This window comes from Trachemys scripta, chromosome 19 (assembly GCF_013100865.1).
Source record: "Trachemys scripta elegans isolate TJP31775 chromosome 19, CAS_Tse_1.0, whole genome shotgun sequence".
NCBI lineage: Eukaryota > Metazoa > Chordata > Testudines > Emydidae > Trachemys > Trachemys scripta.
In genome coordinates, this window is record NC_048316.1 from 7,220,841 (window position 1) to 7,282,298 (window position 61,458).

The window sequence follows — 61,458 nt, forward strand, 5'->3', positions numbered from 1 at the left end:
AAATCAATCATCACGTTGACTAACAGGAGAGCAGGCAAGACACCTCGACAACTAGAAATAGCAGAAACGTTACAGGTTTCCAGTGTGCCTCAATAATGTATAAGCCCATTTATAATACATTAAAATTACAATGCATGAGCAGAAATCACATCTGATTGTTTCCTCCGAATTACACAAAGATTTTCATCAGGGTTATTTTTAGCAACTTGTTTATTCCATTGTTTATTATGAGCCGTGAAGCACTGTCAGTGGACTTGGTGAGGTCCAAGAAATAAAACCCAGACCACCCTTCAGAGCTTCTCATCTAACAGACACAGAGCAGACAGGTGGGTCTACCTAGGTTCTACACCCCAGCGCTCATTAAGAGAACTGAACACTGGTGTCGAAGAGCTGACAGGATGGAACGACGGGGCTGTATTAAGTGGCAGAGGCCTGTGTTGACATGCTGAAGGTTCTGCTGATGAACCATGAAGAGGCTTGTTACATATTTGCTCACTCCTTGGCCTAGCAGGAGGAGTGAGTCTTTATGGGCATTTGAATGAGGAGAGGGAATTGGCTTGCGGAGCAGAGCAGACAGGGTGGTACTCCATGCTGGGAGGGTAGGAAGAGGCAGAGAGATGGCGGTGGGAGAAATGGATGAGCTGAACACGGAGGGTGGGATCTTGGACAGAGCAGGACACAGGGTGAGAGACAGAGTTTTGAGAACCATCTTATTTGCTCATCTCTTGCCCAGCTTCACTGAGGTGCTGGGAAACTCTTGTTGAAAGAGGAACACCAGAAATGTGCCCAGGCAGAGGAGACGGGAAGGGATCCTTCACTGAAAGGGCTGGGATTGAGAGAGGCTCCGTCGGGCTCAGAGTCTGACCAGCACTAGGCAGAGTTTTCAGCCAGTCCAAAGAGGGAAGAACACAGACGTGCTGGATGCCAGTGCTGGGCCTGATGGAGGCTGATTTCTGAGCGACGGGTCACTGCAGCGAGACTGAAATGAATCAGCACCTAGCGCCGTGGACCGAGCCTTAGGCCTGGTCAAGGTCCCTGTTGATCTCCAGATGGCAAAGTAGCAAACTCATCATGGGCTCAAACTGGCCCGGGGCCTCTCCCCTGCTGCTCCTTAATCTTCCCTTCCAGTACGGGCAGCCAGCCCAGGGACAGAGCCCTTTGCAGGCTATTCCTGACTGACCTGCAGAACACCCCCCGCCCCCGCATTGTAATGTGCTGGGGGGGTATCTGAGCCATTTATTGACTCGAGAGGCTGCTTACTTGAGAACCTAAGCAATGGGTCAGTGAACTCTGCGTCACTGTCTACAGCGAGGACAACACCAGCACTTCGGCCTTCTCTAGCCTCCTCTAGCAGAGGATCTCGGAGTGCTTTGCAGACAACAGTTACTGAAGCTTCGATACCTTGGCCTCCTCCCCCAAGAGCTGGTTGTTCTCACTATCCCTATTTTACCTGTGGGCAAACTAGAGGCTATAAACGTTAAGCGGCTCATCTCAGGTCATCAGCAGACCTGGCCACAGAGCTCAGGAGCCCAGACACCCAGTCCTGTGTGCAATCGCTACAATTTGTTGGCTTGGACCCACCCCACGTATTTACCCAAATATGAATTTGCAGAGGACACCCTGGCTAATGGCAGCGGGGGAGGGGGAAGGGACCTCACCGCCAGGGCACCTCCACCAGCCAGGCCAGTGTTGTAGGAATTCTTCCACTCCAGCACCCCCTACTGTTGGCCGACGTGTCTCTATCACAGTTTGCATCTTCCATGGCCCAGCTCTCCAGCCAGGTCACCTTTCCAGTTCAGTCTAACTGAAAACTTCAAAAACCATCCAAACAAAGGGTTTTTCTGCCACTCGCAGGCGATGCTGAAGTTCTCTGCTCTAGGCCCTGCCAAGTTCTCCTTTGCTCTGTAAGCTGAGCACTATCACCCAGGGCTTTCCCCCCAGAGGCTCTTTTCCTCCTGGCAAGTTCCCCACTGCCTCCCCTCTCCGGCTACTCCAGCAGCTTCTCCCAGCATCCTCCCTTGTTCTTACAGACCCTACCTCTGGGCATCCACAGGCCCCTAACCTGCTCTCTGTAACTTCTGTCTCAAGTTCCTCCCAGCAGTTCTTTCAAGCCTTTTTATAGGCCCAGGTGTTCCCCAGGCTGCCACCTGACTACATTAGCTCCGCCCCCCAGGCTGGGCGGCAGTTCATTATGGCACAGGTGGGCCTGATTGAATAGGGCTGGCTAACCCAAGGCCCACCTGGCCCTTAAAGGGACAGGCTGCCTTCTCACACTAACCCCCTTACTTTCATGAAAACTTTTGTGGGGACTCTAATGGTCGCAGGTGACCAGGGTCCAAGTGGTACCTCTAACCGTGAAGATACCACCTGCAGCAGTGCAACTGGAGGGATAGTGCAGTCGTCTCAGACCAAGGAAAGACTGTCTCCCCGGGTTCTGTATTAACAGCACCACTTTTTGCAGCACACCGTTTCCTTGAGAGGTCTTGGCTGAGATTTTCAAAAATAGAAGCCTAGAGTTAGGCTCCCGGATAAACGGCCTGATTTTCAAAAGCGCTGGCCATCCAATGGCCCCCCAGGAGTTCAAAGGGAATTTGGGGTTGCTGAGCAGGTCTGAAAATAAAACCCTGGTTTAGGAGCCTACATGTGGCTTTTGGAGCCTAACTTTGGGTTCGTACTTTTAAATCACTCAGCCCTTCCCTCTGCGTATTGATCCAGGTAGATGCTGCTTAGCTTGGGTGAGCTGGTATAAAGGTCAGCCCAAGATGGCAGAGAATCTCCCCACAGCTAACTTAAAGCTTTTCTTGAAACAGGTCCAGGGGAAACACTAAAACATGGCTCCTGGAGAAACTGGCAGTTGCGCAGTATATTGTTATTTGCTGAGTAACCCATTCAATATCCAGCCCAGCTGTTGTTTTTCTCCCCAAGGTATAGCTTCTGCTTTGCTTTGTAAACATTTTGGTGCTGTTTCTCTCTACATAACCAGAGACCCATCCCTCTCTTTTGCAAACATGGCCAAACATCGGTTCAGCGCCCCTGCCCACTGTGAAGATCTGATTTATATCTAGATCTAGGGTTTATATCTAGATTGATCTCCATAGGAGGAAAAGCTCATTTCTGAAAGGCACAAGGAGAACGTTGCAGTATGCGTCAAGTTCAAGGTCATGCACAGAACGAGTGTCTGGGGGCGATTTATTCCCTACCACAATGTGTAAGTCCCACTGGGTTAGTTATGTTTTTCCCACTTTCTATTCCCTGATTGCTTCTGTTATCCCTTGCCTTTGCCCGGGGGAGAATCTGGAGCTATGCTGCATTGCACAAAACCATTGGCTATAAATCTTGCATAGAGGAGATGGCTGACGTGATTAAAAGCGAGGCTAGTATCTCCTATCTCCAGCGGATTGGCTGCAAGAGAGGCAGAACTTCTGCTGTGTTTTGGGTTTAAAAAAAAAAAACTTTGAAATTCATGCAGCAAAAACTAAACTCTGTGAAATGCCAGAGAATTTCTCAAAACACAACCCAATGTTTTCAGCGTGAAATTTGCCCCTCTTTCAATTAATCTTGAGCAATTGCTCTTTTCTTCCCATCTCATTCGGCAATATATTTGATGCAGAAGGACAGAGGTGAGAGCACAGAGGGAAAATAAGAGGGAAGGGAGAAAGTTATCCAGACCTTTTGGGGAAGGTTCTGGGAGAATGATGTTCTGGTTGGCTTTGAACCTTCCCTCTACTTACATTTAGAGGGGCAACAGCCACAAGCCAACTGAATTTAGCTTGCAAACTTGTTCTCTCTCTATGAATTTTGCTCCTCCGGAGGGACAGTGGGTGTTATGCATTCCCTTGTGCCACGATCAGATCCATGGTTTGATCCCCAGGTCTGGGCAAAAATACATTGGTAGACTATGTCAACTTTAAGAAAAGTGTTTTTTCTTCTGAGGTCTGTAATTTGGGAATCTCTAGGTCAAATGACCCCAAATTTGGGTCATTAACCATACCCCATGTCCCCATGATGCACACCAAATTTCAATGCAAGCCAAGTATCCATGCAGTTTTAGGGCACTTAGAAAAGTTGAGCTTTAAACAGAAAGCTGGTATAAACCTTAACTATAGTAGACCTGATGGTCCCCTATAATCTGTGGTACTTATTGGCCTTTTTACTGAGCATCTCATAATCTTGAGTGTTTTTATCTTCACAACCTGCCTGCGAGGCAGGGCTGTCATCCCCATGGAAAACTGAGGCACAGAGAGGCTAAGTGACTTGGCCAGGATCATACAAGTGGTCTGTTGAAGAGCAGGGAATTGAACCCACTTGGCCATCCTTTTGCTCTTGTTGCAGGCTTCGCCCTCTCTCTTAAGTTTAAAGGAAAAACAAAACACAGGTGACTCCTTGGAGTGCAAAGGGAACTCAGAACTCTACATTGATACACCACCATACAGCATCAGCCGCCCCCAAGCAGTCCCCTTTAAGCGTCTCTGACCAAGAGGAGGAATGAAATCCAGTCACATTGGTCTGGCAGCTCCCAGGAGAATGCTATAATGCCATCTACCTAGTTTGGTGACCAACATACCAAGATTCCTCTTCCCTTCTGCTCTGTAAGTGGAGTGTTATCCAGGGGTCAGAGCAGGAGACTGGGATTCAGGGTTCCTGGAATCTGTTTTTGCAGGAAGAGGGTTGAAATGACCTTTCCCACCCAGTGGCGGTGCCAGCCCATTGGGGACCCTAAACAGGAATATCCCCCTCACCAACACATAATCAAAAGTGAATAGGGGGCCCCTTTGAGCTGCTTGGGCCGCTAAGTAATTGCTTATGCCTAGAGCCGGCTCTGGTCCCATCTCTAATTTCTATCCCTCTCTGAGCACCAGGGTTTCAGAGAGAGGGTGAAAGTGACCTCTCTTCTGCTTCATGCCATTCTGCTGCCCCTGCTGGTTTCCACAGCCAGCGATGGATTTTGTCATCCTTGTGCTGCAGCTGCTGGGATAAGAGGTTAGAGCAAAGGGGAAGGAGGGGAGGGAAACCTCAAGGCAGGATATACCAATGTCCCTGCGCCCGAGAGCTGAGTCTCAAGTTGATGGCAAACAGGGCAGAGGACCATGAAGGTCAAGTTCCTCTTATAACAAGAGGGCAGGAATGGCCTGCCCCTGTGAAAAGTACTACAGTATTCTATTCTTCAGCAAAATACGGTAGCAATAACCTCGCCTAAGGAAAATACTACAGTATCCTATAGCAATGACAGCTCTCTTGTAAAAATACTAAAGGACAGGATAGCAGTGACCTCTCCGTTACAAAACGTATTCTGTTGCAACGGCTGCTTCTTAGAAAAGCGCTACAGCGTTCTACAACAACGGCCCCAAACCCCACAGCTCCCAATCGTGTTAGAACAGTCTTTTCAACTAGTCCTACCGAATCCTGCAGTATTTTCCCCTCTGGCTAGTCCCCTGGCACCAGCCCCCTGCCCCACCTGCTCCTAAGAACCCTGCCTTGCTTTGTGGGTGTCTCCCAGGAGCCCGGCCTCGACACAGACCTGAATCAAAGTGGCAAAGGCCAATAGAGCCTTGCAATCAAGTTGATAAGGAAAGCTGCATCGCTATAGCAACTGAGCCCTGTGTCACCCAGCCCCGGGTGCAAGGCTCCTTCCAATTGGAAGGCAAGTGCCTGCTCTGATTACATTACACATGGCTCATGAGCATACTGCCTGATTCTGCACTGACAAAATACAGCAGAGCCACTTAGGGGTAGTGCAGGCACTTGACAGTAAAAAAGGAAGGGAGGAGCAGTGAGCTAAATACTAATGGCTGGTAACCATAGCTACCTTCCCCTAGCCAGGCTAACCGTTCTGAGACAGTCAAGGGGACCCAATAGGGTGACCAGACAGCAAGTGTGAAAAATCGGGACGGGGGTGAGGGGTAATAGGAGCCTATATAAGAAAAGGACCACAAAATCGGGACTGTCCCTATAAAATCGGGACAGCTAGTCACCCTAGGACCCAATAGGTTGATGGGAGCATTTTCTTATGTCTAAAAATAATCAACGGGGCTAACTTTGGACCGACACTTGTCATGAACTGGGTCTGCTGTTTCCACTGAAGGCATGTCTAATATATCCATCACCGTCAACTACTTGCAAATATGATACACCCGTTGGAGAGCTGGGTATCAGTGTTCGGGCTTGTTTGCTAGTGGAGCCCGGGGAGCATGAGCGAATAATTGGCTGACCACCTACCACCAGGTATTCATTGGCGTCACCTTTGTAGCAGCAATGCAAAGATTCCCTTTGACTTCAGCGGCTTTGAATCAGGCCTCTAGTTCTTTGTGAGACAACAGCTGCTGTGCTATTCAAACCACCCAGACCCTGGGCTCAGGGCATCAGAGTTCCAACAGGTATGGCACGGTGACAAGATCCCACCCTACCTTAAAAGGTCCAGTCAGTCCAGCAGGGATGGGTAGTGCCTTGCAAACATGTCTATCCTCGTCATCATAGGCTGGGAACTCAGCGTGGTTTAATGGCATTTGCAAGCGGTTGTGAATCAGGAGTGACTGAATTTTAAGCTTGGCCCCAACGCTGTCTCAGTGTGTAGCCTTGGGCATGTCATTTAACCTCTGCATCTCAGTCTTCCCACCTGTAAAACAGGGATCAGATGGATCTATCTCACAAGGGTCTTATGCTAATGGTGGTGCGAATCTTTGAAGATGCAAAGGGCTAAACCTCATTAGAAAGGTCTGCAGCACTCAACTTTACTTCTTAAATTACAATAATAAATAAATAATACAGTGAACAAAGCAAACTTGAAAAGAAGAAGCTACTTTGGTTTTTTCCACACAGTAGCCATCAGCACCTGGAAATAGCCTTTTTATAAACTTCCATTTGTCTGCAAGCAAAAACGAATCCAAAGAGGGAACATGGAATTTGCAAGAATAAAAATATCAAGGGACACTGCTGGATAAAAATCCTACTGAGAAACAAAGCCTCCTTATCTTTGTTATTATTAGCAACATCTGAGACAAATGACAGTGAACATCATTTTAAGTCTCATTTACTTTGTGTGTGTATATACGTGTATATTTCATTTTTGCAATTTGCTTGGCCTGTGACCGGAGACTGGGCAATTTCACTTTTGTTTCTAGTCTTCATGCATTATCCCAATCCTGCAATTGTTGGGCTTCCCGTACTTCAGGGGAATGTTCACACATCATAGAATGTTAGGGTTGGAAGGGACCTCAGGAGGTCATCTAGTCCAACCCCCTGCTCAAAGGAGGACCAATCCCCAGACAGATTTTTGCCCCAGATTTCCCTCTCAAAGATTGAACTCACAACCCTGCGTTTAGCAGGCCAATGCGCAAACTACTGAGCTATCCCTCCCCAAAGTAGGTACACTCATCTCATAGAACTGGAAGGGACCTTGAGAGGTCATCAAGTCCAATCCCCTGCCTTCACAGCAGGACCAAGTACTGTTCCTGACAGATTTTTGCCCCAGATCCCTAAATGGCCCCCTCAAGGATTGAACTCACAACCCTAGGTTTAGCAGGCCAAAAAAGGGGATAGCTGATTTAAAACAAAACCCAGGACAAACCATACTCTCTTCATATTAGCTTTCAGCCACTCCCTTTTTCCGTGGTGAAAATCTAACTTTTAGGGGCTAAAATTAAATCAACAGCGTCTGTTGAAGGAACTAAAATCCTGTTTTTATGAAACAAGGGCCTGATCCAGAACCCATTAAAGTCAGTGGGAGCCTCTCCAATCACGTCAATGGGCTTTGGCTCAGGCCCGTATCGGAACAAAAGAGGAGAGGAAAAATACAGAAAATACCTGAGATATGTGAGCAGAATCGTATCAGGGGAGGGGAGGGGGGAATGCATTTCAAAGTCTTCCATGGTGCATCAGTGTCACTCTAATGCTGTGTCTCTGAATGACGCGCACACTTTAATGTTGCAGGGAAATTAAATCCACGCCCAAGCTGCCTACATGGATTTTTAAAAACGTGGCTAAAGAGCCCCCCAAATAGATTTCTCTCTTCTCCTTTGCACCTCGCCAGGCAGCCTGGTGCTCTGAAGTCACGGCAATGCATTGGGAATGACAGCGTAAGGAATGAGAAAGCCCTGCCCCAGTGCTGGCAGAGAAGGCAGCCAGTACTGAGCTGAGTGCAGGCAGCCGATCTCCCGCTCTGTCGCCGTCAGACATGCCAGCCCGGGGGTGCTGGCTGACACACAGGGCCATCCCTAGGGAGGCGCGGGGCCCGGGACAAATCAGCCTGTATGGGCGCCCCTTAACCTTTTTTATACAGGTGAAATCTAGTGTGGAGAGGGGACAGCAGTGCTGGGGTGCGAGGGACGATGGAGAGTCACAGGGTGGCACCTGTGCTAGGGGCGAGAGGCACCCTTAACCCCACCCCCCCGGGCCGGCCTTGCACCCCCCCCCCACAACACACTGAAGTGCGGGGGGCCCCAAAGCGCGGGGCCCGGAGCGGTCACCCTGATTTGTCATACCCAAGGGACGGCTGTGCTCCAAAGCCCGCTGGAGTTAGCTGGAGTCACTGACTTCCGTGAATTTTGGGTTAAGTCTGTAGGGAGCGATTTCCAACAGCCCTCATGGTTGACCCAACTCTGCTCCCACTGAAGTCAATGGTAAAAGTTTATCACAGCTCCCAAGTGAGAAGCCCTGACCCCTTAGCTCTATCTGTAGCAGCACCTGCTTTTAGCTCTGGAGGTTCCTGGCCCAATCCTGGGCGTGTCGGACGGCACACTTCCACAGGAGCTGCTCACTGGCTTGTGAGTAAGTAGTAATAGCGCTTCGCTTGTACAAGCAGCCAGTTCTCACACCAGTCACCGGGAGGGCTCTTCCCTGACGGGGATGGCTCCCCACAGTCTCCAGGGCCTAGTCAGTCACTGGCCTTTCTGTTGAGACTGCTGCGCAGAGGCCAGCTGGGGCGGACTGCGGCGGTGGCTTTGTGGTGATGTTTTTCCCACTAAGACCTGGGCTGCGCCCTCCCCCAAGACTTTCCTCAAAGGCCACTGAACCGTCCCTCGGTCACAGTTTCTTTATACACGGCCTGATTCTAGGCCCCCTTCTGTCAATGGCGAGACTCCTGGGGGCTTTGCCTCAGTCAGGCCCAGAGATACTCAGAGGTTTTCTGCATGTTTGTGTGGTTCTCTTGTGCCCAATGCCAGCCTGTCTCACCCCATTGCCCACGGCCAGCGAGGTGGGGGCAGTCTGGTGGGAGCTCACCAGACAGTGACTCGGTTTCCCTGGGGTGGGGAACTAAGGGGGAAGGGTGCACAGTATCCGCCAGTAGGTGTCAGCTCGAGGTTGGGCAGGTTGTAAAGATATCCTCCCTGCTGGTAAGGGGGCTCACCAGGCTGGCTGAGATAGCTGGGTGCTCGGGAGTGAATTTCACCCGCCTCTCTTGTCTTTGGAACCAGTCTGGTGAACCCCCGTTTGGCTGTCTGATGGGCTTCGACACCCTGTGTGAAATTAGCTGGGTGCGCCTCCCCCCTCTTCCGACTGACACCCTGGTTCACAGCCAGCGCAGAGAGACCCAGGGCAGAATAGGCCAGGGGCTCTCCCCTCAGAGGGTTGGCATCTGGGCAGAGGTGGAGTGAGAGCAGCTTGCCCTGCTGTTAGGGTGACCAGATGTCCCGATTTTATAGGGACAGTCCCGATTTTTGGGTCTTTTTCTTATATAGGCTCCTATTACCCCCCGCCCCCATCCCGATTTTTCACATTTGCTGTCTGGTCACCCTACCTGCTGCTGTCTGAGCTGTACCTGCTAGGCAGGGGATTGCAGCCTGCAGAGCTGGGGGCTGAGTGGGTCAAATGAAGCATGGCTGTGAGGAGCTTGACAGCTCCCATCAACCTCCACGCTTGCATTCTGAAAGCAACAGGATCTGCAATTCATCTTAACTTCGTCCATTCATCTCCGGGACGTGAGGTGTCTGCAGTGACAGCAGTTCCTGTTTGCTTTATGTGTATCTGCTGCCTAAGAGATTTATAACCATCGCTGGGTTGGCACTTAAACATACAATGATAAATATGGTTGTCACTTACTATCTAGTACCTTTCATCTGAGCCCCCAAAATGTCTGTAAAGCACAGTTAACCCTAAGATAACACCTGTGAGCCACCAAGGCCTCACCGTCCACATTTTACAGACTGGGAAGCTCAGGTACCAAGCGATTTGCCAAAGGGGACACAGATCCACAAAGAGAGTTAGGCGCCTAAATATCTCTGAGGGTCCATGCCTCAGTTTCCCCATCAGTAAATGGGGATAATAGCACTTCCCTACCTCACAGGGCTGCTGTGAGAATAAATGCATTAAAGAGCGGAGAAGTGTTTACATAGTACAGTAATGGAACCTTCAATAGATGGCTAGACAGTGACCCAGCTGGAAACAGAAGCCAGGAGGAGTACAGACTCCCAATTCAGGTGTGCTAAGCATTGCACTGCATTGCCTACACAGGGAATGACTTCTTTTCTGCATTTTAAAGGAATAGTGACTGTACTTTAATTGTCTGCTTAGAACCTTGGCAGGGTTGGAGCAAATCATTATTACTAATTACCACAGAGTTTGCACTGGGGACATTTTTCCTGAAAACTCCAAGCAACCTTCTTTTTATGGCTTAGAAATGGCATGAAGGTGCTTCCAGATCTTCCCTAGTTGTGGGCCTTGTGAATAAAGGTACTAATGAAAAATCGTGTAATCAAACTGGATGCTGTGCCAATAGCCCTTAAATGAGGAAATTGATATTAATAGCTGGCTCTTGCATAGAACATTTCATCAGTAGAACTCAAAGTGCTTTCCAAAGGAGGTCAGTATCATTGTCCCCATTTTACAGATGGAGAAACTGAGGCACGGAATGGTGAAGTGATGTGACCTGCCCAAGATCACCCATCAGGCTAGTGGAAGATCTGGGAATAGAACCCAGTACTCCTGGGTTCCAGTCCACTGCACTATCCATCAGGCAACAACACTACCAGAAGAGGTTATTTTTATTTATTTGTATTGCAGTAGCACCGAGGAGGCCCAGTTTTTGGCCAGGACCCTAATCACAGAAACATAGAACTGTAGGTCTGGAAGGGACCTCGAGAGGTCATTAAGTCCAGTCCCCTGCACTCACGGCAGGACTAAGTATTATCTAGACCATTCCTGACAGGTCTTTGTCTATCTTGCTCTTAAAAATCTCCAGTGATGGAGATTCCACAACCTCCCTAGGCAATTTATTTCAGTGCTTAACCACCCTGACAGTTAGGAAGTTTTTCCTAATGTCCAACCTAAACCTCCCTTGCTGCAGTTTAAGCCCATTTCTTCTTGTCCTATCCTCAGAAGCTAAGGAGAATAATTTTTCTCCCTCCTCCTTATAACAACCTTTTATGTACTTGAAAACTGTTCTCATGTCCCTTTTCTCAGTCTTCTCTTCTGCAGACTAAACAAACTCCATTTTTTCAGAAGTCATGTTTTCTAGACCCTTAATCATTTTGGTTGCTCTTCTCTGGATTTTCTCCAATTTGTCCACATCTTTCCTGAAATGTGGCACCCAGAACTGGACACAATGTGCTAGGCGCTGTACAAACACGAAACACAGGAATGGGCCCTGCCCCAGGCAGTTTACAATCTAAGGAATGTCTAATTGTTCACAAGTCCCAGTGAGGAGTATCTAGTGCTGGGTGTGGCTCTCCCGTCATTACACCAATTTTACCCCAGTGTAACTCTTTCTGACTTCAGTGGAATCATTCCTGATTTATACTAGTGCCAGGAGAATCCAGCTCCCCCATCTATGAAGGAATACAATTTATTTCACTTAACAACATCCTTCCCATGCTGCAGAGAGATGGCTCGTGGTTTCTGATGGATTCATTTCCGCATTGATATTAAAACGCTCTTTAAAATAAAACAGTAAATTAAATCAGAGTCTTTTTTATGAACAAGGCTATTTGCCAAGTGACTTCTGCATCGTGAATGGTAGGAAGGGCACGCCAGATTGCTTACCGCCTAACTAGATTAAAGAATATTGTTTTATAAATCCAATTTGATTAAGTGGCAGGCGAGCAACTGACTCAATAAGCATGTGTTAGTTGCAGTCATTGATCACATATGTGTCTCGGTCACAGGGCCACGGAACACGCCGGGTTGGAGCAGAGAACTCACGACAATGTCTGAACCCACACAGGTGCTCTGAGGATCCTGCTCCCGCGCCGACGTCGATGGGTCTGATTCGCAGTTACTCAGGACCTGTGCTTGGGTTAGGAGTGGAGAGGGGTAAGTGAAGCCACCTTTGCCATCCCCATATCCTGAGGCTCTCCAAAGCCCTGCTTGGCCCTAGAGGTGAATTAGTAAGTGTACATCATGAGGCACAATGTTAGTGTCCAGGGATGTAATAGTCCCTGTCATGCAAAGCAACTTCCTTTTGTTCTCCTGGTTAGTAACTCTTTCCTGCCTTTCTGTATCTAAAAGCACCTGTTGTGTTAGCAATCAGTCTGTGTGTGATGGAAGGTCTGCACTGGGAGACTAGAGGGACACCGTGGGCAAGGAGCCAAAAAAACAGCTGGCGACAGGCTTCAGATGCTTGGTAGAATGGAGAATTCATGGGAAAACAAGCCATGACATCTTGCATGTGTTAGATGTTGTTTCATGTACCACGTGGATAATAACAAGAGAAGGCTCCATGTTCCTAAAACTAAACTGACTCTGTATGAACTATTTACAGAGATGATGCAACTGCAGCCAGCATTCCAGCCATGTGCACACAGACTGGCTTCATGGTACCTCCTCCAAACTCACCCCTCCTGCAACCTGTGCTCCTCCCTCCAAGTTCCATGCAGGTTGCTACAGACATGTGTAATAGAGTCGAGAGCAAGGCTGCAATCAGTGTATGAACGCAGGAAAGTGCTGCTGCCAAAAAACCCTTCCTGTTGCTCTGGGAATGCGTAATAACAGGAAGGAGAAACCCCGCAGATGGGGGCACATCTGCCAGGTGTGCTGTAGCAAACAGAACAGTCAGTTATGCTTCTTCCAGGCTGGAGCCTGTGTTTAAATTAGAAACCAGCCAGAAATGGAAAATTCAGGTCTGGAGCTGGATTTCAGACATCCCAGATTTCAGGACCATGTAGGTCAGCTTGGAGTCAGGTTGGGTCCTTTCTCTACAGTCTGCCCAGATGGTGTTAGCAAACCCTTTGCTGGATATTCACCTGAGTGATTTATCAGGAACAACCAGTTTCAAAGCGACATTTACATTTGGCCATTGGGTTGAATTGCTGGTCTTTTATTCCAGCCCCAGAGAGTGGGACGTCAGTCAGGAACCAGAGCAGGGGAAAGGGATGTGAGCCTACCCTACAAATACCACATCATGGACTTCAAGGAGGATGGAAGGAGTTAGGATGTTTCACTATAGATTTTACTTAAACTCTTCCCAGGCTAGTGATGCTGGAAATCACTATAAACATCCAACAAAAGAAAAGGCAAAGAGGAGACTCTGGCCAGGTGTGGGACTCCAGACCCATCCATCAATGGTGTGGGATAGGGTAGGATTCCTTTGGATAGTCTGTGAGCCCCCTAGTGGCCATTACCATGTTCTGTGCTTTTAGAAGCCTCTAGAAAGCACCCCATACGGCAGCAGGTATGTAGCTAGGTCTGGCGTGTTTGTGTGTATTTAGCAAACACGGTTATTTGGGACCCAACTGCGGCCTTGTTATTTTTCATGTTATTTTTGCTACGTGACCAGCAAATAGGCACCACAACGGGCTAATCCCGTGCTTCCCAATCCTTATGAACATTGCTTCTGTGCAAAAGCACCAGCTCTACAACTGTTGTGCTCTGCTGAGGTTTGCAGCCACGCTTCATAAATCTGCCAGCATCCAAGGAGTTAAGGAACAGAAATCTTCCCCTCTTGTTGCTACTGAGAGCCTAAGGATATAATAACAACATCTAATCCTGGGAGTTTGGGAACAAACATGCTATTGTGCAAGGACAGGATGTCTCTAGTTCAAAGGAAACAGGCCTAAGGCAATTCTCCCTTCAGCAACTCTGGATTTGTTTTCCTTTTTGAGTCAGGGTGTCCATCACCCAGGCGTAATGGTCCTGTGCAAACTCTGGTGCTGCGGAATATCATGAGAAATATTAAATCAGCTCCTTTCATCCTGGCAGATCCTTCCCAATGTCCCTGAAAAGCATTTGGAAAATTCTTTACAAACTAGAGGCCTGATCCTTCATCTCTGATACACCCAAGTCCATGATCATGTCAAAGAATCACTTTACCCATCATTGAAATGCACCCATCTCTGGAGTGGAACATAACTGCTCTTTAACATTACCCAGAAGCATTAAACAACAGTTAGGCCAGGAAGTGACAAATACCATAGCCAGCTGAGCCTGAGGGAGGTCTTTGGGGTAGCAGAATTTAAATACCCAAACAGGATGCTGGCATTAAAGTCCTTACTTGTGAAGAACGTGTCATGGAAACGTTAGTGACCACAAGTGGTCAGGATATAGATTTTACATTGCATACAATAGACAGCATTGCAGTGCCTCATACTGCCCTGCTGAGGTGCTAACCCCGTTTGAGTCAGACAGAAGGGCATCCATCCCCTGCCAGACTGATAGATTCACAGATTCTAAGACCAGCAGGAACTAGTGTGATTATGAGTCTGACCTCCTGTATAGTCCAAGCCATGGAACTTCTGAAATCACTCCTGTTTGAAGCAGAGCAGTTCTTTCAGAAACACATCTAATCTTGATTAAAGATTTCCAGGGATGGAGAAGCCATGATCCTTGGTAAATTCATTCTCACGGTTAAAAAATTGTGCCTTATTTCTAGTTTGAGTTTATCTAGCTTCAAGCTTCCAGCGACTGGATCTGTTACCCCTTTGTCTGCTAGTATGGAGAGCCTTCTATTATCAAAGCTCCGTTCCCCAGGTAGATGCTTATAGACTGTGATCAAGTCACCCCCGAACCTTCTTCCTGGCAACCTAAACTGATTGAACTTGTGGTTTGAGCCTGCTAAACACAGGGTTGTGAGTTCAATCCTTGAGAGGGCCGCTTAGGGATCTGGGGCAAAATCAGTACTTGGTCCTGCTAGTAAAGGCAGGGGACTGGATTTGATGACCTTTCAAGGTCCCTTCCAGTTCTATGAGATAGGTATATCTCCATATATTGATTTATTTATTTTTTAATCAGTCTCACGACTTCTCGCCAATTTCTCATTAGCCTTGTTGCTATTGATGACCAGTATATTGTTATTAACATCCTCTCCCTGGAGGAGAAGATACACACAGACTACGCTGCTGTGCACATTAGAGACCCACCCATGGACAGAGTTGTTGTTGAGCCTTCCAAACTCCTGCGGTGTGTGTCCCTGGGGAAATGTTGGTCAAGGACTAAACCACACAGCCTGGCAGGCTGCCCCTCCCCACCGTGACACTGTTCTCTGGCATACTGAGGTGACTGGAAAAGTGACTGGTGATGCCACACTGGTCATTCTGAAACAAACTCTGCCCTAAGTCAAGGGGCTTGCACCGGGCATGAGTCGAGGCAGGATTTGGTGCTGTGTATCTACAGGGTTTTTTCATGGTCGTTGGTTCCCAAGAATTTTGGAGAAAAAGCTTCATGCCACGATTCGGCTGGGCATTTCACTCAGGGAGGCAGGAGACACTTGTGGTTTGTCATCAGAAACGCTGGATAGAAAATGCAGCCTTACGCCACGTAGCCAGGGTTTGTTTAAGGGCCACAGTCAAAAGCAGTGTTGCAAGATTTCTGGGGACGGGCAGGGTGATACCTTGGAAATGCTGGAACGAGGCAAATTTGAACTTGCCCCAGGTGTCCTGAGAGCACCTGGAGGGGTGTGAATTGCACTCGGCTGTCTAACTGGCATGTGGGCTTGTGCTGAGGGCAGGCCTAGCGCAGTTAGCACCTGCAAATAGGTTCTGAAACATGCACCGCCCACCTAGGGTGAACATTTTAAATTGTCCCTTTCAGCACAAACTACAGATCCTAGGGGAGTGGTTCTCAAACTTTTATACTGTGACCCCTGTCACATAGCAAACCTCTGAGTGCGACCCCCCCTTATCAATTAAGAACACTTTTTTATATATTTAACACCATTATAAATGCTGGAGTCAAAGCGGGGTTTGGGGTGGAGGTTGACAGCTCGCGACCCCCCATGTAATAACCTCCCAACCCCTTGAGGGGTCCTGACCCCCAGTTTGAGAACCCCTGTCCTAGAGTCTGCCTCTGAGCAGGGCCGGCTCCAGGCACCAGCTTACTAAGCAGGTGCTTGGGGCGGCCACTTCGGAGTGGGACGGCAGGTCCAGCTGTTCGGCGGCAATTCGGCGGACAGTCCCTCACTCCTGCTCGGAGCGAAGGACCTCCTGCCGAATTGCCACCGCAGATTGCAATCGCGATCGCGGCTTTTTTTTTTTTTTGGCTGCTTGGGGCAGCCAAAACCCTGGAGCCGGCCCTGCCCCTGAGGATGTGCAGTATGTGGGGTGGCTGGGACCCAGCTATCGCGGTAACAGGTTTGGATAGACGCTGATCGATGTCTCTTTTATACCAATGCTCACTCCTAGGCCAGCCCAGCAGCACGGGCTCACCCGGCCAGCCTGGCCTGTCATGGTGCAGTGGCTGAAGGGGTCTTGCCTTGCGTTCCGCTGCCATGAATGAGACTGACCCACCCGACAGGGTGTTACCCAGTTTATCACATTGTCTTCTACCTGCTCTGAGTGTGCCCCAGTCTGGCTGTGTCCAAACCACACCCCACACCGTCCACAACCTTTTTGCCAGTCCCTCTCTGGCACCCTCTCATGGTGTAGATCCTCTCTCATCTGCAATGGCTGCTACCCCCTCCCCCAACCAAGTTCTATGCTGCTTTTAGCCCTTCCTTCCCCGGGGCGAATGCTCTTGCTCCGGGCATCAGCTGCACGGAGTGTAGTTCTCTCTCTTCCCATCTTTCTCTGCCATTTAATTCTGTTCCATGCTGTGGACCAGTTCTAGATGCAGCCAAGCCGACAGAAGGGCCAGCAATCCTGCAGATGCAAATCCTTTGATCTGCCCCCTGCCTGGTACCATCTGGGCTAGATTGCCCAATTACTCAGTGGGTGTTTTGATTGGATCAGGTGTCCTAGAAATCCCAGAGCCGGCCCATCTCTGTTGATGCAATGAGGCATGGATTACAGGATTACACCGGGGCTGCTGGATTTACCCTCAACTGCCTGCAGCAATCTCGCTGTGATGTGTCAGGTACAGTAGCCAGTGAGCTCTGCTGTGTGCATCTCTTTGGATTCAGGCAAGTAAATTGGACGCTGGGTTAATAGCTATAATACTGGAGCCCATGCTGTGTAGAGGGTTCAGGATTATGGAGGTAACCTGGTTTAATGCAGCTGCCAGGGCGGGAGGAATCACAAGAAAGGCTGGTGGAATGACTCAGCAGAGGAAATACAGAAGCAGCCAGCAAGGTCTTTCTCTCTAGGAATAATGCTCAGAACAGGGAAGCAAAATAAATTCATGCTACAAAAAGGAAAGCAGAGAACTCCTCCCCCCCTCCCAGGTAGGGGCTCCTCAGAGTTTTCTCTCCGTATGTGAGGAGCATAAACTTACCAGGGACTCTCCCCTCTCTGCCATCCAAGCAACCCCTCCTCCAGCCTTTCCCTGAGCAAAAGCAGGAGGCAGCTGACCTGAGATTAACCTTTGCTCACTGAGGACCCTGCCACCTGGGTGATGGGGAGAAGCATCACTGAAGCACTGATTCGCACCAGGGCTGCCCAGAGGGGGGAGGGGGGCAAGTGGGGCAATTTGCCCCAGGCTCCGGGCCCCACAGGGGCCCCCACGAGAGTTTTTCGGGGCCCCTGGAGCGTGGTCCTTCACTCGCTCCGGGGGCCCCGGAAAACTCTCGCGGGGCCCGGGTCCCCGGAGCTTCTTCCGCTCCGGGTCTTCGGAGGCAATTTCGTGGCGGGGGGTCCTTCTGCCCTGGGATCCGCCGCCGAAGTGCCAGGTCTTCGGCGGCAATTCGGCGGTGGGGGCCCTCTGGGTGGCCCTGACTCACACAGGAATTGCCAGACTGATTCAGCCATGGTCCAGTGTCCTGTCTCTGACAGTGGCCAGCACTGGCTGTTTCAGAGTGTGTTCAAGAAACCCTACAGTAGGCAATTATGGGATGACCTACACTCAGTGAAAATTTCTTCCTGACCACGAATAGTTAAAGGCTGTTTTATGCCCTGGAGCATGAGCGTTCGTAGCCCTTTTAAACCTCTTGTTTATTTGTAGTGTTTATTATTCTAACTATGGCTCTTCTTGGTTCCCATATCAATGTCCAATTCCATTTTGAATCCTGCTAAACTCTTGTCCTAAATGTCTAATTGACTGTCCCCTTGTTTTCATACTATGAGATAGGACTGAATGGAAAATCATGATCCACCTTCTTGATCCCATTCACTATTTGTACTGTTATGTTGAAAGCTGCCAATGGCTGCCATCCGTTGGGTCTCTGATCCAAAAACAATTGTAATGGCTGCGCCAAGCACTCTTTCAGACTCCATAGAAGGAAAAATTAAGCCCCTTTATGTACTAGAGACAGCTACAAACAATGGAGGGATCAGTCAAGGCACATGGCAGGATACAGCTAAGCTGTGTGGACTGGGAAGGTCACCCTGATAGGCCTGACACAGGGGCTAGGATATTGGTTCTGCAGCTGGTGTGCATGAAGGGCAGAAAGCCAGAGAAAGCCATCAGAAAGCCAGGAGAAGCTGGTGTGAGTGTGATCCTGAGAGGAGGTGGAGAGACATTGTTTCTTGAGCACAGAGCTTACTGGTGTAGCAGACGTGGGGATTCTGAGCAAGGAAACTGCCTGCTGTTGGTTTTTCCTACTGTGTTCGGGGAAACAGGACTTTGTGTGCATCTTGGGTAAATAAACAAGATCGCCCCAAGAACAGACCTGCCTCAGAGCATCAATTTCTCATCCTATAATGGAAGCAACCCTGCAAGGCCCCCCTTTGTCTAACCTCTGGGGCCAAAGGAGCAACAATTAAAGATGGCCAAAGAAACTTCAACGGACCCATATTCCGTCAGAATACGCAGTTCCATTGAAATCAAACCACTTCACAAAATCAGGTCAATTTTCCTGGCATTGTGTTTGGGGGAAAAACAGGGGGAAATGTTTTGACATTTTCTCAGTGAACCGTTTTGTTTGTTTTGCAACAGTTTTCATTTCAAATTTGTAAAAATGTTGTCTGATCTACAAAACAAAACGGACAAAACTGAAAACGCAACACTTCAGCTGACCCGGAGAGGGTGTTTTGGGGGAATTTGCCTTCACGGAGAATTTTAAAAGCTTAAAAATCTCAAAACACTTCACGGAACAGACCTCGCAGCCTCCACGTAGCTCTCACAACAATACTTTGATCATGTCCCCTCTTATTCGTCTCCTAAGATAGTCAGCGATCGCTCTTCACCTGACAGTTGTTCCTGGCCCCGAGCCATTCTCCTGCTGTCCAGTGTTCAGCTGCCACCCCCCTCAGCTTCCCATGGTCACTTTGCTCCCATGTCATTTGCAGTGATGGCCCCAGGGCCTTACGCCCTTAGAATGAAAACCAAACCCCAGGGAAAATACACAAATTAGTCTTTAATATACAGCGAGGGGCTCCAATGGCCCGGTCACATTACAATGGGCATCACACATGAACAGGGTGGACCGCCAGTGCTCAGACAGCAAATGCAGAGCGGCCCCCATGGCGGAGTCCCCAGCATGGGGTTTATTTACACATCAGCAATTGAAGCGGTTACAGTGGACAGAAGAACAACGGCGACTGGGGATACACAGCTTCCAGTGGTCAATGGCATCCAGCTCGGAAAGGCCCTCCTCAGGCCTGGTCCAAAGCCAGCTGAAGTCAAGGGAGAGACTCTCATTGACGTTGCTGGGCAACGGAGCAGGCCCTGTGTGAGTTCTACGGTGCCGGGTGAGGATGGGAACCCAGACTGTTTCTGGGGGAGGGAGCCACACAATCTAAACCTATCGAAGCAAGAGATCCAAACTCCTCCAAACTACCGGAGAAAGGTGCTGGCCGGAGAGCCCTGAAGAATGAAACCCCTTGTGTCTATAGGTGCATCCTGGCTAGCAGTGAGGGCCGCGTCCCTTGCACTGCCCTGCAGATGTGCTTCAGCTCTGCGCTGGGGCGGGGAATGTCGTCTCTGTGGCCCATTCAACCCTTGGCCTGGCTGTCTGTGGAGACCGGGCACGAGATGGGTCAGCGAGTGCCAGCTGCCGGAGTGGCTTTTGACTGCCAAGCCCTGTCCACTAGACAAGTGGTTCCCAAACGTTTTACTACAGTGACCCGCCAACTGCATTTTGTCTGTTTTTCAGACCCACCATTATGTTTACAAAAGGCCCAGATTCATGGGAGGGGCCCAAAATCACAGGCCAGGGTCCTCCTCCACTGCCGCTGTCTCCCCCCTCTCCCCCAAGGGGGCACAGATCACCCGCAGCAACCCCTGTCCCTCAGTCTCCCAAACTGAATCCCGGCCGGATGCGGAGGGGAGGCCCCAGGCTGGTGGGGGGCGGAGAGTGAGCCCTGCCTGCCCTCACCCTGCAGCAACGGCTGCTACCCTGCAGGGCTGGGCCCAGCTCCCTGCTCCGGGCACTGCATCCCTATCCGCCAGATCGCAGCGCCACTCAGGTTTGACCCAGCTGCCCCGCCATCAATGCCCAGAGCAGGGAGCCAGTCCCAGGCACTGCGGGGTGAGTGTGAGGTGGGCTTGCTTTCCACCTCCCCACCCCCCAGCCCTCCCTCTGCACCAGGTCCATAACTCATCTAGTGGCGGGTTGGGACTCACTGTCTGGGAAACACTTCACTGGACAATACCCAATGTCTAGCAGGCCATTGCATGGCCATCAGATTTCAATAACCAGCATCAAAGCAGGCAGGGTTCAGGCCAGCACCCTGTGGGGAAGGTACCCACAGCCCGGTTGAGATTCCCCAAGCCACCCGGTCCCCACTAATCACAAAAGGAACACAGTCACCATTATAACCTGCTACGAGAGCAGCTGTGCACAGCGGGACGGACATAGTCACAGTGCAACAAGGTGACAACTCCTGAGTGTCGTATAGGCCCAGACTCACAGGTGCATTTGCGGGGCCAGAGACCCGTGCAGCCACAATAGGATTCTAGGCGGGGGGGCCACAATGGACCCCCTCCTGGCTGAATGTGTATTTTACAGGGGGCCACTTCTCTGGGACAAAGGATGCAGCTTTTTAACCACACGGCTACTTTTCCCTGGTGCCTGTAGCGCCGCCAGCAGCCCCTTCCATCACTGCGCAGTCTAGTCCAGGACGTAAGGAGATCCCATGTTCTGATGCCAAGCCGCACAAAGTTGGGAGCCAGGGAGAACCACAGGGCCTGTCTGTGTCCAGCAGCCTCAGTGAAGCATCCCCATTTCTAAGTCAGTGAGTCCTGTCTCTTCTGTACCAGCAGGGATGTGATTGGCCCTGCGTAAGTAGCAGGAGGGCGAGCCCCTTTGACACACTTTTGTCCATATGCTTTGGTGCCTTTCCATCACAATGGGGAGAACCTGCTGAGGGTTACAGACTTAGGTACCGCTACAGGAGAGGGGTTCATTCCAGACCCAGCTCATTCCTCTATCCCGAAGGACCCTGAGAGCCTATGCCTACCAGGATGCCAGATGGTGACTTTGCAGGTGCCAAGGGGGATGTATTGGGGGGATGGGGCTGGTGGAGCTGGTGCAGCGAGCTCATACCCAGGCCTTTACTTGAGTGCTCCACTCCTTGGTACAGCTGCACAGCCCTCCCTCCTCATACCAGCGCCACTTCACCCCTTTGTAGATGGCCCGAGCGTAGGGCTGGAAGCATTGGAAGAGGCGGAGGCGCCGCGCCAGGCTGCAGTAGACGGCCATGGCCACCACGATGAGCGGGGACATGATGACGAAGCCAAGGATGATGAGGGCAGAGGAGCTGTTGTCGTCCAGGATGGTTTTGCAGTAGTAGGCGGAGGAGTGCAGCACCTGCAGGAGACAGGAGAAAAGGCAAAGCGGGTTAGAGACCTGGGGCAGGAGACAGGCTTCCTTAGCGCCATCACGCTCATGTGCCAGATATTAGGGAAAACTATTTCACTAGGAGGGTGGTGAAGCACTGGAATGGGTTACCTAGGGAGGTGGTGGAATCTCCTTCCTTAGAGGTTTTTAAAGCCCGGCTTGACAAAGCCCTGGCTGGGATGATTTAGTTGGGCCCTCAGGACAGCACGATCCACGAAAGCGCTTCAGAAACAAGCACCGTGCCCCAAAGCTGAATAATACCACAACTGAAGGGGTGGAAAAGCACAGGGCTGGGAACCAGGAGATCAGGGCTCTATGACCTGCATGTATTAGGGGCAAAATGCTCCCTGCAAAAAGCCCATCAGATTCCAACAGAATCCTGTTACTATTTGTAATGGCTCCAAGAGGCCCGGCCAAGGTCAGGGTTCCATTGTGCTAAGTAGACACAGAATAAAAATCCCTGCCCCAAAGACCTCACAGTCTAGATAGCTAAAGGAAGTACAGTTAGCTCTGTTCCCAGAAGGGAGCTGAGACCCAAGGTGTGTCCTCGTTGCAAGTTAGCCTGGGCGTTGTCCCTAAGCCTGCTCCTATCCACACACACACAGCGCTTTCTCCTGAACATTGTGGTGCATTCATCCCAAGCTAGCTGGCCCAGCTAGGCTAGAGGTCAAGTGCCACATTATGGACAGAGGCTAACCCACTCCAGTGCTGATAGTCCTCCAGTGCCTTCCCACAATCCCACCGTGGGTCCGGAAGGGCAAACAAGTTCTTCAGCAATTTACTGGGAGAGAATCCTAGAGGGGCTCAGCTTACTGCAGCCCAGAGACCCATGGGATATATGCCCCCAGAAGTCCTAGCGACACACATGGGTGAGTGGAGCACAAGGGAGGACACAGTAGCACAGCAGGGCTTTGCAGTGTGGCTGCTCATCCCCAGGCGAGGCTAACCTGGGTGCTGATCACCTGGGCCAATTCTGCAGTGAAGACACAGATGAAGGGACTTGCCCAAGGTCCCACAGACCAGTAACTGAATTCCTCCTGGGTCCCCATCCAGCGCCTAAGCCCCAAAAGCAGCCTTCCTCTCTTCCGAGCCAGGCCTGGCGATTTCCAGGCTGCCTCACAGAAACTCTTTAATCAGGCGTTTAGTTAATCAACCATCATTACAAGGCCAGGGCGTTGCATTCAGATAATGGAGCAGGAAATGTTCATTTTATTGACTCACCCCTAATAATATACTTTTGTATTTGCTAGTTTTGGGATACAAAGATCCCTGGTGCTACAGTGAGGCGGGCTGCAAAAGCACATTAACAATGATAGAAAAATAAAGAAAATACAGCTAGACTTAGCTTCTAATGACAGACAAAGAGGATGGGGGAAATAGATGGGCTTGTGGTTAAGGCAATGGTCTGAGACCCCCAGCCAAGCCATCAGTTGAGTTCTCAGCCCTGGCACACCCTGCCTGCACACATCAGTGCTATCCTAGCTTTCAATCTTCTGCTCATATATCAGATCCCTTTCTCCTGTTCAGCACCTTCTAAGATCTTCAGGGCAAGGACTGTCTCTCACCGTGTATTTGTATGGTGCCTCATACAATGGAATGTCCATCTCAGCTAAAGGCTCTAAGCACCATTATAACACTAATAAAAAGAACAGGCGTTCCAAGTGCAGCTACCCATACACTCTGCATGAGTGGACGATAGCAGTTTCCCCCGTCTCTTTCCCTTTTACAAGGCTTCCCTTTCTTTCTCAGTGTCCCCACAGCAAACACAACCCATCTGGTTTTAAACAATCCTTATTGGCTCCCCGCGGCGTAAAAGGCAACCTATAAGTAAAGGAAAGGCTCTGAAAAGCATTAGCCCAAAGACAGAAGGAACGTGCTCGCCAAGTTGCTTCTGCCCTGCCAGGGCACGGCTCCCCCCTGCACCCGTTCAAAGGCAGAAAAGACTGTGTTCTCCACCCCTGGCTTTCTCTTCTGATCTGACGGACGTACTCACAAAGGGATACAGGGATATTCTCTCAGCTGGAAGCAATTCACTTTGCTTACGAACTGGAACTCGAGGCCTTCCAAGCTAATGGTCCAGGCACCGCTGAGTTTAATGGGGGAGCTTAATGTTCCAGTCCTTGCTGTCTCATCACGCGACTTGGGCTCAGTTTGTGGGCTAGGTTTATGATTTCACAGGGAGGCTGTCAAATCATAGGAGACCCAACATTTAAGGTCTGCACAAAGACGCTTCTATAAAACCTAACTCACACCGCCCCAAAGGGGACGTTGCTCTGCTTATGAGCAGAAAGAGCAGCCATTTTGTTCTCAGAGCTGCTGCACCCTGTTACGGAGGGAACACACATACTGTGCTCTCTCTCATGGAGACTTTATTATGGCTAATTTTTGTTGTCATTTTTCTTTAATCTAAAACAAAAGTCCCTTTGGGTCTGGACCTACCTGATTACCATTTGTATGTAAAAAAACATGACACCCTCCAGCCTGGATGGTTTCAACTAGGCATAATTAATGCATGGCACATACATATTTAGCCAATGGACATTTCTTTATAACTCATACATCTGTAAGAAGGCGCTGTTAGATCCCACAGAGAGGTATAGGAAGGAGAAATAGAGAGAGAGATACAGAGAGCCTTTCTGTGGCCTTCTCTCTCTAGCATTATTTCAGCAAGTAGTTACACGGGAGAGGCGGGCTCATCTTTATCAGATTTTTGTATACATTGTTGCTATCCCACAGTTGGTGCAATTCATCCCTGCTGCATTGCCATTCGTGCTCACTCACTTCCCTAGCTCACAAGGGCGTCTTGGCACTTACTAACTCAAAGAACTTGGAAAATGCAAAGTCCAACATCAGCGCCAAGTAATACCTGCACTGGAAGTGGAATTGCAGCCGAACAAATCCCTCCGTTCCTTGCCTGTGCTGCAGCCAGTCGGAACGGTGCTGCCACTCATGCCCCTAAACTGAGCCAAACACAACACCTTTGGAAGAAACAGCCCATGCAATCCAAACCCAGCAAAAGCATTTTCCAAAGCTCCCAGAACGAGCGAGGTTTCAATCTGGAGGAAGTTTTGACTGGCCAGTTACAACCTGCGGGTTTTGTCCGAAAAGTGTTCTTTGGTGCAGACCCTTTTGTTTCAACCTCTGCAGCATTGACCTCTTTCAATCACTCTCCTAGCTGAGAGCTCATTTTCAAGGTCATGCCATTTCAAAATGGTTCTCTCTCCTTTCTCCCCTCCTCCCCGAGGCACTAAGCTGAATGGCTGATTTTATGTTTTTAATCTCGCCCCTGCCTCCCCCCCCCGGCTGGCAATTCTCTTGTATAATTAATGCAGAATTAATAGGAGGTAAGGATGTTTTCTGAGAATAGCTGATGGGGTTGATGTCAAGGTCAATTAATTACTGGTGATGGAAGCAAATGAAAGCTCCCCATCCCAGCTCGAAAGCAACTGGCCGCAAGAAAGATCTTAAACCCAGCCAAGCAAGAAATTAAAACTCAACCCAAGCTGATCTAGCCAAATGAAGCCGTCTCTCAAAAAGGTCAAGCGCTCTGAACTGTTTCACCAGACGGCTGGTTTTCTGCCAGCTGCCTTTGATGCAGTTTTCACACCTTCCCTCTAGGTCCGCATTCCTCCTTCAGGGCCTTTGCATTTAATTTCACACTGACCCCATTCAGCCCTGGGCTGACAAGGCTTTAGAGTATCTCTTGGGCTAGAGAAAAAACAGAATTTGGTGATGGGGAATAGAAAGGCGATTGGGGCTGCGGGATATTGATGGCCCCCGTGGTTCTCTTGGGCTCCTTAGCTCCCAGACTGACTAACACAGTCAACACACAGGCTCTCCCAAAGTTCTGGCCTGGAATAACCAGTCAGAGAATGCATTACAGAGTAGACAACAGGTGTAAACAGAGTCAGTGGAGAGCACTGTTCTTAATGGAATTGAAACCATTTATACCAGAACAGAATTGCCCACTATGTTTTTCCCACCATGGCAAGTGCCCTCCCATGTCCCTAAAGTTGTGAGAACGGGGACAAAACTGGAGCCATTTATCCAAACCCAATGAGCTGTGGGTGTCTGGAAAAAACAGGAACAAATCCAAACTACCTTGCTTTTGATTTTGCCAACACCAAACTCCCACCAGTAAGGTTTTGCAAAACCTAGGCCAAAGCCACCTCTGGTTCTGCCTGTCTCTGATCATTATTAACCAGCCTTCACCTGGTTGCTTCACGGGGTTAAAACTTGGAATCTTTTATGATACGTTGATTGTCAGAAATTTGTCGATTTCACCAACAAACCTCGCATGTTTATTAAGAATAAAACCTTATGTTAAGAACTAAGAAGTGTACTTATTTTTTTGTCCAGTTCATAGCTTTGGAATCAATCTAAACTGCACAATTCAGGCAGCTTTAGCCATAATGAGGAGAAGCAAAATGCAAACAGCAAGCCTCTGAAAACCTCCTAGGGCAGCCAAAAAAGTTATTTAGAAGTAGGCAGCTTCCCACCACCACATGTAAACCAGAAGTGTTTATAAAAACCTCATTCAATATCCTTCTTCCCAAATTTCACCAGCTTTGGATTCCCCCCGTGCTCCCCTATGGATCCAGCTGCTAAAAGGCAAATGATCTTGTCCAACTTTGTAACCTCATTGTTTTGACGTTGGAATAAAATCTCTTCAAGCAGAGAAAGGTTCATGCCAGGTTCTCAGCAGAGGGCAACTTGCTGCGTTGTCTGCCTTCCTACTGGGCCTTTTTCCTTTAGCACAAAGAAAAGGGGTTCTCAGTACATGGCACATGCAATAGATCAGATGCAGAGGCCCCCTGCCCCCTTCCTTTTAAGGGGAGAGACCTTGAAAGATATCAATGCATTTGTACTGTAGCCTGCAAGTTAGGTAGCTCTCCTCTCCATCTGTATTCTGTAGTAGTGTGGCTGGGGTCCAGCTAGCTTGAAATCCCGACTGCGGGATGTTTAACAGTAAAAGTCTATTTGCATGAGCCAGTGCCAGACAAACCACATAAGACAATAGGCAAATATTTCTGGTAATAACCCCACCGTCATAAGTGCCTGCAAACTGGATGGGTCTGGGCTGCATAGTTTGGCTCTGTGGTTATGTCTACACTTAAACCGCAACAGTGCACACGCTCACTACAGCGACGGGAGAGGCAGCGCTTGGTGGACAGAATCTACACTGGGGGTTAGGCCGGCTTACCTACGTTGCTCAGAGATGTGGATTTTTCCCACCCCTGAGCAACGTTGCTGGGGCAAACTTACTTTTTAGCGCAGACCTGGCCTGAGTCTGAGCTGTCAAGGAATTTGAGCCCTACTTAACTGTGAGATCTTTGGAGCAAAGACCATGTTTTCCTTGTACGTGGGTATGGCACCTCCCACAATGGGGACGTGGTATCTGCCTAGGGTCTCTAGATGCTATCGCAATGCAAACAAGATGACAATAATGTATTCCAATCCCTGGTTTTGGTTCAGCCCTTTACAGACACAAGCCAGCTGTAAAGTTTGCATTCTGATCTGATAATGTGTTCTAAGAACTTGTTTTCACTGCAAGGTTAACTCGGGTTCTTACTGTTGGCCCTACCCTGATTCCCGTCTACACCCCAAAACCTCTCACTCACTGGTTTGTCCGGGTAGAGGCTAACACCTGAGTGCTACCAACGCTTGACCTGGTAACCCAACAACTCTGCAATGTGGATGCAGACGTAAGCCACTTGAGTGCTGACAGTCCTCTTTCCCACAATTCCATCTGGGAACTTACTTACTCTACTTACTACTTTGCCATCTACTTACTCTTTGCCTCCCATTCAACCAGAAGTCACCTGCCAGTTCCCAAAGTCTGGTTCATAGAATCATAGAATATCAGGGTTGGAAGGAACCTCAGGAGGTCATCTAGTCCAACCCCCTGCTCAAAGCAGGGCCAATCCCCAGACAGATTTTTGCCCCAGATCCCGAAATGGCCCCCTCAAGGATTGAACTCACAACCTGGGTTTAGCAGGCCAATGCTCAAACCACTGAGCTATCCCTCCCTTTGCACCCCACATTCACATGTGCTCTGCTGTACGTGCAACGTTTCTAGCACTGGTACAACTGGTGGTGAACAGAAGGCATCTGGGGCACCATCCTCCCAGCATGCTGCCAGCTGGCTTGAAGCTGTAACTAGGGTGCTGAATGATCTTTGCGGCGAGGTCAGTAAAACCTCAGATTTTGGGACCAGGACCCCAAATCTATAATGCTATGAGGCCGTCTCCAAGAAGCTGACAGAGGAAGGGACCCACTGGATGGGATGTTAGTGTGAGGAGAAAATTAACCTCTAAAGAATCTATACTGGCAGACCATGGACCACAATGCCTAGTCTGGTAATGCCCCGAGACTGTGCCCACTCTGTGAGGAGCTGGACAGGGTGGAATTCTTCCAGGGCAGCACTAGGAACCGTGGACTACGGAGCCAGGAGGTCTAAAGTGCCTCACACTATTGATTGTCACCCCAATGTGGATGCAGTCAATTGGACAACCTCAAGTCTGACTTTGTGGTGTAACTGTTCTCCACTGGTCTTAGCCACCTCCAGTGCTCACACCTGAGCACCAATGACCCAAGTGAACTCAGCAGCAAAGACATCCTGAAGAGCTCTTTGGGTTCAGGCAGCTCAAGCAGAACTTTCTGTGAAAATGTCAGTTCTTCCCACCTTCCCACTCGCTGTTCAGTGCCTGCCACGCAGAGGGGCTGCCTTTGTCACATCTGAGTCCTAAATCTGCGTCTCTCTTACGCTATTTTATTTCTTTGTCTCTCGTGTCATTAGACACCAGAACTAGGGTTTGTTTTGTAGTGTTGGGCTGTGAACAAACTGTGTGGCTTCATGTCATTTTGATTAAAGTCTGACTCAGTTCCTAATGTGTACATGAGCGGGGGTGGAATAAGCATATGTGATGGGAGAGAGGGCACCTAAACCAGTGGTTATTACTTTGTTAAGGCCGTAGGCATGTCAGTTTTCTTTTCAGGATGAAATATTTCTGTGCTTAGCCCTCTCCTCCCACCCCGACCCTGCCAAGTGACGGTAGTTCTCATGGTTGATGCTAAACAGAGAGCCCTAGAACGTGAGATCTTCGGTTTATTCCTGATTATTCCTGGTTATTTCTGGAGGTTTTTAAGAACAGGCTGGACAAACCCGTCAGGGATGGTCGAGGTTTACTTGGTCCTGTCACAGCACCGGGGGCTGGACTTGATGACTTCTTGGGGTCTCTTCCAGCCCTACATTTCTGTGATTCTATAATGCTGTACTACTAAACCAAGGAGGCGTCTTTCTGTTGCCTGCAGAGGAGTTTGGATCAGGCGCTAAGTGACATTGCCCACTTCCCGCTACATGGGAACTGGCTGTGCTGTGGGAAACCCTGGAAGCTTCTCCCCCAGGAGCTGGACTGAGATCCCTTCTTACCCACCCCTCCATCCAACCAACCTCCTTTCACAAGGGCCTTGTAAAATGACCCAAACTGTCAGACGGCAAAAATATGTGTTTACCGAAGCAGTAGACAGGTCTGCAGAATTATAAGTGAGGGACATGGACATAATGGTCTAATTAAACCTGTAATCTGACAAGTGTTATATACTTTTGGCAATAAAACAGGCTCATCTGGCAGCCTGGAGATTAAATACACCCCACGATAGGCGGCCTGCTACAAATGAGGAGCATGCTGGTACTTTATATTCTTCAATAAAAAACAATAGCATGTTAATCAGATACTATTCGCCAGGCCAGTGGTGGGGATGATGGAGGTTTTGGCACATTCACATTGTGCTTTTCCTGCCAAATGATGCAAAAAACGCTTGTCAAGCAGAAATAGGAGCTACCGCTGGAGTGGACTGTGGAAGCTGTTCAGAAAGTGAGCTGGCATGTTACACAGCCATTTAGGATAGGAAGCAAAGAAGGACATTGTATCAAATTGGAACGGTCGGGGGATGAGCAGAATGGAATCACCCAGCATGGAATTTGCTCAAGACTATCTATCTGGGGTTCTAAAAGATCACCCAACCCTATGGTAATTGAGACACATGGGACTAACACCCCTTGTCTTGCCAAAACAAAGTGTCCTGGAGTCTTTCGTGACACGTCATGGCTGAAAAAGTGCCACCAATAAGGCACCAAGAGCATGTGCTGCGGACCGAGAGCTACATGAAGGTCTTGCATGCAAATCATTGACCTACCTCAAGTCTCCTTAACCGTGTGAAATTGAACAAAATTGCAGCGCTGGGAACTACAGTCACATCCGACTGGGCCTCCTTAGCCCTTCCCACACATACGTGATCTCCGCTAGGAAAACAGGCCGAGAGACCAAGCCAGACCCACAACAAAACTTCAGCATAATCCCCCCAGCACTGCAGCAGCATTTCAAAGAGCGTCGCTCTCATGAGGGGCAGAAGGAGTGCTGGAAATGTGCAATATTGCCACTGACATGAATGGGCAATGACTCTTACTTGGTGAGAACAGCTGACCCCAGCGGCTTCTCCCGCCTAGCTGGAGGATATAATAGTATCCCCGTTAGACAGGCCTCCTCCGCAATTTTCCTCTCAGTTTTTTTTTGAACTCTTCTCTCATCTCCCTCATCAGCTAGTGTAATGTACTTGCTTCACAGCCCAAGTACAGTCTGATTATCCTATTTGAATGTAAGTGATGAATATGCAAATGATCATTCTCTGACTCCTACTGCAGAATATTTTCAGCTCATTCATCTTAGGGTCTGTAGGTCTAATAGGAATTGCCTTTTAATGTCTCTGTATTAATTCCCTCTGCAGAAGAAACAGGGAAAGATATAGACTATGCTTCCTCGATACTTTTTATTGTAGCTCAGTGATTCCCTATTGCTGAGATCTAGGGTCTGAACAGCAGAGTCGGTCAGTGCCCCACTCCTTCACTGCTGGTGACCTGGATTCAAATCCTGCCTTGTGGATCACAATACGGGGAACAGTCCTGATGTTTCCAGCCTAGTCTTTGAGGTAGCTTCCAGTGCATGGAGGGCGAGTGAGAAGTTTAGATGTAGGTTCACAGGGATGTGTGCAGGGAATTGTGGGAATGGCAGCGAAGGCCAGGCTTGACCCACACCTTTGCTATCACCCGGCTGCAAAGTGGGTGAGTAGGGGGCGGGTCGCAGCTCAGCCTGCACCCCTACCCACATGAGCTCACCAGCTCAGGAGCTACTTGCCCTGCGGTGCAGAGGGAAAGGCTCTGAGTGTGACCATACGAAGGTCTGGGCACCTTTGCGCGCTGTCACACATGGAGAGCTGGCAGGGCCGTTTGTGGGGAGCACAGGGCTGGATTAGTGGGGGGTGGAGGTCAGGACTGAGGGGCATCAGTAGGGCTGTTTGTGGGGAGCGCAGGGCTGGATTAGTGGGGGGTGCAGGTCAGGACTGANCGGTAGGGCTGTTTGTGGGGAGCGCAGGGCTGGATTAGTGGGGGGTGGAGGTCAGGACTGAGGGGTGTCAGCAGGGCTATGTGAGGGGGTGGCACAGAAAAACTAGGCCGTGCTGCAGCTCAGTGGTCACTACTGTAGCACACTGGGAAGGCTGTGGGTGCAGTGACGTTTGAATAGTGCTTGCCCCCTGTAATGGTCCACATCTCGTGCTTTCATCTCTCATTAAGTTCACCCATAACTGGACTAAAAGCCTTATCAGAGGGCAGATGTCAATGCTTAACAAGCCGAGTGGGAGCCAGGAGAGAGTTGGTAACCCCACTCTGACCCCCGGAGCAAGCAGGGAGCAGGGCAGGAGTTGTGACTCTGGGTCACAGCCAGTCTCTGACTCACTCCTGGGGCACGACCCATTACTCAGGCCCAGCTCGAGCTCTCCAGAAAGCAGGCTAGAAAGAGCAGAAGCCCTGGGCCGCTCCCTCTCCCTCTTGCCAGGGAACCCTGCTCCATCTACTCACACCAGATCTGAGCAGAGGCAAGGCTGGAGCCGCCTGTGGGGAAGCAGATTAAGGTTTAACAGTCCCCCTAGAGCTGAGCCTGGGGGCCTGCGGCGAGGACAGGGGCTTTGACGGCCACGTCAAAGAAATCCCAAAGTCATTTCCCCCCTTTCCTAAGCAGGGGTTTCCGTGTGCGATGCCCCTGACATCCACTCCCACTCCAGACTCTCCTCAGACTACGACAGCAGCAGCAATAAAGCCACGTGCCAGCACCGCCTGGGGGTGTCAGGGCCTTTGGGTGTGAGGAGGAGTAAAGCTAGGAGCTGGGTGGTATGTGCCGGGTTGTTGGGGGTGGTTATTTATTTTTATCCACTGCGTAGATTCATTGCTAAGATGGTCAAAAAGGACCTTTGTGATCATCTAATGTGACCTCGGCCTCACACAGGTCCTGGGGTTTTGCAGCTCACGTTATTATACCCCCGCAGTGACTGGTTGGCTACAGGGCGATGGACACTGACCTGGATTTCAGGACTCCCTCACCAAGCCTCACCTGCGTCCCTGAATGAAGCCACCCGCTGCTGTGCAAGGGGCATATATAAGGCCCGATCCGGATCCCTTCACTCATGCCTTACTCCAGAAGGATTTCTGTAGCGTTACTTGAATAAGTAAGGAGTTATGTGCACTGCTCTGCATGAGTAAGGGTGCCCAAATCTGTCCCTTACCTATTGCTACGCTGAAAGGTGTTAACAGCACCTGTCTGAGACCCAAAGAACACAAAGCCAACGCGGGGGGACAAATACTTTTAAAATCTCAGCAGAAGGCACAATTTATGCAGCAAAACCAGCTGCAGACAATGATGGTAGCCACCCAAAGCACAGAGCCGCACGGCAAGGCCAGTGCTAGCCCAGGTCGATTTGCAAACACCGGGGCTCGGGTATCGGTTGCAGGTTGTGTGTTAGAGGCAAAACGTGAAGAGGAGCTGTTGTGAGTGTGACATGGAGAAGAAGCCGAGACAGAGCGTCTTAGGCACAGAGGTCACTGGAGTGGCAGACTTGGGGGTTTCTGCTGTGATTTGTGTCTACTGCATTCAAGGAAGCAGGACTTTGTGTAAATCAACACAATTGCACCAAGACCAGGCCGGAGTCATATCACTGATTTCTCCACCTAATGGGAACAACCCTGCAAAGGCCTTAGAATTTGGCTAACTGCTCAGGCCAAAGGACAACAATATGCTACTAGCCGCTATTGTGTTTTTCATCCAGGAGCATCACAAAGGACTTGGCCGCTGCCCCCCACCAGACTTAGCCTGTCAAGAGCCCTTGACAACCACGGCCTAAATTCCTGACCATCCAGCTGTCAGAGAAGGCAGCCCTGTCACCCTGCTCCCACCCCTTCACACACAGGCTGGGCTCCTCGCATGAGTGACAGCAAGCGCTGCTACTGCTGAAAGTGGGCTGCTTCTCAGCGCTCCCCAGTCGATCAGCAGCCGCGGGAGAGCCGTTTCCAGTGCAGGCCCAAGGAGCTGGCGTGTTTGACACCTGATGTCCAGGACTGCAGCTCCCGCAGCGCAGATGCACCCCGAGTCCTGCGCACAGCGTTGCTTCCTGATCCCTATGCACTCTGCCTGGCCTCTGCTGCTCCGTGTACGGATTAGTGCTTTGGTAGTGCTCATGCCAAGCGGGTGCCACCGATGCTGTCAGAAGGAAAACGCTAACGAGGCGAGTGGAGGAAGAATATTGCAGCGCTAGCCTGGCTGAAGGAGGATGAAAACAGATCACCCTGCACTTCATTACACACTGACACAAGAAGGGCAATTTTCCGAAGCCTGGGCCTGAAAAGAAAACGTACTGGCCTAATTAGGACATATAACATTGGTATCGGAGGGCAAAGGTCAGTACTTAAGCAGGTGTGGGATTGCTAAGGTCTGGGGCATGAAGGACGCTCTGCTCTCCGAAAGCCTCGCGTCCCTGGAACAGAAGGACAGCAGCGGACGCACTGGCTACGGTTCAGTACTGGAGTGGAGCGGCTGAAGTCCAGCCCTGTACAAGAAACTAATTCCCAACAGGCTACATGAGTTTGTCCCGTGATGGATGAACTTCGAAAGGATCAGAATTCGGGTTCCGAGAAACACCTCCGAGTTTGGATGCTTTTATGAACGTGCAGTATTAGGCTGGGGGCGGGGGTAGGAGGATCCCCTGAGGTTTGCAGTCCCAGTCCCAGGAGGAAATGCCATGGGAAATGCTTTGCTCAGGAATGCTTCTAGCTCCTTGGCCAAATGGCATCCGGAAGTGCAGGAGCAGCCAGGAACATTGGAAATGGGGAGAAAAAAGACACTTGGACTTTGATCCTCACAGGAGTTAGGGGCCTAATCTGGGCCCTGGGTCCTATGAGAGACGCGTGGTGTAAGAGCCTGTGTAGGGTAGAACAGAATGGAACAGAGAAAAAAGAAAAGGCTCCTGGAGCATTTCAGAGCCTCCAAACAGGCTCATCTCCATGCGCCTTCTGTCCTAAAATCACATAAAGACTCAACAGGGTTTCTGCATTTTTTCTAAAACAATTTGCCTCTCCCCAGAATAGAAGGTCAGGAAAAAAACCCAAACAGCCCCAAAGATGGATCTGCAACTAGTGTCTGTATTAGGACTAGCCTATGCTGAATCCAGCAGCCCGAGTGTAATGAGTCAATCCCCTAGGATACTCAACCCTTGGCTAACCATGTTTCTGCTTTAATAATTGACAACCTAACCCATTTAGAAGTCTAAAGAGAAGCACTCAGCAGGGCTGCTGGTCTAGTTTATGGCAGAGCATCCATTCAGTGCCACGGCCCTAATGAAAGACTAGTTCAACGGGGTTGCAAACATGTACTTAAGCACTTTGGTGGACTCGTGTGTCAACCTCTTAGATTCTGGTATAAGCAGTGAAACGAAATGGCGATTTGTTTTTGACGTTCAGACTCTTGTTCCTCTTGTACACATCAGGGACCTCTGCCTCCGAGCTGCCCCCTCTGCCTCTTACCTCCTCATCTTGCTATTATAAAATGGCATTACGCCATTAAAGCTTTCAACCAAAAGCCATTAAAACCAAGCACGCTTTTGAAGGGAACAATTAGAATATTTGCTCTCACTTCCCAGGCTGCCCAGGGGAATGTTTAGTGACCAATCAGATCCTTGCTTCCCCCCCCATGACACTTTATGTAATATTGCAGCTTATAGTTCATTGGATTGAGTGTTGAAGGAAAATGACTGTTTGCCTGCTGTTGTTATGCCCATGAAGTGATTACTATGTCCCCAGAGGACTGTGAGCATTGGTGCCCAATAAATAAAATTGCTGGGACCTTTCGCTTTAGTATGAAAACACCAGCAAGATCTTCAGAAGAGCAGGGAAATTAGCAGGGCAACCAAACAAAGACCGTGGACCCCAAGGAAAAGCAGGTTCCCCTTCACAGGCCCCTTAGCTCACGCAGCTCCCGGTTGGGCTTCGCCAGCAATCATTTCTCATCCTTTCATCGAAGTGGCCAATTCATTGGTTTTGTACGTGTTTGTGTGTGCATGATGAAATGTCATTCCCTTGAAAGGGCCCGGGCTCAGAATATTTCCTGGCAGAAATAAAGCAACGAATAACAAAGGCGCAGGGAAAATCCCATTGCAACCCAAAAGCCCATCTGGCTTATGCATTAGCAGCGGAAGCCCCAGCCACCGCAAGCATGGTTAGAAAGCTTTCCGTGCACACGTGGCTGCTAAGGACGGAGCTCTAGCTCACCTGCAGCACCTTGCCAGAGCGTTGGAGTCCGTCTTGTAGACATTACTGAACCAAAGCTCTGAATAGTCCCAGTTCCCCCGGAGACCCATCTTTCTTTACACTTCCCACCACTCTTGCTATGCTCAATAGAGACCTTGGGCTAGTCACCCAAGTCCAAGCCCGCCCAATCTCCTGAGTCCGAGCTCGAGCGGCTAGCCTAAGCTGCTGTCCATGCCACAACGTCCACGCTACTGTTTTGAAGCGCTCTAGCTAAAGCAGCACTAGCAGGCGTCTGTCTACCCAGGCTGGGAATCACATCTCCTACCTGCAGTGCAGGCATACCGGCTGTGTTCTGTTCAGTTCAGTGTGCTCCGGAGGAGAGACGCACACTGTGCGCTCTCGTGGGGACTTTACATTGGTTCCTTTTGGTTTTGGTGGCCACTTCACCAAAACTAATGTAAGCCTCACCCCCTCTAGTGGTGGCTGGGCCACAGAGCAGTTGAGGAGCCTGCTACAGGCTCACCTAAGAGAGTTGTACCTGGTAGCTCAGGCAGTAGCAATTCCTGCTTTAAGATCCAGAAATCCCAGGTTTAATCCCTGTTGCCAATGCCCCAGCCAGGAAAAAGATGTTACCACACACACATGCACAACCGCCCTTTGGAGCATCATACCCAGTCTCTCTCCCCCCCCCACCCCAGTCCCGTCTGACTTCAGCGTAGCAAAGATTTCCTAAGTAACCATTCCTCCTATGGCTTCCCTGGTCCCTTTGGGGGGTGGTTCTCTGTGCCCTGGGGCATAGACCCCCATGGATCTCCGCAGTGCACAGACTCGGTATTCAGAGTGTGCACCAAGCCCTGAATAAGGTGGGCATGATATGGTCCCTGATGAACACCTGAGTCCATCTAGAGGCACGTCTCCATATTCCCTTTGAAGGTGCATTCACAGACACCCTTCCAATAATGCCCTCAGCTAGTCTAGCCTTGTGGAGCACCAGGTTCTCAGCGTTTTCTACAAAGCTGCTGTGTGGCCCAGGGTTGTTTTAAATACACGAGCACATCCCAGCCTGTGGATAGGGTTGGTCTCTTCTGCGGAGTGCAGGGGCTGAATAACAAAGACAATAGGAGGGCACTTTACACTACTAGGGGGATTCATACCCACCAGCTAATGAGTGACAATTGCAACTTGCCTTGTCTACACTAATTTTAACACATTAGTTACCACGAGTTAACTAACACATGTTAAAAACCACACCCCTTCTTTCCTAGTGCAGACAAGGCCAGAGAGGCTAAGTGATTGGCCCAAGGTCATGCAGGTCAGTAGCAGAGCTAGGAACAGAAGACAAGTCTATTGGCTGGAAGGTGCTATGGAAGCAAGATAACTATTATGGCTGAGTTTTGTAAAGGCGCCTAAAAGAGGTAAGCACCCCACTCCCACTGAATCCAAAGGGGATGGTTCTGAACTACAGCTGGTCAAAGAAAGATAAGCATTTTTATCAATTGGTGGTGGGGGTGCAATTCTCTAGTTTTTCCATGAAACCCCCAAACTTTCTGGGTTTTGAACATAAAAGCCAACTAAAGCTCAAAAATGATTTGCTTTTTTTGATGAAAAAAGCCAAATTGTTGAAAGCAACTCACATTTTCTGCAAAAACTTTTGTTCTTTTTTTTAAAAAGGCCATTTTTAAAAAAATCTGTTTTTTCCCACCAGCCCTTGTCCTCCCCTTTCCCAACAGCTGGGTTCCAGCTCGTGCCGTGTTTGGTTCATTCATTCCAGCCGCACACATCTGTCCCCTCAGTGGTGAGGAGTGCAGGACCCAGACCGTTTTGCTGCAGGCTGTCAGCTCACTGCCAGAGGATCTAGTTTGCTCTGAAATGTATCTAGTCATTTCCCTCAGTGTGAGTATCACATTGACCCTCATTAGTTTCCTGCAATAACCAGCCACTCCGCTCCTAATTTCCGAGCCCGGATCTTTATTTCTCATGAGGGCTTTTAACCTTGATTTTTTTTAAACCAGATTAATTTGCCACTGTTTGATCCTGCAATTTAAAGCACAGAAAAAGTAGGGAGGGTTTTTTGTTGTTACAACCTTGGTTTCCGATAACTTTCTGTGGCTTTTCCCCCCAAAGCCAGCAGTACTCTGCCCATGGCCTCTGAGACTGGGAGAGAGAACCATTGATTGCGAAGCTATCGCCTAATGTGCTCTCCTCATTCACCCCTGCCCGATGCTGTCAATTCTATGCCACTCACTCCAGACAGCAGGGAGCCTTTCCCAGCGGCAAGTGCCCTGTTGTTAGCTTCATGCAGCGCTCTATAAAAGAAAGGGGCTGAGAGCCTCTGAAGCCATTTCATGATTCTTTTAAAGCCTTTGGGTCAAAACTATTGACACTAATTACCATTAGGCTGGATCAAAAGCCAAAGCCAAGATGGGACAGGCCAGGAACAGCAGTAATTCCCAGGGGCACTAAACCTTCAGTCTTTGTGGCTGTGATGGCAGGTCAAAGAGTGACCTTGATCAATTAACAGACGGTATTCAGCCATTGACAAGGAAAGGGCCAGATCCCCAGCTGATGTGATGCTACTTTGCATTAGCTGGGGCTCTGCCCTGTGGATTTCATTAGAGCTATGTCAATTTATAGCAGCTGCGGAGCCGTTAGCTCAGCCTCTCTGTTTCTGATGTTCATGTTCCCTCCCCTGCTATCCCAGCCGTCTCTTTCTAATAGAGCTCTTAATCCCCCCACCCAAGTCTTCCCTGCTACCTCCTTGCTCCTCACTGTGGACAATACCACCAACATGCCTATAACCTGCCCATCATCTTTGACTCAGGCCTCTCTAGGTCTTCCCATCTAGGCTATAGCTAAGTCTGGCAGATTCTTTCGGCAGAACGTCTCTAAGGTACAGCCTTTCCTGCCCTTCCACGCAGCTACACCTCTTGTCCAGGTGCTCGTGGTCTCAATAGTCTTTTTTTTTTTTTTAAGAGAAAAAAGAGGCGTCCTTGTGGCACCTGACAAATGCAGTCTTGCCCTATTCAGAATGCTGCCGTTGCAAAAGTAACTTTCCTAGCCCGACATTTTGACCATGTGACCCCTCGCTTTTCTTCCCTCTCCCTTCTCCATCGCATCAGACATGACCCCAGCCTCCATCGCTCAATTATTACATTTTCAAACAAGCATCTTCTTGCTTTCTCCCAGGCTACCTCTCCCCTGGAGCGCCCCATAAACATCCACAAAATTAATGCGTTACCCTCCTTCAAAACCCATCTTAAGACTTTCCTTCTCCAGGATCCCTGCGAAAAGCTTCACAATGGTTAGGCTGCCGGTGTGCTGAGACCACGGCCTGTCATACTGACCAACACTGTCTCGTTGTTCCCTTGTACTTGCCCGTCTGTGTGTTGTGACCATCTGTTGTCTCTTCTTCTTCGATTGTCAGGTCTATGGGAGAAGGGACCTCTCTTTGCTCTGTATTTGTACAGTGCCTCAATGACGTCCTGCTCCATAACTGGTACTTCTAAGCTCTGTGGCAATATAAATAATAATAAATAATAGCCCACTTCACCTGTCTCCTGCCAGTACAGGCCACTTCCCTCTCAACCATCTTTCTTCTTTCTCCTGCAGCTCTCCAGCACCTGATCTGTTCGGTATTTCCAAGGGCTGGAAGGCATAACTAAGTCTAAACTTCCAAAAACTTTTGGAATTTTGCATCAAATTCCAGACCAGCCTTTTGTCCTTTCTCAACGTCCTCCTGGCCTAAGGGTCAAATTCTGTGCTTGTTAATCAGCCAAAGCTCCTATTATTATTTGTATTACAGTTGCATGTTCAGGACCCAACCAAGAGTGAAGCCCCAATGCGCTAGGCTCTGTACATACCCATCATGAGATACAGGCCCTGCCCGGAGAGCTTATAGCTAAATAGACAGGACAAAGGATGGGAGAGGAACTGACTTGCCTGAAGTCACCCAGTAGCTCAGAGGCAGATCCAGGTCTCATGAGCCATGGTCCAATGCCCTTAGCCACCAGGTTTTACTTCCTTGCTATTTAAAGCATGGGGGGAGGAGGGGTGTTGTCTAGTTAAGGACTGACAGAAATTTCCCCTAACACAGAATATTCAAGGACAAGCGGCAGCTATTGCTGCAAAGAGCAATTTTTTTGCAACCTGCTCAATGAGATGTTCAAAATCCCTTTGCGAACAATGAGTGGGGCCCTACGTGGTACAGAGGCCTTGGGCTGGTTCTCCGAACAGGGGTGACAGTCACACAATAGACAACACCCTTCATAGAATGGCTGCCACGGTCCCCGAAAGGATAGCCCAGTGGCGAGGGCAATTCATTGCTTGGCCACGGACTACCTATGGGGCACTGAGCAAGTCACATATTCTCTCTCCGCTTCACTCCCTGATTTGTAAAATGAGGTCCTTCCCTCCCTCCTTGGCTAGGGAGAAGGTTGTGAGGTACCATGGTAACGGGGCTGCACGGGTGCCATAGGGAGCTATTGTGGCCTATCTCTGTAAGGGGCTATTTAAACAGGATGCTCTGAAATAGATTGCAAAGCTGCAGAGAGCATCCCAGCTGCTTCATGCATTCCTGAGGCTCAGTTCTGGGGTAATGGGCATTTCTGCTGTGTGTTCTCCCTTCTGGGCTTGGGGAAGAGGGAGGAGTGCCTGCCCTTGCCTTCCTTCTCTGTTTCCACTTCCATTGTTTTCCTCCCTATGTGTTTGTTGCCTGCTTCTTTTTACCCCTGTGTTGGCAAGTTTGTTCCTAAAAAGAGTCAGTGGCATCAAGCGCTCTCTTCCCGGATCTCATGCCGGACAGGCATGGCACGTGGCACGGCTTGTTATGAGAATCCCCACCATTGCAAGGACAAGCAAACATCTCCTGAGGTTCCAACTAAACCTCCAATGGTTAAAAGGAGACTTCCCAGTGAGCTTCAGCCCTATAGAAACAGCTGGGGGACGACAATGCTGCTACTAGATCTCTAGACTCACATCCATCTAGCAATTTTACTGGAAGTGCAATATTACAGCTCTTTTAAGAGAAGGCCCCAAGCCAGAAGCTGGGTTCCAAACTCCAGATTTGGAACTGGAAACAATATAACTCTGTAATGGGCAGCACCAAAATCCAGGAACTGAACAGAGGGATTTGAAATCTGAATCTGAACCTTCCCAGCAGCTAGGCGTGGTCTTTGTGGTCTTCCAATTGAAGTTGAGCCAGGGTTTGCTTCAGGCTTGTCTGGTTTTTGTTAAGCTCTACAGATACAGTTACCACTTCAACTTGTGCCAATCAAGACACACAATAGACAGACCGTTCGATCGTCATCTCTGAACTCTTTGGGACAGTTATTTTCAAATAGCTATAGCTAGCTAACTGTAGATCCATTTATCTACTAAACACATCCTCATTACTCAGATCTAAAGACTGTCCTAATGTTTTTCTCTACTAAACTGTTCAAATGAACAGCCATCACAAAATGCTGTTTTATGTGTTGCATTTTACTCTTGCTTTCCTAACCAGCCATTTGTAGTAGGTGAGTGGCATTTCATTACAGCTGTTCAGTCCCTGGATTACTATTTATCTTGTTAAAAAGTGTTCTTTGTTTACATTGTTGTGGACAGTATAAATGTTTCTAAAGGACTCCTGCTATCATTTCATTAGACAGCGTCCACACATTGTGTAGTTTTATCTTCTCTGGTGGACTAGCCAGAGGCTTGTGAGGAAATAAACAAGAGCACAGATATTAGCACTGAATAAATGGGATCAGACAAGTCTTTCATGAGCTCGGCTCTTCCCGGGTAAAGACTTTACAGCTATGGATACTGCCTGAATTTAAGGAAGACGGCTGAAAACATGTTTGGTTGTAACTGGCTTTGTGACTTACAAGTCTTTGCATATGTAGGCAAAGCTAGAACCAAACAATCAGTAATAACGAATTCCTGAAAGAAGCCTCTGAGATAGAGAGATCATTTTATCCATATAATTCGGAAACAGAGGAGCAAAAAATCTTTTAATGAATTCAGCGTGTTGTACTTTTATTATCTCCCACTGAGACAGCAATCGGGGAAGATGCTCCTCTCTCATTATTTCAAACCCTGGGGGCTTTGCCTCTGATTCCAGAGTGGGATCAACAATAATTGGTGATTATTAATGTGTAACTCACAAGAGCGTTCTTCTCCAGCACATGGCTTTTCCTTCTCATTGAATGTCCTCTTTCTGCCCTACCACCGGGCAAAGATTCAGAACTTCCTCCTTCCTTTCTCTCTCTCTCTCTCTCTCTTCAATCTGTGTGATAGCAGGCACTACTGTGATTATAGTGGTCCTACCATCAGAAGGTAGATCAAATTAAGATAGCATGGGAGTTGCCAGATGTGTAAGTGGTTGCTTTGGAGCTCCAAAGAGCATGGAACACTGAAGCAGATGCCTGTATGGTTTATAGAATCATAGGACTGGAAGGGACCTCAAGAAGTCGTCCAGTCCCCTGCACTCATGGCAGGACTAAGGATTATCTAGACCAGAGGTTCTCAAAGCCGCTTGTTTAGGGAAAGCCCCTGGTGGGCTGGGCCGGTTTATTTACCTTACATCCCTCAGCCCGCACTGCTTCCCGCAGCCCCATTTGCCCGGAGCGGCGAACCATGGCCAGTGGGAGCTGCGATCGGCCGAACCTGCGGATGCGGCAGATAAACAAACCGGCCCGGCCCACCACGGGCTTTCCCTGAACATGCGGCGGACCGGCTTTAAGAACCACTGATCTAGACCATCCCTGACAGGTGTTTGTATAATCTGCTCTTAAAAATCTCCAGTGACGGAGATTCCACAACCTCCCAAACACCAGTCCTGGCCTGCTATATCACAACCCTGTACATATGTCAGTCTCCTCCTGAGATATCTCTACAGATAAACTCTGCCTTTGGGTGCTTAAGTTTGAACACAGATTGAAGCCACATTAAGAAAGCCATTCTTGTCTCGTTGATTTCGTTTAGCTGGTTCAGATGCAAATTCATTAAATGACTGTGGCACTTGGTAAATATCCTTTCTTGGCTGTTAAAGGCAAGAGCGATAAGCCATAGAAAGTTGCTTTGTGGTTTATTCGGCGAGGCTGTATTCTCCAACCCCTAGAGAGCCATCAGTGGAAATCTACCCATCATCCTCTGTTAACTCAGAACAAATTCACAGAGAGGCCTTTAAACTTCCAGTGACGTTTTAGAGACAATCCCCTAATCACCACAAATTGCTGGGAAGAGCTGCTTTAAAGTCATTGCCATCAATCTGGTTCTTATCAAGGCAACTCAAAGAGCTAAAACCACCTGGGATCATTTAGCAACACTTTAAAGAAGGCTGGCGTGTTGCATTACGTAAAAAAGGCCTCAGTTCCAAATATATATCGATTATATCTCGTGCACACAGGGCCCGATTCTGAATCACCCTGCCCCACCCGGGCACTCATTTGCACCAATGTCAAGTGCATGCAAAACTCTGTGGTTCTGCTTTGGCAGCACTTCACATCCTTTGCTGCACTCATGTTACATAGGAACACAAGGTGCAGAGCATCAGAGAACCAGGCCCACTATAGCCATGTCTGGAGAGCAATTGAATCCATCTCTTGATGGACAAATATGTCATGAAAGATCTAAAGCGGGTGAATTCAGATTCTATTCCCCACATTGCCATTCCAGAGAGGCAAGGTGGTCTATTCAGGACTCGTAGGTTGTATTCTTGCCTATGCCATTGACTCGCTGTGGGACTTTGGGTGAGTCTTCTTCATCCCTCTGTACCTTAGGGCTCGGTGACACAGAGGTATAGCCCAGAATAGCTATTGTGATTTCAATTCACACCCTGGCTTATCTCTCAATAGGTTCCCCATGTAGACAAGCCCTCGGTTTCCCCTTCTGCGAAGAAGGGGTTAAAGATACCTATCTCCCCCACAGAGGGTTGCAGTGTACATTGGGCTTGGCTTTGAGCTCGCACCAGTGCAAATCAGGAGTGACTCTGACATCAGTGGAGGCACCCCAGGTGTGCGAGCTCAGTTGTCTTGAGCTCTTCGCGATCACTGCGTGAAAGGCACCACCAAAGCGCAGTTAATCATTTCATCTCTAGAGCAGCCACCACAGCTCGCTTGTGACCAGAGCAGGGCGGTGTGAGAAGCCAAGGGCTGATTTCTCCCTGTCAGGGGATGTCCGTCTAACCCAGTGGCCCATGTCCCCCTTTCAGCTAGGGCCCTGAGACTTCAAGCGGAATTGCAGGCGGAAATCAGGCGACAGCCGGGCACCCAATATTAACGGCCCCGCTTAAGCATTTCAGCCTGAGGCTGTTGCCTGGTGATGATAATAACAGCAGACTTACTGAACGACTATTGATCGTGAGCCTCTGAGACAATCAGTGCCCGGGCTCTATGGGGCTGATGATTTTTCATCCCCGAAGCTGTTTGTCCTGGGGAGCGAGGCGGACACATCATGTTCACAAGCCATCCGCTGAGTTAAAGAAAAAAATCCAAATGGCCTCCTTGGAACTGGAATTTAAACAAATCAACACGCATGTGAATATAACGGCTTCACGGCAACCTATTTGCTCTCCTTAATGGCCACACCTCTGCCTCTCCCTGACGGGGTGGTGGTAACAAAGTGCTGGCGGGAATGTACGACTCACCTTTTCATGATAACAGCAGCCCCCCGGTGTGGAATTCACCCCATGCAGCGGGGACTCAGTGCAACGTTTGAGTCCCACCTAAGCCCTGTTTTGAGGAGAGAATAGGCCTTTTGCTGGGTGAATTTCAGCCTTTGAAGAACTGAAAGAGGTTCCCCCAGTCTTGGAGTTGGCTGACAAGGAAGGCGCACCTTGGCTGGTAGGGAGCCAGCCCCAGGTCTGACAGGTTAATGGTGACACTGAACAGGGTGTAATGAGGCCAAAGACTCCCCTCTTGGTTCTTAGCCTCCAGCTGAGAGATCAGCTTAGTAGGGCTACTCTGGAGAAAGCCAGAAGGGGGTGGGGGCCTCCCGGGGTCCCAGGTAAAGCAGCTGCCACCTGTGGACTGTGACGGTCTCAGCTCAGGCCTTGGCTGTGATCACAGGCAGGTTACACTTCCACTTGGGTCTGACTGACAAACGAGATGCTCTGTAATAGCTAATGGCCTGCTACTGCTGTGGGAATTGCGGGCACTTAGGAACAGCAGGACAAACCCCCTATGCCCCCCCCCCTTGCTGAACAGCCACGGAGGGAACGAGACTGTCTCGGTCACATGGAACTGCTGGGAAGTGGGGACACAGACTGGGCGGGTGGGGGAAGACACAGGCACACACCACCAGCAGCAATAGCCCCACACAGGATGCAGGAGGAAAGAGGGGGGCAGCATGTCTAGGCAGCAGCTCCCAATTCCTGGGCAACCTCAGGGTATTTGGGTTCCTGTCAGGGCCAGAAGTCCACAATGAAGAGGCAGCAGCAACAGTTGGAATGAATGATTGCGGGGTTGGCTTAGCATCTCAGAACCATCCTCTAGGTTCAGTTCTGGACAGGGTGGGAGGGGAGCCGTAACCCCGGTTTTGCCCATCCATCCTGGGAAAAGGATCCTTGTCTAAACCCGGGAAAGGGGCTGAGGTCATGGGGAAAGGGTTTGGGCTGGTACTGGTGGCTGCTGGAAACAGGACAGTGGACCAAATGGACCACAAGTCTGATATGGAGTAGCAGTTCCTACTTTGCCATCTGTAACAAAATTACCCTTTGTATGAACATCAAGCCCGTTTTCTGATGCCTGCAGCAGCCACAGAAAACTGCTTTGCATTTCTATCCGGCTGAATTCCACATCGAATTCTGTTCTTTTCTTTTTATAATTGAGGTCTAAACGTCAGAGGAGTGTTAATTATCCAACATTTTGTCTATTAGCAGGAGAGGAACCAATACAGAGCAGGGACTTCATCTGCCTTGGAGCTTTCAGAAGTCGCTCCTGCCATATTGGCTACAAGAGAAACTCCCTTTGAAGTGCGGTTTCACGGAGGCTGGTTCACAGCATCAATCTAGCAGCTTTTCTCAGGCTTAGGACAAAACAGTCTGTATTTATGAATATACAACAATAATAAAAGGCCGGACCCTTTCATTCTCAAAGGAATCTTCCCTGAGTAAGGACTTGCTAAGAAAAGCAGGCTCTGTCCCACCCCTAATGATTCTGCAAATAAAAATATTAATTCTTTGCACTCCTACAGCTCCTCGGCTTTCAAAGCATTTCACAATATGAATTAAGCCCCACCACATCCCTGTAACATAACTGAATCTGATTATGTATTATCCCCATTGCACTGATGGGAAAACTGAGGCACAGAGGTGGTTAGTGACTTGCCCCAGGTCACACAGCCATTCCGTGGCTCCTCTCAGGAGCAAGTTCTGTTTCCAGCTTTGTTGAACTGATTGGCAATGCTGGATCTTGGAATGAAACCCAGTGCAAATCAGGAGTGACTCTGACATCCGTGGTGACACCCCAATGTGCAAAGTATGTGAGCTCAGTTGTCGTGAGCTCTTCGCGATCACTGTGTGAAAGGCATCACTGAAGCGCAGTTAATCATTTCACCTCTAGAGTAGCCACCACAACTCAGCCGCCCAGCTCGATTCTTGATAGCTCTCCAAAGCCATTCCACCTCTGTACCTTAAAGCATGTTCCTTAAAGATGGACTTTCACAGGGGAGCAAACTGGAGGTTAGACAATGTTTGGGCCAACAGAAGTATGAGCAGCCAATGTTTCCTGTGCTCTTATGGAAGATGTTAGTGCTTGGAAAAAGGGGCTTAATTTTGCTTCATTACATCAATGAGAATTCAGGGTAACTCTATTGACCTTAGAGACAAGGTGGGTGAGGTCATATCTTTCATTGGACCCACTTCTGTTGGAGAAAGAGACAAGCTTTCAAGCTTACACAGAGCTCTTCTTCAGGTCTGGAGGTAAGATCTTACTTCACCCACCTTGTCTCTCTAATGTCCTGGCACCAACACGACTACAACAACACCCACAAACAATCTATTGACTTGAGTGGTCCAGGGTATGTGGGAGCGGAATCTAAGTCATTCTCCTGACACGTTCAGTCATGTGGCCTCCCAGTGGAATGATGTGAAAAAAAGCTAGTTGGCTGGGAACGAGGGAGCCTATTGGCTGAGATGGGGGGGGAGCCCTTGTTTGAACACAAATAGTCTCTGCCCTTAGCAAATGGGGTAAGATAAGAACAATTGGTGCACGGACTTTTTGTTCTGAGTGCACAGCACTACCACAAAGGGGTCCTGGTACAAGACGGTGGCCCCTGGGTTCTATTGTAATAATTTAATATGAAAAAAGCCAGTGGTGAATGGGCTGGAGCGTGACATCTGGGAATGCTTTTCCCCACAAGGAATTCCCCAAGACAAACACGCCAAGGCACTTTACAGGTAAAGCGAGGCGCTTACGGGATTGGCTGGCAAGTGGAGGGGCCCCAACACCAGCTAGGAGATGGATCGTCCCTATAGGCCGCAGCTAACTGAAAAATGCCTTCTCCAAATGGTTTCCGTTTTTAAACAATAAGGGTTGAGCGTGGAGAGCAGAACCTGTGGGTAATGACTAGGCAACAAAGGATCAGATGGGAGGCAGGTCAGGCCTAGAGGGAACCATCAACTGGAAGCTCACCAATGTGATTGGACATATAACGGGAGGTTTAATGGGTTGTCAGTGCATGGGCCCTGTGCCGCGAGGCGGGATCTCAGCTCAGGCGTCGGGGAACTGGCTGGATGCAGTAAACATGCTGCAAATCACTCGCTCCACCTCTCACTCCACCTCTCCTGACCGGATCCAAGTCCCCAAGCTAGCAGTCACGGGGCTTGATTAGCCCAGCAAAATGCTAGAGTCGATGCAAGAGGCTGTCAAGCCGCAGCGTGGGAGACTTTGCTGCTATTTGGAAAGCATGACAGGTAATTAGGGGCTGTAACTGACTAGGGAGCTCGCACCTTATTTGGATTGCTCCTGGTAAACAGAGCCTGGGAGCATCCGCAGCCACCTGCATTAGGCAAATGCCAGCGTAAAGGAATGCTTGCCAATGCAACTTCCTGAGGGGGCAGGGACAGATCCCCATCCAGGGCCGGCTTTAGGAAGTGTGGGGCCCGATTCAAATAGTTTCGATGGGGCCCCGGCAGTGTTGACTTTAAAAAAACATGAAAAAAACACATGGGGCTTCTACTCACCAGGCCGCGCTCCTAGTCTTTGGCGGCGGGTCCTGCACTCGCTCCGGGTCTTCGGTGGCACTGAAGGACCCGCCGCCAAAGACACAGAGCACCGTCGGGTGAGTAAAAATTAAAAAGGCGCCTCTAGCCAGGGAAGGGATTCTCTGCCACTTGCCCCCCACTCTGGGCGGCCCTGCCACTGGGCGCGGGGCCCTCTTAGGGGTGGGGCCCGATTCGGGGGAATTGGTGGAATTGGCCTAAAGCCGGCCCTGTCCCCATCCAGGCTATTTCCACAGAGAATCTCCTGTCTGTGTCTGATGTCAATAGACTCCTCCATGTAGGACCCAAGCTTCTTGCAAGAAGCAGGGCCGGCTCCAGGCACCAGCACAGGAAGCAGGTGCTTGGGGCGGCCAATGGGAAGGGGCGGCACGTCCGGGTCTTGGGTGGCAATTCGGCGGCGGGTCCCTCAGTCCCTCTCGGAGGGAAGGACCTGCCACTGATTGCCACCAAAGAATGAAGCAGTGGCGGTAGAGCCGCTGCCAAAGTGCCGCCGATCGCGGCGTTTTTGTTTTTATTTTTTTCTTCGCCGCTTGGAGCTGGAGCCAATCCTGGCAAGAAGTCACGGGTACCTGGCGTGCCTCATGTGCCAGGCCTTTGAAGAGGCAAGTGTGACGTTCTCTGATTAAAATATGACCATATCGATCATTGTTGCAACCGCTGTTATGTATTTGCAGCAAATCTTGTACAAAGGTTGTCAAGTGAGGTGTCTGTGAAAAGGTTATGATTTGCTGGTTATGATTATGCCATCCGTATGCATGTATCACTTTTGTATTTGAAGTATAAGTATTGGCTCTATACTTGGGTTTCAAATGTTTGCTCCTGGGATACAGCCCACAAGGTAGCTAGCCAGCACAACTTGGAGGGACTATGCAAATTGAGTGGCCCATCGAGAGGACATTTAACTGACAATGGACCATGGGAAATGTCCATCTACACTTAATGAAATTTCCTGCTGTGACTAGGTGAAATGCATGGACATGGGACTTGCCCATGCAACTCCAAACTCCATCTTGTTGCTGTAATTTTCCACAATAAGAACAATGGGGGAAAAGCTAAAAGGCCCTGGAAAGGAAACTCCTCCATCCTGCTCAAACCTCTAGCCTTCCCAAGCCTCTGGACTATGAACTTATACTAATGGGAGCATTCTAACCGAGCGACTGAGGACCTTCCAATGATTTGGAAGCAACCAGAGACTTAGCAAGCCTACAGCTTATTCCATCACTGCTACAAGCTTGGACCAAGAACTTTGCAATTACTGTATGTATTTGATTCCTTTAACCAATTTTAACTTTCACCTTTCTTTCTTTCTTTCTTTTTATGAATAAACCTTTAGATTTTAGATACTAAAGGATTGGCATCAGCGTGATTTTTGAGTAAGATCTAAGTATATATTGACTTGGGTGTGTGGCTGGTCCTTTGGGATCAGAAGAACCCTTTATTTGATGAGACTGGTTGTAAAGAACCACTAACCTTTAAACCCAGTGTTTTCGGTGGTAATACAAGGACTGGGATGCCCAAGGTGTAACCAGGCCTCAGTGGGTCACAACTCAGGATGCCAAATTCAGGACGAACTGCTGAGAAATAGAGCAGATACACCCCCAAGGCTGGTGGCTAATCCCCCATAGGATATACCAAACCAGCAACAAAAGTAAACTCCTGTTTTTGGCTAACAAGAAGTCATAAAAGCAGTTTTCTTGGGCATTCCAGTTCTTGGGCAGGGAGGGCTCTGAACCACCCTGCACCGGCAGTGGGATGGACTGGGTCACCAAAGAGATCCTGCCCATCTCTGGACTCTGAGTTTCTGAACCTCTCAGCCGTTGCGCTACGTGTCCGACAATAGCGGAGATTCATCTATTTCAAAAGGGTCCTGGGGCGCAAGGGAGAGCCAGAGACATTGACGGTCTGGAGTGGCGAGAGAGCCATGGGAGTATGGGAGGGTTGTGTGGAGTTAGGGAAGAGAGGGACGGTGCATGTACAGACTGTGACAGCTATGACTGCAGAAGTTTCTGAGACATACTGAATGCTGATGTGAGCAACTGCAACTCCATTCCCTTCAGTGGAGCTGCAAATGCTCGTGCCAGCGGTGAGTTTGGTTTGATAATAATTATAATTAATTAATGGAGATATCCCATCTCCTAGAACTGGAAGGGACCTTGAAAGGTCATTAAGTCCAGCTGCCTGCCTTCACTAGCAGGACCAAGTACTGATTTTGCCCCTGATTCCTAAGTGGCCCCCACAAGGATTGAACTCACAACCCTGGGATTAGCAGGCCAATGCTCAACCCACTGAGCTATCCCTCCTCCCCCATGGGTGGATGTTATGGAGCATTTTCAGTCAAGATCAATAAAGTTCAGGGGCAGCTTTATCCATAAAGCATCCTGTCCCCGCTGTCAGGAGCTCTTCAGTTTGCTAAACTGGGCTGCAAACCTCAGGAGAACAGGCTTGCTGGTGAGATTGACAGCACTTCTGCTTTGAGTCCTGGACTGATATTTGGAAAGCATGATAGGGAATAGGTTTTCTCATGGCAGCCAGTCTCTTCCAGATTTATCTGGATCTGAGCAGTGCCAGGGCATGCAGAAGTGAAAGAGGAGCAACCTTTTCAGAGCCTCCAGAAAAGGTTTGATTCTAGAAAGGGACAATGGTTCAGGGCAGGGCAGAGTTTTTATCTGATCCGAACCCACTGGCCCATCTCTAATGGGGATCAACCTCTAGGTCAATAAGATTCTCTTCCTTTAAAAAGTCACCAAAGGAAAGTAACGTCAGGGGAATAAGGATAAACTTCCATATCTCTGCAGGAAAATCAATGTCACTAGTCAGACGCCTCCGTGTTTACAAGGCAAATGCACACTGCACCAAAGAAAATATGATGCTTCCGATCGCAATCGCTGTTCTGCAGAGACTCATTCTGACAAAGCCTGGGTGATTTGTTCATTTCGTTACTAGGTAGCGCTACCCTTGGATGCCCAGTTTAGCAATTTACCTCCTCTAAGGAGCTACTGCGTGGCAGAAGGAAAATAACTCCAACAATCCCAGGCAGGGAGTGGTAGGAAATCAGTTTGTAACTCATGTCTCCAGTGGCAGAGGCTTCGGGGAAAGCTATAGAAGGCTGGGTTTGGCCATTCAGCCGGTTTGGGGCCAGATTGTGGTAGCTTTACGCACAGCTAGTAATGCCTTGCTCCATGGGTATTCCCGATGGAAACTCACAATGCCAGCGGCTATTCGGTACGAGGCAGGGTACTGCAGCGCGGCCCTCAGGGGTGTATTTTTTATACAACGGAGCAGCCGTGAAGGCTAGTGAATCTGAGACTGCTCACTACAGAGGTCAAGAAATCTAGGGCTGGATTGCCTCCCCAACCCCAGACACACTCGGGAATACTGCTTGTCTCCTGCAGGATGAAGCGTTCTAGCAGGAGGGGTATGGAGACAGGTGAGAGATTGGGGAGCAGCTGGACAATTCAATGGCATATCTGGCTGTCTTGTGCCAGAGCTGGCTATTAGTTTTATGTCTCTTAGCAGCAGTGACGTCTAAACAGTGATTACCATGACAAAGGCCTCTCTGTTCATGAGCTAGCAAGATCTACGGACGCGTTGTGTAATAACAGCAGCTCGCCACTTTGTCGTAACGTTCCAGGGCTGTAAACGTGAGGGAGCTAAAACGCCCGGAACCCTGCATATGTCAGCTACTGAAAGAGGAAAACCATCTCAGGGAGGGACAGCACGAGGCAGGGGGAGCCGGCCACTTGAGGCCTTGCCGTTGGTGCATTAGCTGCATAATACACCGTGAGGCTTTATCGTCCCTCCGGTGCGATGATAAATGCCTGCAGTCAGCAGTGTGCTCGCTGCTAGAAGAGCGTCGAATGAATGCACCAAGGCTCTGCGTGACGAACTAGCTGCTTCACTGAACATACATCTGCTCTGGCTGGATGTCTGTGTGGCACTCACTGAACACTGGAAAGGCATCCTATCGTACCATAGCCTGGGACTTGGAGAAAACCTGGGATGGTGGATTCAGGGGCGGGACTTCTACTGTTTCAATGCCCACAGGGGATCCTCTTGGGGCTTTAAGGACAGCATGTGGTATGGGGCATATACTATTATTACAACAGCACCTGGAAGCTCCAATCAAGATCAGGGCCATATTGTGCTAGGTGCTGGACACACACCTAGTAAGAGGCAGTCCCTGCCCCAAAGAGTTTGTCTGAATAGACAAGGAGAGGAGAGAGGAAGTACTTTGATCCTTGTTTCACAGGTGTGCTTTGTGGATTGAGTGACTTGCCTGGGGTCACACCAGGAGCCTGTAGCAGAGCTGGGAACCCCCAATCGCTTGAGTCCCACCCCAGTGCCCGAACCACAAAGTCCACCTTTCTTGCTTTGCTAAGCCCCAACTACGGCCTCAGCCCTTCCCTGCCCACCCCCATCCTCCAGGAGGTCAGGCGCATTATAGAGACCTTAGCTAAGCGTCACAGCATGCCAGTGAGCTACGGGACTAAATAGGGAAGATAAGGTAGGATGGAATTATGTGACTTGCCCAAGGTCACACAGTGGCAGAGCCGAGAACCAGGAGTTCTGATTCCCAGGCCCATACACTAAGGAGGGAAGGCCGGCTGACTGGCTACATGACATGTGCAAAACCCTGAGGCTTTGTCTAGACTCAGGGGAAAGGCATTATTTACAATCCTGTTCACTAACCCCTCTGAATTAAACCGGGCTTTGCCCCTAGCACAGACACAGTTTAACACCTTTTACCCTATGGTAACTGGCCAGGGTCAGGGGTCAGCAACGTGTCTACACGGCATGGTAAAAATTTTGAGGTCCGTGGAAATTTTTCACAAAATTGAATGACTGAATGACATTGACCCGCCCCCGCCCCCCTTGTCCATCACTAAGTACAATAATTATGTCATGTGTCCATCACGCAACATGGTAGTACCGACCCCTAGCCAGGGTTGACCCTAGGGTGGTGGCAGAGATCTGTTAGATCAGTGGGTCTCAACCTTTTCTCATTTGCAAACCCCTACAAAATTTCGAATGGAGATGCGGACCCCTTTGGAAATCTTCAGACATAGTCTGTGGATCCCCAGGGGACCACGGACCACAGGTTGAAAGCCATTCTTCTATAGTAACGACAACCTTTCACAGACCCCTTAGACATGGTCCGCGGACCCCAGATTGAGTACCCCTGTGTTAGATGTATTTACAGCCAACGCTTTAGATTCTTTAGCCACATCAGCTTCCACTGGCGGTGAGCGTCTCCTTGCTGAACAATAGCATTGATTCTTGCGGGTGGGAGGGGTTATTATTTCGGCAATAGATTCTCAACCGTTTGTTTACTAAAATGAGTTTTACTGACCAACGGCTCCCGTTAGGAACAGCAGTGGCTTCCCCAGGGCCGAAGGTAGCTCCTGTCTTTCAGGCCCTGTCAGTCTGCATCAGGGGTCCCGAACCTTTGTGTTCAGAGCAACGGATTGAGAGTACTTTGTGTTGGATTAAGATTCACTTAGTAGATGGGACCAACAAATCTCTATTAAGTCACTAGTCTCAGCAAGTAGTGATCAATTACTTGCAAGTGGGAAGCTCACAAGGATGATCCTATCACAGTCACCTCCAGCACCGGACAGTACAGCTTCGGCCTCCCTTTGTTACACAAACTTATTGATAACTTTTGTTATCTCTTCTTATTCCTATGCATTAGCCTCTCATTTCCATGTTAACTCTCCCCCCTGTCAGTACAGGTTTAGTGTCAGTTCAAACCGTCTTTCTAGACTTTTAGTTACTTCATCTTTTCTCTTTCTTTCTCTCTCATGATTGCTCTGCGATTCCTTACACCTGTGCAGTTCTACCTACGCTCACACTGTTAAATGGTATTGGAACAGACTCTTAACATTCACAGCCGGCTTCTATCTTTCTAGGGTGAAATATCCCTTCACTCCCAACTCTTTGCCATGGGCTAAGTAATAGGAAGGTGCAAAGCAAATGTCCAGAGCCCGGAGAGAAGCGCATCACCTTGTATCCTCCCGCCCGCTGCATGCTAAGGGGGAAATATGTGTAGCAGAGGCCCACGCACAACGGTCAGACCAGAGAGAAGTGGGCAGGTAACTCCCCTCTCACTAGCCTTGTGTAAATCAGGAGTAACTCTGTTCATTTCAATGGAGTTATGCTAGTGTAAACGGGAGGCGAACCAGGCACAGGCTTTTTGGGCACAGAGCAGCGGGGATTTAACTCAATGCCGTATTTTAATTAAGGGCAAATTTAATCTTTGGAAGGTGACTTATTTCCACGTTGAGATTGCCTGGATTTCACCAGCACTAACCCCATCCAGCCCTCACTTCTGGCTAGCCGATGTTTCTGACCACACTAGGCATTTCGTAGAGGTGCGTCTGAGGATAACAGGTGATCAGGTAAACTCCCAAGCTCAGTGTTTCTGAAGGCAAATCTTGCACCAAATCTCGGCTGGTGTTAATCTGCATCCTCCACTGAGGTCTATAAAACTGTACTGATTTACTCCAGCTATCTGGCCCAGGGGTGTCTTTTTATTTTATAATAAGAGCTTCTAATTCTCTCTTGTTATTTAAGCCCTCCTATAAAGTCACCCTGCTGCACAGATTGGATAATTTCTCATGGCCTACTCCCGGGCCGGGTGCCTTGTGAAACTGGACCGAGATGGGATGCAATGGGAGGCGGCAGATCAAGTAGGAGATGCAGTTTGTGTTATTAAAAGGGAAAAAAACTTATTTTCAATATTTTTCAGTGCAATGAGCTGAGTCAATCAGGCTGAGGCGGGTGCTCTAGGATCTGTTGGGCAGGGAGGTAAATGACAGCTGGGACATACTTGAAATTGACAGTACCTAAGGGCCCAGTCCTGCAGGGAACACTCACAGTGGAGTCAATGGGCGTTTTCCCTGAGTAAGCAGTTCAGGATCCATCCCTAATATTGAGAGAGAGAGAGAAGAAATGGGTTCCTACACAGCTTATTTCTAACAATGACGGATTGGTAATTACAGCCCAGGCTTGCAAACACAATATTCCCAGGTGGTTTCAATAGATTAGTCACGGTAATAAGCACTATATTAGGTAGTGCATATGTGCAGAATCGGACCCCCGAGACTGGATCCTGAAGTGAACCCATTCTACAGACTGATCCAATCACTGGTCAAATGAATGGAAAGACTTTGTCTTTGGGAGCCGGATAAGGCTCTTTATGAACTACAATATATTTAATAACTTAGCCCCTAACCCAGCTCTAATGAAGTCAAACGAGAGTCTTGCCATTGATTTCAGTGTGTGTTGGGTCAGGATCATAGAGAGAGAAAACATTGGAAGCTGCAGTTTTCCGCAGTGGACGTATCCAGGGATACTGGTCACACAAATGACTTTAGCTTGTTTGTGTATCTTGAATCGTTATTACATTTATTGCTATCTTTAAGCATCTGAGGAATTGTGGAGTTCAGGCTAGTAGCACAAACCAGAGCAGCGTTTGGTAGGTTCTGACTTTTTATCAGCTAATCCCTTTCACACTACAGCGTGACGCAGCCTGGCTTCCATTAGCCTTGCAGCATCATTAGATTTTGTCCTCTGATTTGAGGTTTACTTTAGTCATCAGGCTGGATCAGTATTTGGATGGAAACCTTCTCAGAAGATGGGTGCTGAGTCCTGACTGAAGTCCAGCTCCTTTTCAAGTGTTTTAAGATGGGCACCCCAAGAATGGCGCCACCTAGAATCATGAGTGACTTAAAAATGTAAGCCATACACAGCCCTGATCCTGCTTTGAGATTGGCATTTTTGAACCCCTCTGCCCATATGGCACCCCATTCATATCAGGGGAGCTCTGCATGGACTCCAGACTGCGCCCTGCCACTTCTCAAAGCAGGATCAGGGCTTTAGCCCCAGATCCTCAAATGTACTCGAGTGCCTACGTGCCATTGATTTTAACGGGAATTAGCTCCCTAACTACCTTTGAAGATTTGGGCCTTAGTCTGTATTTGCCAAGATATTCTTTTGTCTCCTTTCACCCAGACAGGAAAACAAATTTATGATGGCACAAGGACAGAGATGTTCATATCATATTCCCACATCGGACCAATGATGTCGGAGCAAAACAGGGGAAAATGACGAGAAATGAAAATCCATAAACATTCTTTAAAAATCCCCCAATAACTTGAGCATCCAAGTGAAACCAACATGCACAGAGCCAGAATACTAAATGGGAACAAAATGAATTTTTCAATGGGAATAAATCAAAAACTGGGAGCCCGTGCCTCTGGGAAGCTGTCTCAGATCTGCAGGACGGGGGAGTGTGTGTGTGTGTGTGTGTGTGTGTGTGTGTGTGTGACTTTTATTAGATCTTGTTCTTATCATTAGGTAGATCGCAGAGAATGACACTTGCAGGAAGAGGGCTTCGTTAAAATGAAATTAACAAAACAAATTAAAGGCCGTGGGGGGAGGCTGCAAATCACAGGGGAGGACTGTGAGCCGTCTGCTCTGGCTGCCTCTGTAGTGTAGATGCTGCAGGGGAGGTACAGAGAAATATTGTGACATTAAAATGCAAACTGCAGTGAGTAACCGAAGCGGCACAGAATTCTCTGTCGACCCAGGCAGTGTATTTACTTGAGCTGTGTCACAGCTGCTTGTTAATTAAAACAGGAATAAAAAATGACGCCTGACAGAGCTACAGCTCCCGAGCATACCGGGGAGTGTCAGAATGAATCCAGAGCGCTTCTGCCAGCATTCACGGGGTTAAACCCTTTCTATGTGGAGCAAAGCACACGTCCCCTATGATTGGCATCTTGCCGAGCCTGATTCTGATCTCACGCTGGTGTCAATCAGGAGGAACTCCAGTGAAGTCAATGGTGTTACCCTGGGGTAAAACTGGTGCAAAAGCTCCTTGAATAACCAGGGGCCAAATCTTGGAGGGCTTTCTCACTCCTTGAGCTAAATTCCCACTGACTTCAAAGGGAATTTTGCCTAAGCAAGTGGAGACTAGACACTAACTGAAGTCTTCAGATTTGGGCCCTCAGAGAAATCAGCAATACCGAAACCTGCCTCGCCTCCAGCCCTGCCCAAGTGCTGCAGACACACATCAAATATACGAGACAGATTGGAAGCTGAACCGATTTCTTCTCACTATATAAAACCCCCACACACTTAAAGACAAGACAGACCCAAGCTTTGAATCTGGCTCTGGATCAGAAGCTGAACTTCAGAATTTCCGATCTGGAGTTCTGGTCTCCAATGTATTTCACAGGGGGCACTTCGATGTCACCTGCTCTAGGTAGGCGAGTTGGAGTTTTCCCATAAAAAACAGGACTAGGCTGGGTAAAAAGAACGTCCGCGTGGAATAGGATTGGTTTGCTGTAGAGCCATGTAGCAAGGGGAGATGAGAGGAGATGGGAAGTGCAGCAGATGTAGCTGTCATGTGCGCAGCAAGAGCTCGGCTTGCAACCTGCCAGTGTCCCAGGAGGGGAGAACACTGTATGAGGGGGCAAGTGTGGTTCGCCCACATGAGCCTAGCACTTGAGGGCCATGGGAGCTGTGCAGGGGTCAGCTCACACCAGGAAGGACACGCTGAGCCATGCCGTTCAGTTCACAGGGGCTGGAGACTTCCTGGTTCCCTGGGAGGTTTGAGGGGGACAAACAGACTTGCCAGGAGATCTCCCCACAAGCTCCAGGGAATCCCCTTATTATTAGGATGTTATTGTTGGGGTGGGGATGAGGGCGTGCCATGGGGGATGGGCTGCTTGCCGGCTTCTTCTCTGGGTGAACAAACTTCAGTCCAGCCGCATTCCCATTCCCCAAGCAGGGGCTGAAGTTTGCAAACACATCTGGCCTCAGAGATGGGAAGCTTCACACAGCTCTAGGGAAAGGCCTGTGTCCGGGGCTATTGCAAACCTCTCCTAAAATGCCACAGAGAGGGGATCTTTCACTTCCTCCTTTCCAGCCCCAAAGGGACCGTCGGGTTAACATCTCATCCAAAGACTAACAGCCGTCTAGTCCTGCACCGAGTGCCAGGGCTGGGTAGGAGCCCAACCACTGAGGCAGGGGTGAGACCCCCTGTGGCACTGAGGGGGAAGTCCCATTAGCTGAGCTACAACATAACTGAGCCCTAAAAGGAGACAGCATCCCACAGAACTGCTTTAACCCTTTCACTGTGGGCACTTTGCAGATGGCCAGACAAAGGAATTCACAGGAGGACATGTACCGTGTATGCGTGCCCAGGACTGCCTCAGCATGCAAACTGCACCCACACCCTCTGTTAAAAGCTCCATGTCACAGAAGAAATCAGCACTGAAAGAAGCAATGATTATGCATGCTGAATAAATGGTAAGGAGCGTCATGCATACCCCTTGGCCTGGCCCTTTTACACCAGTGCACACTGGGTGTCAAACGCTGCCCTTCAGACCCCTTTGCGCCTGCACCAATGACGACACAAGGGGAAAGGTCACAGAGGCTCGGGGCTCTACATTCGCATGTTGGCTCTTCGCTGGCTCACTGGGCGACACGTGTAACTTTGCTATACCTGAGTCTCCACGGCTCTGGAATGAAGATAAGAGCCGGGTGCTGCCTGACCTGGAAGGTGGGTGCATGGGATGTCTGTCAAGGGCTTGGAGAGCCTTAGATCAAAGGCCGTATAGAAGTCTGGCACACTATGTTCCTCTATCATGCCCTGTGAATGGGAGTCACTCCACATGCATCCAGCAAGGAGGGGACCCCCTTGAATGCACAACCAGCTGCAGGGCAATGTAAACCCCAAAGGTCCACCCCTGCATCAGCTGTGTGCCCCAAACTCCCAAGATCTTCTATGGGAGCTTAGCCCGGGTGCGAAGTGCTTTGCTGTAAAATCTCTTTATGATCAGTACGGCCAGCTTGTCAGCCCGCTGCCCACGGAACAAAATCCTGCAGCTGGGGAGGGACAGGGCTAAAGGTGAGATTTCTTTGTCGAGATTCAAGTAGCGGTGTAGAGAAAACTTGAAATCTCAAGCCGGGGAGGCTGGATCTAAACTCTCTGCACGCAGGAGAGGGGATGTTTGCTTGTCCCAGTGCATGGGGTTTATCTAAACCCACCCCCCACGCCAGGCTCGGAGTGGCCTGGCCCAACAGTACAATCGTTTTGGTTTTTTCCTAGGAAATATTTTACTAGTGGGAAAAAATTGTTGTTTCTACCCCAGGAATGGACTTAAAACCAAGCCGGCTCAAGCCAGGACTCTGTCTGGCCGGGGACTGGTTATTCTAGAAAGTTGGTCTCCAGCTTTTTTTGTTCCTTAGGTTCTTGCCAACCCCATTGCTCCCACCTGTGAATCCCACCTTAGTGGCCTCTGCTCAGAGGAGAAGGCCAGGAGCACCGGCAAGGGTTGAATAAGGACCTGATCCAACACCCAGCGAAGTCAAAGGAGACTCCCAGCGATTTGGATGGGCTTTGGATCAGGCCCTACAGGGGACTTGTTGCTAAAGTCAGTTCTCCTGGGGGACTTGGAAGCAGTTGCAGTGGCTGGTGTGCAAAAGTGTCACAGCCCAGAGCACATTCTGTCTGTCCATTTGTCCCTCACCTCCACTGACTCAGACACACACACCCCCTCTCCGTCTCCCCACCCACGTCTTTTGAAAATTCAGCTAAAGCTCAGAAATCCCAGTCTGGTTTTTAAAGCCACTGTCCCCACCCTCTTTTCTCAAAGGAGCTCAGTCAAGAATCCCAGGGAAGCCAGGGCCCTGTCCTGAGTCGGGGTGCCAAGGCCCACGCGGGGGCCAGGCCACGCTCACTTACCCGGGAGTGGCACTGGAAGCCGAAGTATACCACCACGATCGTCGGCAGCAGCACGACGGCAAAGATGGTGACCACCAGGAGCATGTTCACGAGGAAGACCAGCGAGTTCGTGGCGACGATCAGCAGGGTCCAAGCCCAGCAGCAGCAGGTGCTCCGGGGCTCCAGGGGGAGAAGCTGGTCGTCCATGTCGTAAGGAGGGAGGCCGGGGATCATCCGGGACGTGTCAGACAGATTGTCCACTTCAAAGTCCTCGATCTCCTGGTCGGACATTCTCAGAGGAGTTTCTTTATCCCTCCTTCCCTTGTTCCTTTTTCCTGCCTTTGCTGTTGGCCACGAACCCGAGTGTGGAGCTCTGGGGCTTTCCTTCCTCAGCCAGAAGCCAGCAGAGATGGGCTAGCCAGACAGCATCAAGGACCCTAGCGATGGAATGGCCCTACTGGGCCATCTGCTGCACCCCAGCCCGGCCAGGGCAGGGTCATGCCCTGCAGTATATTCCCCAGCACTGCCTCTCCTCTAGTCTTAGAACAGAGCTGCACCTGCTGGACGTTGGGTCCTGAACCGGCTACAGGCTATCGCTTTGGATCCAGTAGTTCCTTATTTTCCCTTGCACGCTCTCTCTGTCTTCTGGGGCTCTTCCTTGTGGGAATACGGTCCCAAAGAGTTCCCAAGAGTTTCTGTCCTAGCCTTGATATGCTGCACAGCTCCGGAGATCGCCTACTTTTAGCCTCCTCCTACAGGTCTCAGCATGTCCTGCTGGCTAAGAGTATCGGGCCCAGGCCCTTTCCGAGACTGGTCCTTGACTCTGAATCATCTATTGTTGGCCAGTATCCCAGACCCAAGGATTTACCCAACTTCCTTCCAATGGGCGTGCCTGGTTAAAAGAACAAACGGGAGCTGCTTCTCCCTCGTCCTGTTGGAAACCCTGCCCGCGCTGTGCAGTGCGGAAAGCAAAGAGACACACGCTGACTGGAGCAGCGTGTGGGGTTTCGGTGCACACAGCTGTCTGCACTCACAGGCACCAGACAGGAGCAGCGTCTTCCCTTCCGAGCTGTGCAAATACTGCACTGTTCACAGTGCTGGCTCTCGAGCGGTTTTATCAGATTGCCTTCCTGTGCGAGCCAATCCTTTGCAGTTTGTTTCTCCACCCCAGCCACTTAGCACACAGCGCCTGGGTACACGCTCTCCCCACCTTCCCAGGTCAGGATGGTCTTTTTTGACATTGAACTCGCTCTGTCCTCAACTCTCCGGCCACAATTTCTTTGCAGCTAGAAGACTATGATACTGTAACAGACGATAATCATTGCACCTCCTAGACAGGGATCTCAGCATGCTCTGCAAACAGTCCCTCTTTTTTAAGAACTGCAATGAATGGAGGTTTTTTTGCTTGACTCGTGATCAAACCCATGTAAAGAAATGGAGATTAAGTCTCTCCCGATTATCATTAGCACTTGTATAGCACTTTACACACATGCCCTCAGCACCCCGGGAGTAAGGAAACATCCCCACTGAACAGATGGGGAAACTGAGGCAAACACCGGTTGCGTGTCTGGCCCAAGGTGAGCTGCTAATCAGTAGCATAGCAGGGAACTCAGCAGTGCGGTTCCATGCTTGTTCCTTCGAACCACTTTGCTCCGGACTGAGCCTACAATACAAACCGTGTGGGAGATCAACCATTGCTTACAATGCTTAAAAATAAAAGTGGTTTCTAAGATACAGACTAAAGTTCGCCAGGAAATGATTATTTTTCCTTCAGGAAAAATGTCTACATTCCTGGGGCGCTTTCCAGCCTTTGAGATAAACTCAAACATTTTTCAATAAAAACAAATGTTTTGCGTGGACATTTCCATGCTGGCAAA

At 49.4% G+C, this 61,458-nt stretch overlaps 1 protein-coding gene across 1 annotated transcript; it reads right to left on the reverse strand.

Annotated features, from left to right (window-relative positions):
* Positions 1–19,571: 19,571 nt before the first annotated feature.
* Positions 19,572–60,656, reverse strand: TMEM88B (transmembrane protein 88B). The gene is made up of 2 exons (XM_034753687.1): positions 59,603–60,656; positions 19,572–21,985 (listed from the first exon to the last, which is right to left on the reverse strand). The coding sequence occupies exons 1-2, from the start codon at positions 59,870–59,872 to the stop codon at positions 21,716–21,718; spliced, it is 540 nt and encodes a 179-aa protein (XP_034609578.1). The 5' UTR covers positions 59,873–60,656; the 3' UTR covers positions 19,572–21,715.
* Positions 60,657–61,458: the final 802 nt, after the last annotated feature.

What these genes read in the sequence shown, in the direction of transcription:
- TMEM88B (XM_034753687.1), bottom strand. Translation starts at nt 59,872, where the DNA reads ATGTCCGACCAGGAGATCGAGGACTTTGAAGTGGACAATCTGTCTGAC. An exon ending in GCTTCCAGTGCCACTCCCGG is followed by an intron (nt 21,986 to 59,602) that starts GTAAGTGAGCGT and finishes TGTCTCCTGCAG; the next exon opens with GTGCTGCACTCCTCCGCCTA.